The sequence below is a fragment of the Oncorhynchus tshawytscha genome, linkage group LG27 (genome assembly GCF_018296145.1).
Source record: "Oncorhynchus tshawytscha isolate Ot180627B linkage group LG27, Otsh_v2.0, whole genome shotgun sequence".
Lineage (NCBI taxonomy): Eukaryota > Metazoa > Chordata > Actinopteri > Salmoniformes > Salmonidae > Oncorhynchus > Oncorhynchus tshawytscha.
Window position 1 is genome coordinate 14,715,272 of NC_056455.1, and position 70,751 is coordinate 14,786,022.

General features: G+C 44.7%; 4 protein-coding genes and 1 long non-coding RNA gene across 8 annotated transcripts in view; 2 read left to right on the forward strand and 3 right to left on the reverse strand.

The window, feature by feature from the left end:
* Window positions 1-4,310, forward strand: part of LOC121841140 — a 4,487-nt gene extending 177 nt beyond the window's left edge. Inside the window, exons 1-6 of the long non-coding RNA XR_006080153.1 lie at window positions 1-129; window positions 822-899; window positions 1,006-1,038; window positions 1,255-1,340; window positions 1,914-2,011; window positions 4,217-4,310. The exon at window positions 1-129 is cut by the window's left edge and continues 177 nt beyond it. This is a non-coding gene — a long non-coding RNA (uncharacterized LOC121841140). The remainder of the gene's footprint in view (window positions 130-821; window positions 900-1,005; window positions 1,039-1,254; window positions 1,341-1,913; window positions 2,012-4,216) is intronic.
* Window positions 4,311-12,651: 8,341 nt separating this feature from the next.
* Window positions 12,652-22,216, reverse strand: lg27h17orf75 (linkage group 27 C17orf75 homolog). The gene is made up of 10 exons (XM_042307360.1): window positions 21,915-22,216; window positions 21,114-21,197; window positions 20,378-20,503; window positions 19,881-20,009; window positions 19,688-19,748; window positions 19,199-19,318; window positions 17,847-17,911; window positions 17,544-17,677; window positions 14,677-14,780; window positions 12,652-14,533 (listed from the first exon to the last, which is right to left on the reverse strand). The coding sequence occupies exons 1-10, from the start codon at window positions 22,067-22,069 to the stop codon at window positions 14,321-14,323; spliced, it is 1,191 nt and encodes a 396-aa protein (XP_042163294.1). The 5' UTR covers window positions 22,070-22,216; the 3' UTR covers window positions 12,652-14,320.
* Window positions 22,217-25,194: 2,978 nt separating this feature from the next.
* Window positions 25,195-34,709, reverse strand: samd9l (sterile alpha motif domain containing 9 like). The gene is made up of 3 exons (XM_042307256.1): window positions 34,621-34,709; window positions 33,318-33,355; window positions 25,195-30,562 (listed from the first exon to the last, which is right to left on the reverse strand). The coding sequence occupies exons 2-3, from the start codon at window positions 33,319-33,321 to the stop codon at window positions 25,977-25,979; spliced, it is 4,590 nt and encodes a 1,529-aa protein (XP_042163190.1). The 5' UTR covers window positions 33,322-33,355; window positions 34,621-34,709; the 3' UTR covers window positions 25,195-25,976.
* Window positions 34,710-35,984: 1,275 nt separating this feature from the next.
* LOC121841109 lies at window positions 35,985-39,183 on the forward strand. The gene is made up of 4 exons (XM_042307489.1): window positions 35,985-36,190; window positions 36,435-36,797; window positions 37,500-37,603; window positions 37,821-39,183. The coding sequence occupies exons 1-4, from the start codon at window positions 36,133-36,135 to the stop codon at window positions 38,031-38,033; spliced, it is 738 nt and encodes a 245-aa protein (XP_042163423.1). The 5' UTR covers window positions 35,985-36,132; the 3' UTR covers window positions 38,034-39,183.
* Window positions 39,184-47,346: 8,163 nt separating this feature from the next.
* The window catches only part of tnrc6c1 (trinucleotide repeat containing adaptor 6C1), a 25,481-nt gene continuing 2,076 nt past the window's right edge, over window positions 47,347-70,751 (reverse strand). Inside the window, exons 2-17 of one of the 4 annotated variants that reach the window (XM_042307327.1) lie at window positions 67,897-70,536; window positions 65,048-65,248; window positions 62,291-62,529; window positions 61,940-61,997; window positions 61,632-61,783; window positions 61,132-61,290; window positions 59,444-59,584; window positions 58,936-59,055; window positions 58,573-58,656; window positions 57,967-58,207; window positions 55,046-55,210; window positions 54,491-54,667; window positions 54,064-54,213; window positions 51,202-51,426; window positions 49,564-49,774; window positions 47,347-49,279 (exon numbers count right to left, since the gene is read on the reverse strand). In XM_042307327.1, the coding sequence (XP_042163261.1) occupies window positions 48,910-49,279; window positions 49,564-49,774; window positions 51,202-51,426; window positions 54,064-54,213; window positions 54,491-54,667; window positions 55,046-55,210; window positions 57,967-58,207; window positions 58,573-58,656; window positions 58,936-59,055; window positions 59,444-59,584; window positions 61,132-61,290; window positions 61,632-61,783; window positions 61,940-61,997; window positions 62,291-62,529; window positions 65,048-65,248; window positions 67,897-70,536 (5,333 nt within the window). In that variant the 3' untranslated portion in view covers window positions 47,347-48,909. Of the gene's footprint in view, window positions 49,280-49,563; window positions 49,778-51,201; window positions 51,427-54,063; window positions 54,214-54,490; window positions 54,668-55,045; window positions 55,211-57,966; window positions 58,208-58,572; window positions 58,657-58,935; window positions 59,056-59,443; window positions 59,585-61,131; window positions 61,291-61,631; window positions 61,784-61,939; window positions 61,998-62,290; window positions 62,530-65,047; window positions 65,249-67,896; window positions 70,537-70,751 lie in introns of all 4 variants that reach the window. The other 3 variants (XM_042307326.1, XM_042307329.1, XM_042307328.1) reach the window with 3 other exon arrangements.

Below are 70,751 nucleotides of genomic sequence, written 5' to 3' on the forward strand. Positions count from 1 at the left end.
CATCGACTAGTGATACTGAACAAGAACTAATAACAGGATTTAGTATAAGTGTTATCTTCTGAAACGATGTCAACGGAGAGGCAACAGCTGCTTTTCGAGGGCTTCCTGAAGAAAAGGAAAGATACAATGGTAAGACAAAGCTCTCAAAAATGTAGAACAACTTGTCACATTAACAGCTCAATTACTGGACTCCGTTTACTTGGTAGTTGTTGGGGAATTGTTAGATTACTGCACTGTCTGAACTAGAAGCACAAGCATTTCGCTACACTCAAATGAACACCTGCTAACCACGTGTATGGGACCAATAACATTTGATTTGATGTGTTGATGAATACTTACAAGTGATCACTTTTCCAATATTTGTGTCAACTGCTTTCTATGTATGCCAATATATTCCATACTACTGTGTTCTACTCTGTCATTGCCAGTCAGTCATGGTTTGTATCCAGAATCAGGTCTTCACTATCTGGAGGGACACTGAGTCTGTAGGGACACTGAGTCTGTAGGGACACTGAGTCTGTGTTCTACTCTGTTATTGCCAGTCAGTCATGGTTTGTATCCAGAATCAGGTCTTCACTATCTGGAGGGACACTGAGTCTGTAGGGACACTGAGTCTGTAGGGACACTGAGTCTGTAGGGACACTGAGTCTGTAGGGACACTGAGTCTGTAGGGACACTGAGTCTGTAGGGACACTGAGTCTGTAGGGACACTGAGTCTGTAGGGACACTGAGTCTGTAGGGACACTGAGTCTGTAGGGACACTGAGTCTGTAGGGACACTGAGTCTGTAGGGACACTGAGTCTGTGTTTTTTCTCTTTTAGAAAATGAAGTGGTCAACCTATTGGTTCAGGCTCCAAAACACAACATTATTCTTCTACACTAAGAAACATGGGAGTGCTGTGAGTATCAGCTGTGAGAAGTCCTCCAACGTTTTCAGGGGAAGTTGAATGTTATTTACACTGTTCAAAGTAGTAATAGTCTTCTGATCTTCTCTGTCCCCCACAGTCACACCTAAGAGGCCTGTACTACATCTACACTGTAAGTCAAACTGATTTCATTTGGTCTGAAAGCCTTCCTGGTCCTTCTAGCCGGACAGACAGGAACAATTGCCCTGGACTTTGTTCTACTTTCCCTTGTGTTCAATGAGCATTACCCACTATTCCATATGCCCTAGTTACAGCTGCTTAATAGTATACTATTTACAAGTATGTATAGCACTTTATGTCTGAAATAGAAGTGTTGTTGTTGGGTCAGGTGCAGTCTGTGCGTGAGATCCAAGGGAGAAGCGTAAGCACTACGTGTTTGAAATCACCATGAAGAATGGGAAGAGGAAAGTACTGGTGAGTCACAGACAGCTCTACTCCCACTTCAGGTGTACAGAACCGTGTGGTGTGGGCTGTGCAGGCTGCCCTGTTGTTTCAGGATGTGGTCTGTTTACTAGTGTCATTACAGAACCGTGTGGGCGCTGATGCCTGTGTAGGTTTAACATGTGGTTTCAGGATGTGGTCTGTTACTGTCACTTCATACTCACTGATGGGAATTTCCCATATTAAAGTACCAGGTGAAGAAGCTGTACATTGTTCAGAAAGATAAATTCAACTGTATTAAAATATTTTATCAGCTGTTTACATTTTAGTCATTTAGCAGACACTCTTATCCAGAGCAATGAGGGTTAGGTGCTTCACACCTAGATTTTGGACCTAGTCATCTTGGGGAATAGAACCAGAGACCTTTTGGTTATTAACCCAACACTCTTAACCACTAGGCTAACTGCTACCCAGCTGTGTTCTACAGTACTTGGATTGCTTAAAGTCATTTAACACTTCCTCTAACAACTAAGGATGATCTTTTTAACTCAGACTGTAACAATGTACTAAATTCATCCCTGCTACCCCCTGACCATGTGTCTGCAGGCTGCAGAGACAGGGGATCTGAGGAGGGAGTGGATTGGCCAGCTGTGGAGGGCCATGCATCTCTCGGGCCCAGGGGGTACAGACCCAGGCTGCATACGGTAACAGAAAGCTCAGGATTATTGAGACACTACTGCACTGTTTGTCATTACATTACACTAGTAATTTATCAGGAGCTCATACCTAGAACGACTTCCAAAAGGTTCATTCAAATTAGGCTAAATAACCTATGAGCATCGGCAGTTAAACCTTAAAAAAGAACTGTTTGTAACAATCACAGTGCTAGAATAGATGAAATCTGTGCAGGTGTATTTGAAGCCTGAAACTACTATATACAGTGCCTTGCGAAAGTATTCGGCCCCCTTGAACTTTGAGACCTTTTGCCACATTTCAGGCTTCAAACATAAAGATATAAAACTGTATTTTTTGTGAAGAATCAACAACAAGTGGGACACAATCATGAAGTGGAACGACATTTATTGGATATTTCAAACTTTTTAACAAATCAAAAACTGAAAAATTGGGCATGCAAAATTATTCAGCCTCTTTACTTTCAGTGCAGCAAACTCTCTCCAGAAGTTCAGTGAGGATCTCTGAATGATCCAATGTTGACCTAAATGACTAATGATGATAAATACAATCCACCTGTGTGTAATCAAGTCTCTGTATAAATGCACCTGCACTGTGATAGTCTCAGAGGTCCGTTAAAAGCGCAGAGAGCATCATGAAGAACAAGAAACACACCAGGCAGGTCTGAGATACTGTTGTGAAGAAGTTTAAAGCGGGATTTGGATACAAAAAGATTTCCCAAGCTTTAAACATCCCAAGGAGCACTGTGCAAGCGATAATATTGAAATGGAAGGAGTATCAGACCACTGCAAATCTACCAAGACCTGGCCGTCCCTCTAAACTTTCAGCTCATACAAGGAGAAAACTGATCAGAGATGCAGCCAAGAGGCCCATGATCACTCTGGATGAACTGCAGAGATCTACAGCTGAGGTGGGAGACTCTGTCCATAGGACAACAATCAGTCGTATATTGCACAAATCTGGCCTTTATGGAAGAGTGGCAAGAAGAAAGCCATTTCTTAAAGATATCCATAAAAAGTGTCGTTCAAAGTTTGCCACAAGCCACCTGGGAGACACACCAAACATGTGGAAGAAGGTGCTCTGGTCAGATGAACCCAAAATTGAACTTTTTGGCAACAATGCAAAACGTTATGTTTGGCGTAAAAGCAACACAGCTCATCACCCTGAACACACCATCCCCACTGTCAAACATGGTGGTGGCAGCATCATGGTTTGGGCCTGCTTTTCTTCAGCAGGGACAGGGAAGATGGTTAAAATTGATGGGAAGATGGATGGAGCCAAATACAGGACCATTCTGGAAGAAAACCTGATGGAGTCTGCAAAAGACCTGAGACTGGGACGGAGATTTGTCTTCCAACAAGACAATGATCCAAAACATAAAGCAAAATCTACAATGGAATGGTTCAAAAATAAACATATCCAGGTGTTAGAATGGCCAAGTCAAAGTCCAGACCTGAATCCAATCGAGAATCTGTGGAAAGAACTGAAAACTGCTGTTCACAAATGCTCTCCATCCAACCTCACTGAGCTCGAGCTGTTTTGCAAGGAGGAATGGAAAATATTTTCAGTCTCTCAATGTGCAAAACTGATAGAGACATACCCCAAGCGACTTACAGCTGTAATCGCAGCAAAAGGTGGCGCTACAAAGTATTAACTTAAGGGGGCTGAATAATTTTGCATGCCCAATTTTTCAGTTTTTGATTTGTTAAAAAAGTTTGAAATATCCAATAAATGTCGTTCCACTTCATGATTGTGTCCCACTTGTTGTTGATTCTTCACAAAAAAATACAGTTTCATATCTTTATGTTTGAAGCCTGAAATGTGGCAAAAGGTCGCAAAGTTCAAGGGGGCCGAATACTTTCGCAAGGCACTGTAGATATGGGAGGATTTGCTATGCAGACAGCACAGGAGGTTGGTGCCACCTTCATTGTGGAGGACGGGCTCGTGGTAATGGCCGGAGTGGAATTTGTGGAAGGGTATCAAACACATGGTTTCCGTTCCAGCCATTATTATGAGCCGTCCTCCCCTCAGCAGCCTCCAGTGTCAGACAGAGCCTATGCAACAGCTGTCTAAGATAATGCTTTATGTATTCCTGGTGAGCATTTGAGTGCCTTGGAATGCATTATCTGCAAAAATGTTGGTTTTATAAAATATAGTGGGAAACAGTTTTATTTCTGTCCATTTGAGTGTTGCCTGTCCATCTGTTTTGTCTCCAGACAGCAGGATGTGAGGTCTGATGACCTGAAGGCCAGAGGTCGCTTCAGCACCTATAACAGCTCCGAATGTGACAGCATGATGGAACCACTGGGGTTCATCGACCCCTCTCTGCACCCCTCAACCCCTCCACCCCTGACCAAGACCTAGACCAGGGACACAGGATTACCCACTGCCTCTCTGGCCCCCTCACCCCTGACCAAAATCTGGGGCACAGGGCTACCCTCTCTCTCTCCCTCACTGACGAGCTCAGTAATGAGGAAGCCATATACCAGAACACCATCTCACATTGTAAGTAGAGCATCAATCCTCTGTAAACTCAGCAAACTTAAGTGGAAATATGTTTGTTTTTTCATTCACATTTGCTGTGCCAAGCAGTTGGAGGGAATCAATGGTTTGGTTGTCTAGTGGAAAGAGGAAATGGGCACGTTGTGGCATTTAATGCTTTGGTGGTGAGGTGGGGAGTGTTACAGGAATTAAATTCCTCTATGTTTTAATACCCAATTAAAATTAAACACTCTGTCAATTCATAAGAGTTTGTAAGACCCTTATTTGTATAAAATGGACAGAGACCAGTCTTTGAAATCAACCAGCTGTGTTTATTCTCGTGAGTACTGCCCATGATACATTTTATCACAGGTTATAAACTGAAAATGACATCAGCGTTTTCTAAACTGTTCCGTCTCTTCTTGACACTGGTACAAAGGTTGTATAGTTCTCAAGCCTTCCCACATCGTCTAGAGCCAAGGCCAGCCTGTGTAGATAAGCATTCTAGCCAGTCTGGCGATATAGTTCATTCATTTCTACCAAGGAACAGACAGTCATTGTTCTAATTCTTGATTATATTTACACACATTATATTCAGTACTAGGATTAAAAAGAAAATTCATACATATACAGTAACATAATAGTATTCTGATTAGTCAGTCCTGATTGAAATGTATACATAATTAGTCATTATTGATAAAATTCCCTTAACAGGGAGCCAAGCTGTAGCTTCAGCTCTGAAATATGGCAACATCTTTTCACTGTAATTTCAGATGGAGAGGAGGATGAAGGCAGTGTCCATAGATTTAGAAGGAGATGTGAGGAGGAGAGAGATGAAGAAGAGGAGGAAGAGTGTAAGGAGGAAGAGGATCAGTATGACATTCTACCAGCCCCCCGGAACTGTGAGTACTACCCTTATGGTCACATCAGTGTGTCGTTATATGTCATAAATCAATAAATTATCCATCATAAATGTCATAGATTCTTCCATTATGGAGACCACTGTATAGGATATAAAATACAAGTAGATATCATGATATTACATGATAATGACTTATGTTAATGGTCTGTGTATGATAAATGACCAAAAACCTACCTGCCATTTCCTCTGTAGCTGAGTATCACATCAACCAATCAGATGAAGACTTGACTGATGGAGAGGACCTCTATGACTTCCCACTGTCCAATAGGAGGGCAAGTGACCGCCAAGGTGAGATTATGAAAATGTTTATTTTTCAATTGATTGGGTTTTAAATTAATTCAATATTTTTCATTTGTTTACCAGCAAATGTAAGTGTATTTGGGTTTATTTTCATGCTCTATCTCAGATTATAGGGAGATGACAGAGAGCATCTATGACGTCCCCAGTTCCCTAATGAGGAAAATGTCTGAACACACACTTGGTGAGTATGACAGCAGCGTTCTAGTTCTAATTCTCTTTTCATACATTTCTGTTTTCTGCTAATTTTATAGACACACAAATGTAAGGGTCCTTTCAATCTATATCCTTGAATAGCACGGTGTAAAGGTCATTTACGATTTAATTTTTTATTTATCCTTTATTTAACTAGGCAAGTCAGTTTAGAACAAATTCTTATTTACAATGACGGCCTACCCCGGCCAAACCCGGACGGCGCTTGGCCAATTGTGCACTGCCCTGTGGGACTCCCAATCACGGCCAGATGTGATGCAGGCTGGATTCAAACCAGGGACTTCAGTGACGCCTCTTGCACTGAGATGCAGTGACTTAGACAGTTGAGCCGACATATGCAGCATTTGCCGTGAATGCAGTCTCTGCTAAGAAAGAAACATTGCCTTTAAATGTAAATCACGCTGTAAGGCTGAACTCCCGCGATACGGATTGAATAGAGCCCTAACATATCCTGAGAATGGTATACTTTTATTTAAAGGAATGTGTAGAACCAGAAGCAAAGTAGACACTATTTCCCCCCTATCTACCCCATGAAAATCCTAACCAGACTCATCATCAGTATTAACAAAAACACGCACGTCTTTATCCCTCACTCTCATAGCAGAGCCTTACCCTGGAGGTGAGATACTGGTGGAGGACAGGGGCCTCCTGGATGACATGATGGCCAGTCTGGGTGGAGGGACGGTGGGCTGGATAACAGGTGCTTCTACTGTGGAGCCCTACGGGCTGGCTCATCATGGCTCTTAGGACTGGTATATAGTATAGACTCTGGATAATATAGACTGAATGAGTTTTCCTCATTCAAATTGTTCTATAAAGCTTGACGCATTCTGTTAGAGATTTAAATATGTTTACATTTTATGAAAAAAAAATCTCATTTGTCATGATATTCTATTCTATTGACTTCTCTTTTAATACAATCTACTGTCAAGGAAATACCATATTAAATAACTAACTTCATACTGTCAAAGTGTTCCACTTAGTATATAATGTCAGGAGAGAGGTACTATAGTATTCAGGCAGACCCTATCCCTTCTTTTTTAGGAGGTAGATCAGCTTTAATACTGCAGATACATTGTGGCTTCTATCAATGTAATTGTCTGCATCATTTCCAATCACACATGTATATTTTTGTAAATATATAGAGTATATATTATTTTAAATATATATACATTTTAAATACATTTTGCTTCTTTATTATTTTCCCTAACCCTACCACCCCTCCCTTAATTGGAGTAAACAAATGAAATAGATTTGACTTCTTTATTATTTTCCCCTAACCCAACAATACTTAGGCTTCCACTTCCAGGTTATACATACTACATACATTTAATGGAAAATATATTTTACATTAGTTATCTTCTGTTTGTTTTTAGTCCCAGCCTTCAGCTACCATCAACCCCTCCCATCTACAGTGAGGGGAAAAAGTATTTGATCCCCTGCTGATTTTGTATGTTTGCCAACTGACAAAGAAATGATCAGTCTATAATTTTAATGGCAGGTTTATTTGAACAGTGAGAGACAGAATAACAACGAAAAAGATCCAGAAAAACACATGTCAAAAATGTTATAAATTGATTTGCATTTTAATGAGGGAAATACAGTGCCTTGCGAAAGTATTCGGCCCCCTTGAACTTTGCGACCTTTTGCCACATTTCAGGCTTCAAACATAAAGATATAAAACTGTATTTTTTTGTGAAGAATCAACCACAAGTGGGACACAATCATGAAGGGGAACGACATTTATTGGATATTTCAAACTTTTTTAACAAATCAAAAACTGAAAAATTGGGCGTGCAAAATTATTCAGCCCCCTTAAGGTAATACTTTTAGCGCCACCTTTTGCTGCGATTACAGCTGTAAGTCGCTTGGGGTATGTCTCTATCAGTTTTGTACATCGAGGGACTGAATTTTTTTCCCATTCCTCCTTGCAAAACAGCTCGATCTCAGTGAGGTTGGATGGAGAGCATTTGTGAACAGCAGTTTTCAGTTCTTTCCACAGATTCTCGATTGGATTCAGGTCTGGACTTTGACTTGGCCATTCTAACACCTGGATATGTTTATTTTTGAACCATTCCATTGTAGATTTTGCTTTATGTTTTGGATCATTGTCTTGTTGGAAGACAAATCTCCGTCCCAGTCTCAGGTCTTTTGCAGACTCCATCAGGTTTTCTTCCAGAATGGTCCTGTATTTGGCTCCATCCATCTTCCCATCAATTTTACCATCTTCCCTGTCCCTGCTGAAGAAAAGCAGGCCCAAACCATGATGCTGCCACCACCATGTTTGACAGTGGGGATGGTGTGTTCAGGTGATGAGCTGTGTTGCTTTTACACCAAACATAACGTTTTGCATTGTTGCCAAAAAGTTCAATTTTGGTTTCATCTGACCAGAGCACCTTCTTCCACATGTTTGGTGTGTCTCCCAGGTGGCTTGTGGCAAACTTTAAACAACACTTTTTATGGATATCTTTAAGAAATGGCTTTCTTCTTGCCACTCTTCCATAAAGGCCAGATTTGTGCAATATACGACTGATTGTTGTCCTATGGACAGAGTCTCCCACCTCAGCTGTAGATCTCTGCAGTTCATCCAGAGTGATCATGGGCCTCTTGGCTGCATCTCTGCATCTTCTCCTTGTATGAGCTGAAAGTTTAGAGGGACGGCCAGGTCTTGGTAGATTTGCAGTGGTCTGATACTCCTTCCATTTCAATATTATCGCTTGCACCGTGCTCCTTGGGATGTTTAAAGCTTGGGAAATATTTTTGTATCCAAATCCGGCTTTAAACTTCTTCACAACAGTATCTCGGACCTGCCTGGTGTGTTCCTTGTTCTTCATGATGCTCTCTGCGCTTTTAACGGACCTCTGAGACTATCACAGTGCAGGTGCATTTATAAAGACTTGATTACACACAGGTGGATTGTATTTATCATCATTAGTCATTTAGGTCAACATTGGATCATTCAGAGATCCTCACTGAACTTCTGGAGAGAGTTTGCTGCACTGAAAGTAAAGGGGCTGAATAATTTTGCACGCCCAATTTTTCAGTTTTTGATTTGTTAAAAAAGTTTGAAATATACAATAAATGTCGTTCCACTTCATGATTGTGTCCCACTTGTTGTTGATTCTTCACAAAAAAATACAGTTTTATATCTTTATGTTTGAAGCCTGAAATGTGGCAAAAGGTCGCAAAGTTCAAGGGGGCCGAATACTTTCGCAAGGCACTGTATAACATTCTATTGGTTGTAAGAATGTTATAGAATATTTTAAATGGAAAAACTCCGGGGGTGTTTTTTGGTCCTTAAATGAAACTGGTATACTTTGTTATTTATCACAATTTTCTTTAGAAAAATGTTGGTATTTAATGCAGGGCCGACAGACAAGTTCCTTACCTTCTCCCCTTTCCACCTGCCTCCGCCATTTTTGCGGTAATGCTGCAATCAGTTGGTTGTAATTTTGGATAGAGCAGACATTTCCATATATTTTTTGTTAACTGCATGTATGAAATAACTCCACCAGTCCTATTTCTGATATAATTTACAAAGATTATACTGTCTTTTTTTTAAATCAATTAGTATATTTGATTTCAACCATAGTATTTGTTCTAATATTTGTTCTGTCTTTTCTGGTGGATTAAACTGAAATTGCAACCAGCTTTCTATTGCTTGTTTTAAAAATAGCGATATTTTGGAGATTATTTCATTTTCAAATAATCGAAAGTGAGAGGTTGTAATCTGGATGAAGGTAAAAAGGCCATTCTTGAACACAGGGTGATTCACTCTTACTAATCTCCTAGAGCAGGTATTCTCCTAGAGCAGGTATTCTACTAGAGCAGGTATTCTACTAGAGCAGGTATTCTCCTAGAGCAGGTATTCTCCTAGAGCAGGTATTCTACTAGAGCAGGTATTCTCCTAGAGCAGGTATTCTACTAGAGCAGGTATTCTCCTAGAGCAGGTATTCTACTAGAGCAGGTATTCTACTAGAGCAGGTATTCTCCTAGAGCAGGTATTCTCCTAGAGCAGGTATTCTACTAGAGCAGGTATTCTCCTAGAGCAGGTATTCTCCTAGAGCAGGTATTCTACTAGAGCAGGTATTCTACTAGAGCAGGTATTCTACTAGAGCAGGTATTCTCCTAGAGCAGGTATTCTACTAGAGCAGGTATTCTACTAGAGCAGGTATTCTCCTAGAGCAGGTATTCTACTAGAGCAGGTATTCTACTAGGTCAGGTATTCTACTAGATCAGGTATTCTACTAGATCAGGTATTCTCCTAGAGCAGGTATTCTACTAGAGCAGGTATTCTACGAGAGCAGGTATTCTCAAACTGGGGTACTACGCGCAATGCCGTCGCCAAATTCTAATGAGATTCACATAATTTTGTAAAACATTTTGTTTATCATAATTACTATTTTTTGTTTTTTTATTCACATTTTCAAACAGTCCATTTAGTAAGGCCCGTGTCCATAGAGACACATACCACCAGTTACTACCAGCAGTACGACACCTGCACCTGTCGACGACACAAGTTGTTCTGCTTCCACGAGTACATCCAATGCTAGCATCAGTAATTCTACATTTGTTGTTAGCCCAGCTTGCATGGACACTGACAGTTGTGAATCTGATGCAGCCGAATAGCTACTGCCCCTTACCCGGGAAAGCACCGAACAACAGACAGGGACGTTGGATCATCGAAGAGGCGCAAATATGATGAGAACTACGTTGTTTTGGGGTTCACTTATATTGGGAGTAGTGCCTTTCCTCAGCCACAGTGTGTTATATGTGTAAAAGTACTGTCTCACAACTCAATGAAACCTTCACTCTTGCACAGACATTTCGAAACAAAACATGCCAATTTGAAAAATAAGGAGTTTTTTGTCTGAGAATTAAGACGACTTTCGAGTCGTAAGACATGTATAAAAACAACAGATACCATTAATAAGAAGGGGCTAAAATAGTCTTATATGGTGAGCTACCGAGTGGCTAGGACAGGCAAGACCCAGACTATTGTGGAGGACTTAATGGGACAATGCTGGGTGGAAAAACTATACATAAAATGTCTTCATCAAACAACACTGTTTCACGACGCATCAGTGACATGGCAGGAGGTGTCTTGAAACAATTACTGCTTTGCATACAAGCCAGTGAATTCTATGCGTTACAGCTGGATGAGTCAACAGACGTGGCGGGCCTGGCACAGCTCCTGGTATATGTCTGTTACGTTTATGGGGGGTCAATTAAGGAAGACATCCTCTTCTGCAAACCACTGGAAACCAGGAGAGGATATGTTTAAAGTACTGAACAGCTTTGTGACATCAGATGGACTTTGGTGGTTAAGATGTGTTGGTATCTGTACTGATGGAGCAAAAGCCATGACAGGGAGACATAGTGGAGTGGTAATGCGTGTGCAAGCAGTTGCTCCCGACCCCACTTAGGGACACTGCAGAATCCGCCGAGAGGCTCTTGCTGCCAAAGGAATGTCTGACAGCTTGAAAGACGTTTTGGACGCTACAGTGAAACTGGTTAACTTCATTAAAGCAAGACCCCTGAACTCTCGTGTATTTTCTGCATTATGCAATGATATGGGCAGCGACCATGTAACACTTTTACAACATAGAAGTCTGCTGGTTATCAAGGGGCAAAGTATTGACACGTTTTTTTTTAAGAGAGATGAGCTTAAAGTTTTCTTTACTGACCATTTTCACTTGTCTGACCGCTTGCATGATGACGAGTTTCTCACACGACTGGCCTATCTGGGTCATGTTTTTTCCCACCTGAATGATCTGAATCTAGGATTACAGGGACTCTCCACAACTATAATCAACGTGTGAGGCTATAATAAAGAAGTTGGAGCTCTTCTCTGTCTGCAGACAACACACAGGTCTTTCCATCATTGCATGATTTTTTTTTTTGCAAATGAACTCAAGCTTACGGACAATTTCAAATGTGATATTGCGAAGCACCTGAGTGAGTTGGGTGAGCAATTACACAGGTACATTCCTGAAACGGATGACACAAACAACTGGACTCGTTATCCCTTTCATTGCCCTGCCTCCCGTCCACTTACCGATATCTGAACAAGAGAGCCTCATCAAATTGTAACAAGCCGTTCTGTGAAAATGTAATTTAATCAGAAGCCACTGCCAGATTTCTGGACTGGGCTGTGCTCAGAGTATCCTGCCTTGGCAAATCGTGCTGTTAAGACACTGATGCCCTTTTCAACCACATACCTATGTTAGAGTGGATTCTCAGCCCTCACTAGCATGAAAACTAAATACAGGCACAGACTGTGTGTGGAAAATGATTTAAGACTGAGACTCTCTCCAATACAACCCAACATTGCAGAGTTATGTGCATCCTTTCAAGCACACCCTTCTCATTAACCTGTGGTGAGTTATTTACAATTTTCGATTACGGGACTATAAAAAGTTTGGGAACCACTGTACTAGAGAACCAGTTCGGAATTAAGTAAAGTTGTTGTACGATTGAAGCCTTTAGTGAGGTCTGATGCTCTAATATTTAATCATTTCTGCCCGTCCAAATTCATATTCATTTTATAAATAGGCTCGTTTAACTTTGTTTGGCTAGACACTCCAAATACAGTGGAATATTTTTTGCTCATATGATTTTTATTTTTTTAATCGTTAGGTGTAGGCAGGGCCATAATTACATAGGTAAACTGGGACCCCATTGTTTCATATGGTCAGAAATCAGATTGCATATTCATGACTCAGTCCACACAGAGGATTCACATGACTATTTATACAAGTCAAACCACAGATCAACATGATAGACACCACATTAATAGACATGAACTTGTACAGGAGATTTAAATGCACAGTTAAAAGGTTGTATGATCAGTCACCATTGTCCACTACAATAGCTCACCAACTAACATGTCACTTGGTTCACAGTTTAAAGGACACACCTTCACAGACAATATTGCTTCATTTTCACCATAATATACTTTTTAGAGACGTCGACACATTGATAGGAAAATAGAACATACGTAGTTGCTGTCATACAGGCGCAATAAATCATGTGGGTTATTTAGCCCTGAACACACTATCATTACAATAGGGCTGGTGAAGAGTAGTGAAGGTCATTTTTGTAACTTAACATACAGTGACAGTAGATCACAGGAGGTTGGTGGCACCTTCATCTGGGAGGACGGGCTCATGGTAATGGATGGAGAGGAAAGGGTGGAATGGTATCAAACACATGGTTTCTATGCGTTTGATGCCATTTCATTCACTCCGTTCTGGCTATTATTATGGTGAGCCGTCCTCCCATCAGCAGCCTCCTGTGAAGTAGATATACAACAAGTTGGCCTCTACAACACTAATATTCCCTACTAAGGAATGTAAGGATTAACCACATTAACGAGTATCTTTAGATAAGACTGCAGTCAGCAACAGAAATACAAAAACAAGCAGCGCATAAATTTAGTCACTTAGCAGAAGCTCTTATCCAGAGCGACTTACAGTAGTGAGTGCATGCATTTTCGTACTGGTCTCCCTTAGGAATCGAACCCACAACCCTGGCGTTGCAAGCGCAGTTCACTACCAACTGAGCTACGTGGGAATGTTAGTGTGTAGAAATTTCTCTACTGGAGAAATTGAGTAAGTAACAAAAGCTGATTAAAGTGATTTGTGCATTGTTCCACTATGCAGAAAAGGATTGTACTGTAGTATGTAGATCGCATACTGACATGTAGACAAAAGGCAAGCCACACTAATAGTTTAAAAGAAATACAACATTTGGACATGATGTAAGACAAGCAAAACAAATGGTTCACATGTTGAGATGTATAGTCTGGGTTAAACATACTGATTGTGTTTCCATTCGTTTAATGCGTGTTTTAATACCAGCAAAGAAAACACTAGTGTTAACATGACTTTGGATATTTTTGTTTTTAGAGTTAATTCTGATCCAGATACAACATACTTGGTCTGTTTCTTCTGGGTAAATGCTATTCAATCACACCGCAAATGGAAGACAGGGACCACTGTAAAACACCAACGGTAAAGGAAAAGTGCCCAAAACGGATACACACTGACATCTAGCATGGAAGAGTTCCCGTGTGAGGAGACCTGGGTCAAATACTTCCACATTCTTGTGCTGTGCTTGATTTAGTTAGTCTTGTACAACAATTTAACAAAAGAAATGGACCCAAAAGTGGCCAACTCAAATCAAGCGCACCCCTATTTCACACAGGTCTGGGCCTGTATTCACAAATTCACATCTCAGAACAGGAGTTCTGACTTCTATAGGATCATTTATAAATACAGGCCATGGTGTTGAGACTGGTAGGTTAGAGTTGAACTATCGCCGCCCTCGAGGTGTCACTGCCAATTCGAGTTTAACTATCGCCGACCTGGTGGCTGCGGTGTGTCAGTGTCCCTCATCCCTATCCTCATCCCTGGGCCTGCTGTTCGCTGAGGAACTGGTCCAGCACGCGGATGATGCTGCAGGCCTCAGGGAGGTCCCGGTGCTCGGCGTGGGCGTTCTGGAGCAGCACGTCCCCATTCCCACAGCCCTGCAGGAACTGGCAGCAGCGGAACAGAGCGTAGTGACTCGACTCAGCCTGGCGGATGAACCGCTTCAGACTGTTCATGTCCTGGATGGCCTGGAGAGACAGGGGGAGGAGAAGGAGAGAGGGGAGAGAGAGAGAGAGCATGGATGAGAAAACAGTAAGCATGGCCTGGACATACAGTATTTATATAATGGTTTAAAGTGATCCACTTGTCTGTGTGCTGTGTGTTTGCCCACCTTGAGTTTGAAGTTCTCCAGGATCTGTCTGAGGAGGAAAGGGTTACAGCGCTCTGCTGCGTTCAGGAATGACTGGATCCAACCGTCACAGAAACGGTTACTGACTGTGGAAAAAGGTGTGAGAGGGATGACGGAGTGATTAGCCAGTGTGTATTCTGTGACGATCATTCATGGAAAATGTTTTGGTGATTCTGTCTGTGTGTCCATGTACAGTGCCTTCGGAAAGTATTCAGACCCCTTGACTTATTCTAAAATGGATTAAATAATTGTTTTTCTTCAGCAATCTACACCCAATATCCCATAATGACGAAGCAAAAACTGGTTTTTGTACATTTTTGCAAATGTATTAAAAATTAAAAACAGAAATACCTTATTTACATAAGTATTCATACCCTTTGCTATGAGACTCGAAATTGAGCTCAGGTGCATCGCTATTTCCAACCGTTGACAGTGCATGTCAGAGCAAGAACCAAGCCATGAGGTCGAAGGAATTGTCTGTAGAGCTCAGAGACTGGATTGTGTCGAGGCACAGATCTGGGGAAGGGTTCCAAAAAATGTCTGCAGCATTGAAGGTCTCCAAGAATACAGTGGCCTCCATCATTCTTAAATGAAAGAAGTTTGGAACCACCAAGACTCTTCCTATAGCTGGCCGCCAGGCCAAACTGAGCAATCACGGGAGAAGAGCCTTGGTCAGCTAGGTGACCAAGAACCTGATGACAGATCTCTAGAGTTACTCTGTGGAAATGGGAGAACGTTCCAGAAGGACAAGCATCTCTGCAGCACTCCACCAATCAGGCATTTATGGTAGAGTGGCCAGACGGAAGCCACTCCTCAGTAAAAAGCACATGACAGCCTGCTTGGAGTTTGCCAAAAGGCACCTAAAGACTCTCAGACCATGATAAACTAGATTCTCTGGTCTGATGAAACCAAGATTGAACTCTTGGCCTGAATGCCAAGCATCATGTCTGGAGGAAACCTGGCACCATCCGTACAGTGAAGCATGGTGGTGGCAGCATCATGCTGTGGGGATGTTTTTCAGCGGCAGGGACTGGGAGACAAGTCAGGATCAAGGCAAAGATGAACGGAGCAAAGTACACAGAGATCCTTGACGAAAACCTGCTCCAGAGCGCTCAGGACCTCAGACTGAGGTGAAGGTTCACATTGCAACAGGACAATGACCCTAAGCACACAGCCAAGACAACGCAGGAGTGGCTTCAGGACAAGTCTCTGAATGTCCTTGAGTGGCCCAGCCAGAGACCGGACTTGAACCAGATTGAAAATCTCTGGAGAGACCTAAAAATAGCTGTGCAGCATTGTGCTCCATCCAACCTGATAGAGCTTGAGAGGATCTGCAGAGAAGAATGGGAGAAACTCCCCAAATACATGTGTGCCAAGCTTGTAGAGTCATACCCAAGAAGACTTGAGGCTGTAATTGCTGCCAAAGATGCTTCAACAAAGTACTGAGTAAAGGGTCTGAATACTTATGTAAATGTGATATTTCAGCTTTATAGATTTGTAGAATTGTCAAAAAAACGTTTTGAAATTATGTCCACAGGTTAGAGCAGTCACCCAGACCTGTGTGTGTACATATGTCCACAGGTTAGAGCAGTCACCCAGACCTGTGTGTGTACATATGTCCACAGGTTAGAGCAGTCACCCAGACCTGTGTGTGTACATATGTCCACAGGTTAGAGCAGTCACCCAGACCTGTGTGTGTACATATGTCCACAGGTTAGAGCAGTCACCCAGACCTGTGTGTGTACATATGTCCACAGGTTAGAGCAGTCACCCAGACCTGTGTGTGTACATATGTCCACAGGTTAGAGCAGTCACCCAGACCTGTGTGTGTACATATGTCCACAGGTTAGAGCAGTCACACAGACCTGTGTGTGTACATATGTCCACAGGTTAGAGCAGTCACACAGACCTGTGTGTGTACATATGTCCACAGGTTAGAGCAGTCACACAGACCTGTGTGTGTACATATGTCCACAGGTTAGAGCAGTCACACAGACCTGTGTGTGTACATATGTCCACAGGTTAGAGCAGTCACACAGACCTGTGTGTGTACATATGTCCACAGGTTAGAGCAGTCACCCAGACCTGTGTGTGTACATATGTACACAGGTTAGAGCAGCCACACAGACCTGTGTGTATATGTCCACAGGTTAGAGCAGTCACACAGACCATTGTGTGTGTATATATCCACAGGTTATAGCAGTCACACAGACCTGTGTGTGTGTACATATGTCCACAGGTTAGAGCAGTCACACATACCTGTGTGTGTGTGTATATGTCCACAGGTTAGAGCAGTCACACATACCTGTGTGTGTGTGTGTATATGTCCACAGGTTATAGCAGTCACACATACATGTGTGTGTGTGTGTATATGTCCACAGGTTAGAGCAGTCACACAGACCTGTGTGTGTGTGTGTGTGTGTATATGTCCACAGGTTATAGCAGTCACACATACCTGTGTGTGTGTGTATATATCCACAGGTTATAGCAGTCACACAGACCTGTGTGTGTGTATATGTCCACAGGTTATAGCAGTCACACAGACCTGTGTGTGTGTACATATGTCCACAGGTTAGAGCAGTCACACATACCTGTGTGTGTGTGTGTGTATATGTCCACAGGTTAGAGCAGTCACACAGACCTGTGTGTGTGTGTGTGTATATGTCCATAGGTTAGAGCAGTCACACAGACCTGTGTGTGTGTGTGTGTGTGTGTGTGTGTGTGTGTGTGTGTGTGTGTGTGTGTGTGTGTGTGTGTGTGTGTGTGTGTGTGTGTATATGTCCACAGGTTAGAGCAGTCACACAGACCTGTGTGTGTATATATCCACAGGTTAGAGCAGTCACACAGACCTGTGTTGGAGAGTGTAGGAGGGCTGGTGGAGCAGTCTATGACCAGGTCAGTAAGAGCCTCTGAGGCCTTATACAGAGAGGCTGTGGTAGTGTCCTCCTGGACCAGGCCCTGCAGACTGGCTGCCTTAATGAACCTACACACACATGAACCATATTCATTCATATTCACAGCATATACTGTATATTCTTATAGTTTAACCACAGGAATAAAGACTAGGTGTTTTCAGAAGTGATACTCATTTATTAAACAGAATTTGACCGAAAACCCAATTTGGACTGGACTGGACCTTTAAAGTAACTCACCTAGCAACATCAGCCTTGGTCCTGTCATCTGCATTGGTGACCTCCACGTGTATGTGACTCAGAGCCTTGAAAACAATGACATGGGCCTGATCAGCGTTACATATTAAACTAAACTTTATTCTACAATGACATGGGCCTGATCAGCGTTGCATATTAAACTAAACTTTATTCTACAATGACATCGGCCTGATCAGCGCTGCATATTAAACTAAACTTTATTCTACAATGACATGGGCCTGATCAGCGTTACATATTAAACTAAACTTTATTCTACAATAACATGGGCCTGATCAGCGCTGCATATTAAACTAAACTTTATTCTACAATGACATGGGCCTGATCAGCGCTGCATATTAAACTAAACTTTATTCTACAATAACATGGGCCTGATCAGCGCTGCATATTAAACTAAACTTTATTCTATAATGACATGGGCCTGATCAGCGTTGCATATTAAACTAACCTTTATTCTATAATGACATGGGCCTGATCAGCGCTGCATATTAAACTAAACTTTATTCTACAATAACATGGGCCTGATCAGCGCTGCATATTAAACTAACCTTTATTCTATAATGACATGGGCCTGATCAGCGCTGCATATTAAACTAAACTTTATTCTACAATAACATGGGCCTGATCAGCGCTGCATATTAAACTAAACTTTATTCTACAATAACATGGGCCTGATCAGCGTTGCATATTAAACTAAACTTTATTCTACAATGACATGGGCCTGATCAGCGCTGCATATTAAACTAACCTTTATTCTACAATAACATGGGCCTGATCAGCGCTGCATATTAAACTAAACTTTATTCTATAATGACATGGGCCTGATCAGCGCTGCATATTAAACTAACCTTTATTCTACAATAACATGGGCCTGATCAACGTTACAACCAGTCAAAATGATTCTTGGAACGTTGTTTCTGCTCTAAGCTACAGTGGCAACATTGATGGCCATCAAAGAAAATGATGCGTTTTGAACTACGCAATTGCGTGACTGACGCCAACAAATGTAAAGATGTTTTGTGACAATACAATACGCTGGGAATATCTCATTGTTAGAGTGGATGTTTTGTGACAATACAATACGCTGGGAATATCTCATTTTGCATTTGAATGTTTCCACTTCCCATTTGTTTTGTCAAGCAAGATGGCTACTAGTCAGTAAAGACTAAATTATAGCTTTAGCTAGTGGACACAGCCCAAGTAAGTAACTAGCAAAAACATAACATAGTGAAGCATGGAGGGGAAGTAAATGTATAGAAACAATGAGGGGGAATCACTGGTACAGGGGGAATTAATCACTATGGTGACGGTCAAATGATGGGTCAAAGGTGACTCACAGCATGTAGCAGCAAGCTGATGCTCCCCTGGACCATCTGCACCACTCTGTGGATGTGCATCACCGACTCCTCGTACCACATGCTCAGGTAGGGCCTGATCTCAGTCTCTAGGTTCACCAGCTATAAATATATATATAAATATATATATACACACATATACACACACAGAGGACAGAGAGGGAAATAACACTTATAACCCTACACAGGGGACTACCTATTTGTGTAGTCATTTTATATTTATCTATCTAGGGTGGTGTTAAGTAGATCACACTGATAGCAAAACATTTCACAATGGAGAAGAAAAATCTGTGTTCTTATTTGACAACATCAGGTAGTACCTCCCTATTTCAAAACATTTTTTTCCCTCTTGACCACAACCTAGGTGAGTCCCCTTCAGATAGAAATGTGTCTATTACAAAGGAGCCCTGTCCAAGAGATGATAGAATCCAGTACAATTATATTATTTTGGTGATTCCACTTCCTGCTTACCTCAGCAGTCTGTAGACTGCTCTGCAGGCCTTGCACGTACTTGTCCAGTTCAAGTCTAAACGTACAGTCGATTAAGGAAATGGTTTATGGTTTAATGATGAATGGTTTATGAGTTTCAGTACCCATCTATACATCTAGACTGACTCTACATTAGTATGATTCAGAAAGAGCTGCGTTAGCCTATAAAGGATATAGGTTGAGTCCTTTCTCAGAGCCTCCCATCAGGCAGATCACATAGCCATTGCCGTCCGCGTCGGGCTGCTCTGGGGATCTCTCCTGCTCCAGGAGACAGCAGTAACAGCCCACCGCTGCCTCTGGGACACTGGGATGGGACAACAAACACATATTTATTATGAATGTAAAACACTGGCTTTACACTACTTTAGAAGTGTGCAGGCTAATTGGTGCCACATTGCTTCAGATGTATACATAAGGAGAGAATACTTCGGTCTGATTCCAAATTAAGACCTTGCTTAGCTAGATAGAGCCAGAGACACACAGGCCTGTATATAGTTACTATATTGCTGATACCATACCTAAGCCACCCAATCAGATCTGTGAGATGGGCTCAACAGGTTCCTAAGGATATTAAAGCTGGATTGGTTTGAAATTAGGTTCAACAAGTTCTTAAGGAAAGGAGAGATGAGTTGGTTTGGAATGAGGCCCTTAGTTTAAGTTCGTTAAGGTCACCTGAGCTCCACGGCGGCAATGTTTCCCATGCCCCCGAGCAGGGCTCCTTTGCTCAGCCTCCGGGAGATGTAGCATCGTAGCTCAGGCTCCGCCTCTACCGGCAGGCTGCTGTCCACTAGGGTGAGGCTGTTGGTGGGGCAAGAGTCAGTTACCATGGAAACAGAGTGACAGGCAACCAATCCGATCTGATGAGAAAGTGGACAGCCAAAGAGGAGATGAAGAAGGAAGCCGACGAACAAAAGCCACATCAACACAACATGAAGGCTAGATACAGATATAGTGAAACAGAATCTTCCAGTTTCCATGTGAGTCACAGAGCCTATTTAAATCCTTCCTTCCCACTTCTCTTTCCTTATGGTCACTATGTAAGATGCATGATGTGACACTGAAACATCACGTTTTAATAACATAACAATATCATATCACATAACTATATCATCATCATTATAGAATCTGAGGCTGAAACAACTTGACGTCACAGAAAGACGACATGCCAAAAGAAGTAGGGTGAACAGTGTGTACAGAAGGAGGTAGATAGGTACTAGGCTTTGTGACTCCATATCCCAGATAGCCGGAAGCACACTGATGACATCATGACAGGAAAGAAACCGTGTTGATTCCAGGTTGATAGGTTTCCAGCAGCAGGCCCATAGATACGACAGAGAAGGACAACACTGAAAGCCACAGAAATAAAACCACTAGAGAAACAGACAGGTCACGGGGAGACCTTGGTTACCTAAAGTCTTCCTGACTGGTACTGGCTGTGGAATCTGTTCTTCTCTGGCTCCATGCCACGTTGCCCTCTGCAGCTGCCTCAGATCTAGACAGGTACTGTAGGTAGTTACTATACTCATGACTTGGTTAGTTAGTGGAGAACAGAACAGCAAGTCTGAACTGACAGTACAGTAAGTCAGCAGCAGGATCCACAGTTGATGTCCACAGAGAACCAGTGAATTTGGGAGAAAGTGGTTATACAGTGACAAAGAAATTGGCCTCAATATGCAGCTGGACTAGCTTGATGATGTTATCACAGTCAGTGGAGACTGGTGAGTTGAGCTATAGGAGGATGGGCTCATTGTAATGACTGGAATGGAGTAACTGGAACAGGGTCCAACATGTTGTTTCCATGTTTCATACCGTTCCATTGGTTCCATTCCAGCCATTACAATGAGCCCATCCTCCTATAGTTCCTCCCACCAGCCTCCACTAATGACAGTGTATGTATAAAGACTGTCAAAGCATGAATACTGTACATTGTGAGAACCTCCAACCTCCAATGAGTCTAATAATATCAACAAAGTCAGACATTGGTGTGATTGGTAATGCATTTCAATTCATCCCTATGGAGAAGGGTGAGAGACCGAGGTCCATAGATTCTCTATAGCCTAGTAGCTAAGGCAAGTAAACATTACACGCCATCTGCAGATATTTGCATACCAGATAATGCCCTAGTTTAGGTCATTGTGTACTGTCAAAACAAATTGCTTGATGTAAAGTTAGATAGACTCAAGCAGAACATTCAGATGGAGAAGATTACCTGGTGCCTTGGTAGAGATAAATGGTATAGTAACAGTTCAACTGTATTTTCTGATTATATCCCATCTCTTCGTTATCATAATCCGTATCCTTTTCTTCCACGTCAATTGAATCTTGGAAGGAGGACGTTTGCATGGAAGTTTGCGAGGTAAACATGATTGCTTCGCACGTATCAACAAATGACAGATACCGAGAAATGACGTTCAGTTATTTAGGATGCAGGTTAAACTGGATAAGAAATAATAACAATACTAGGCATGTGGATAGACTAACATCTTCCTTTACTGAAGAGACGAGTCTATCATTATTTCTAAAGATCCATGATCTGATTCACGCATGCGGAGTGTAATTCCATGAATCCGTCGCTGTTTAAGGTCCGTGTAAAATTTGCTATGACATGATTTGGTCCAGGAAATAAACTGAACACATCAGTTATTATAATAGCTAAATTATGCCCAAATTATCAGAGGTCGTTGCCTTCTTATAGCCACGTATCAATGGGTAAAATTAAGCTAATGTTTCTGAATATACAAACAATGCCATAATAACTTTTGGGATATTGGCGTTCATTAGCCTGAACAGCCGCTAGTGGTCACTGTTTACCGGTCTTTTGAAGGTTTACTATCCGATGACCGATGGTCTGTTTTGTATTTCGATTCCACAGCCACAAAGTCAAAATTGTCTATATAGTAAAAATTCATGTAAACAAAAAAATGATATTTGGACTTAATTTAAGATTAGGCATAAGGTTAGCTGTGTGGTTAAGGTTAGGATTAAAGTTAGGGTTAGGTATAAAATGCTCCGGAGTGGCGCAGCGGTCTAGGGCACTGCATCTCAGTGCTAGAGGCGTCACTAAAGACCCTGGTTTGATTCCAGGCTGTATCACAACCGGCTGTGATTGGGAGTCCCATAGGGTGGCGCACAATTGGCGCAACATCGTCCGGGTTAGGGTTTGGTCGGGGTAAGCCGTCATTGGAAATAAGAATTTGTTCTTAACTGACTTGCCTGGTCAAATAAAGGTTAAATACAAATAAAATGTATACATTTTACAAATGGGCGGGGTTTAACCATAATTTTTACTTTGTGGATGTGGAAGCTAATGATGACCAGGTACCTTACTGCTGCAGAGATTAAGACGATACAAAAATTGTCATTCAAATACTTAAAAAGTCACATATGTAAAAATCTGTCGTTCTGCCCCTGAACAAGGCAGTTAACCCATTCGTTCTTAACTGACTTGCCTAGTTAAATAAAGGTAAAAAAAAAAAAAAAAAAAAAACAGGACATCAAATTCGCAGAGCAAAATTCGGGCGAGGCAACAGCCAGGCATTTAGGAATTGATACAAAATGAGCAAGGGAATGGTGAAATATAAAGGTCGAACTTAAATGTTTGTCTGAGGTGGATCAGAAGAGGGTGAGACTAAGGTTGGGGGAGGAAAATGGTTTGTAAGAAAATAGATGCCTAGTTCAAATAGAAGCCTGTCTTCACGAAGCGTTGGTTGTGTTCAATGATTGAAACAAATTAACGCCCAGGCTATTAATTGAGGTTTTACAGTAATTATACATTATTTCAATTCCATACTTTGGCTACACAGGCAGTCCAATTCGGATATTTAGTTTTACTTATTGGTCTTCTGACCCATTAGATCAGCTCTGAAAAAAATGTAATGAAAATATCTGATGTGATTGGTCAAAAGACAAATTTAGTGGATAAAATATCAGAATTGGGCTGCCTGTGTAAACAGCCTGACTAATGTTGCTAGCATGTTATTTTCTTAAGTTTACTTTTGTAGTTGTGTTCGTCATAGAGCAACAAGAAGATGCTGCAATAATGTACATTTAATTGTTGATTTATTTCCCCTGAGCCCTTTGTTTACACCGTTGCTCTTTATTTATTGGCACTCATTATTAGCCACAGTATTTCTGTTGTTAATTAGCATAATTGTCCTAATTATTCACAGACCCACCTAGTACACACAACTAAGCCAAACAAAACCTACTGTATAGTACTTTGTGACAAATGCAGATTTTGTTCTGGACAAATCCGGTCATATTCAAATTAGAATAAAGAACTTTAAACATTAACATGATGTGTCCATTTTGTTAACAGTGTATTTTACATACATATTATACTTTATCATTTACGTGCAATTGAGAATTGTCTTTAGCATTATATAAGGTATGTGAACCAAACATATTGTTTTTGGCTAAATGAGGAGGTTTTAGGATCAACATGTCCTTTGTACTGGTAACATAAATACCTCACCTGGATAGGCTTTTAACAAATGGTTTTATTTGACTAACCTCAATAACAGCACATATGGGTATTATGCATTGAATACTTTCTCTTAAGATGACATTTTCATATGTATATGGATAAGACAACATTAGACATATTATACATAATACTACAACATTATTCAATATTTACATAACGCAGCTTATTCTAACAGGACCATGTACCCCCTGTTTGTGTTCTAGGGTTCCCATTGTATTTACATAATGCAGCTTATTCTAACAGGACCATGTACCCCCTGTTTGTGTTCTAGGGTTCCCATTGTATTTACATAATGCAGCTTATTCTAACAGGACCATGTACCCCCTGTTTGTGTTCTAGGGTTCCCATTGTATTTTACATAACAGGCAGCTTATTCTAACAGGACCATGTACCCCCTGTTTGTGTTCTAGGGTTCCCATTGTATTTACATAACGCAGCTTATTCTAACAGGACCATGTACCCCCTGTTTGTGTTCTAGGGTTCCCATTGTATTTACATAATGCAGCTTATTCTAACAGGACCATGTACCCCCTGTTTGTGTTCTAGGGTTCCCATTGTATTTACATAATGCAGCTTATTCTAACAGGACCATGTACCCCCTGTTTGTGTTCTAGGGTTCCCATTGTATTTACATAATGCAGCTTATTCTAACAGGACCATGTACCCCCTGTTTGTGTTCTAGGGTTCCCATTGTATTTACATTTTGCTGCTTGTATTTCTTGTCAAATTCTCAATAATTTGAGCAACCACCACATTGAAAGAAAGGCCTGGGTAAATAAAGTGTTCTTTTTCTTTGTATTTGGTAGAGGCAGACTGCTAATGGATGAGCCTGATCTTGCTTCCCTTGGCTGTGCCTCGGACATACAAGTTTCCATTTTCTGTCCAACACTCTATACGTTTCTGTCAAGAGAATTTTGTTCTCAATGTTAACTTCAATTAAAATACTCTGTCTGTTACTAATACTTTGTAAGGTTCTTATTGAAATGAAACAGTCAGAGGCCAGTCAAGTTAGTCAGCAGGTTTATTTACGAGAGCTCTGCCTATCATTTCCTGTACATTGGTCTATATACCTCACATTTTGTCATAAATGTCCCTCCTCCTCTCAGAAACAATGACAATATAGTTCACAAGTCTTCTCCTACTCCTACATTGTCTGCCCCCTGTTATACAATCTACTACAAGCCAAAGGTCTCTCCCCTCCCTGGGTGGGGACAGAATGTCCTGTAAGGAACCCAGTAGTACAGCTTGTCTGTCGATAGCTCCTCTTATCATTTGTTTCACACGTGCACCCTGCTTACATACTAAAAAGGAACAAAATGTCCTTGTTCTAATTCTGACTAGAACTACACACATCAGATTTAGCTTTATGATTCTAATAAATTTCATACAATCATACAGTGACAGGGTAGAAGAATTATGTTAATTATAGTTCTACGTTAAATGTATACATCATTTAGTCATTATTCATAACAGTTTCAGCATTTGGACAACCTCGAAGTTTGTCCAATGCTCCCCACGCGGCCACATCATTGTCATACATACAGTACCACAACATTCTTTACCTTTTGCATAATGCAGCTTATTCAAACAGGACAATGTACTGTATGTGTTCCAGGGTTCCCATTGTATTTACATTTTGCGGCATTTTGCTCATAATCAGCTGCTAACCATTCACAGTAGTGAAAATGTAAATCACATTAATTTGGTTACTCTCGTTTCGCTTTGTTGTAGAAACCTTTTGGGAGCACATTTTGTGCTTATATGGACATAAAGTTGAAGTGTACTTTACTCCTCCAGAACTTGAATGTCAAAAGCAACCACCCCATCGAAAGAGAATCCTAGGTAAAAAGTGACGTTTTCATTCGCATTTGGTAACGAGGCAGAATACAAGGGGATGACTCTGATCTTGCTTCCCTTGGTAGTGCCTCGCACAAAGAGTTGCCCGTTTTCCGTCCATCCTTCAACACGTTTCAGCATTTGCACCACCTCAGGGGTTGTCCACACCTCTCCACCTCTCCACTTGAGCCTTCTCTCTGTGAGAGTTCCCTTTATGTGCTTTTCGATTGCACTTCGATGAACAATCTTGTACAGACCCCTTGCCTTTCCAAAAAAGAAGTGAGTCACTATTCTCCCTTTCCGTGGTTTTGTTTTGAGCATACATAGTCTTTGAAGGTCGTCAATTGCTGAGATTAAGACTTTTTCATTTTTTGCAGAGCTAGCTTCCTTCCAACGGTTGTCATTTGGATCCTCTGGCCAGAATAAGATTGAAAGCAAAAAGAAGGCACTTGCTGACCTGCTGCCTTCCCTGTAAAATCTCATGCTCAGATCTTGAAGTTTCGTAAGCGCAACCAGCTTTGAAGAACCAGGTAAAACACAAGCAAGAGCTATTTGAGAGAAAATGAAGTTGATCAGTTCTGTTTGGTCAAGGTCATTCCTTTGGGGGTTCTCTGGATACATGGCAATGATCTCCTCTAGCTTTTTGCCACATCTCTCATTCTTCTGATCAGAGAGCAGGGAGAGTATGGTTGTGACATTACCACCACCCAGCTGGTAAATGTTCATTTTTCTTTTGAGTGGAGACACCATTCCAGTGTCACTGCAGTCAGACACTGGACTGTCTAAATGTGAAACAACATTACAGAAAAATCCAGCATAAACAGCACTTTTCCTTGTAAGCCATTTTCTTGGATTGCTCACTTGTTCAGGTTCTCTTGTGTCAAGCTCCTCTTCTTCCTCACTTATATCTGTACGATAGTAACTGAGATCTTCAGAAATGCACTCAAGAGCAATGTAAATACTCTTCTGCATTCCTTTTAACTGACCATGGAACTTCATCCAGGGTTTTTTGACAGCGTCTGGTATGTTGTCACTGAGTAAATACCTCATTAGTTCAGACTTTCCTTCTTTTGTTGAGAAAACATTCACTGATGATATGAGTTGAAGTAGCCGACATCCAACGTCTACTTCCCCAAAGTAGGAGTTGTTGAGACTGACTGTCTCTGATTTCGGAGCTTTTTCAGAGGCACGGAAGGCAGCAATTCCTTTCAGAGCTGTACCAATGGCTTCAGAGACCTCTTCGGGCCTTAGTTCAGCTTTCTCCAGAGCATCATGCTGTTCATAAAACCACTTCTTGTACACCTGCCCCTCCGTATCAAGGATGAAAGTGTCATGTGGAAGCTGTGCTTTTGCTTCCTCCGCCCAGTGCTGGGCTTCAATGAATAATTTGTTTGTGTAAAGCAGTCGTGCAAGCTGCTGGGCTACAAATGCATTCTTTCCAAAGTAAGTGTAGGCTACTTCTAAAAGTTTAATTGCTTTTTGAAGGCCATCCTTCTCTGTACAGACATGCTCAATTAAAGGAGAGAAAGAACTGTCGTCGGGATCTCCTCTGCTTATTTTGTTTCGTCTGATGAGCAGATCTCGGATAAACTTTAAAAATTCATCCCTACCAAACCTATGATCCATCAGCACCTTATCTGAGAGAAGATTCTTTGCGATAGAGCTTTGAGACTGAATGGCAGACAGCTGTTTCAGAATTTCCTTTGCTACAAGAGGATGGATTCTAATAGATGAGATTTGTGTTGTACTTTCTCTTAGGTGTATGAAAACAAGTTTAGCTTGTTCACTTAGAGAATTCACAAATGTATGGTAACGGAAACGATCCATTTGAATACCTAAGCCCAGGGAGGCCTCACAATGTGACACAGATATGCTGGAGTTCGCAACATAACAGTTCAGCAAGGCCACAAATCTGATAAGGCGAGTGGTGAGAGATGAGTGGTCAATATCCTCCAGTAGGTTCTTCACAAAGTCCTCAATGTAACTCTTTTGGTATTCCTCACTCATTAGTACAAAAGCAAGAATGGACTCTGGTTCAAAAATCAGTTCCTGACGTTTCTTTTTGAACAGAATCTTCTCCTGGCTAGACAGCTTGTGTGTTACTGCTACTGTCTGGGAAGGCATTGTTCTGCTCATCTTTTCTGGGTTGTGGCATCTTTTGCAGACAAGAAGGATGAAACATAATACAGAAGAATTGATCTTCATGGTTGTAATTCCGTTATGTAATTCATGTCTGAACTCATCTATATACTCTGCATTACAGTCATCCAGCAGCAAGAGCACCGGGAGACAACGGTTTTTGTCTTTCTCTTCATATTCTCGCAGGCGGACTGAATGCTGACATACAGTTTGAATTAGGTATGATTGCTTAACCACTGCACACCGGAGTTTGGTTCGACAGTTCCAGAGGATCTGATGTGCGACTGTGCTTCCACCACTGCCAGGTTGGTGACATATGTTGACACTCTGAATGGACCTTTTTGTTGTATCATCCTGTAAAATGGCCTCTAAAATCTTGGTTGTTTCTTTGTATGCGTCTCTCTGAATGACCTCATCACACTTCACTTTTTCTGCAAGCCACAAGTGCATCCAGCTGATTTTCCCTCCTTGATAGAAATACTTCTCAATGTTACTAACTTGGTCATTGTCCATTACATCCAAGTTTGTTTCTTCACACTGATCAGTACTGACTATGTCCAGAGAAAGCATTGTGTCTTCATCTATAGGCTTCAGGAAGCACAGACCTTTGTTGAACACAGGTAAGCGTCGAGTCAGTTGTTTATTTGAAAGCTGAATGCTTTGAATTGTAGCATCTACATGACTCATTGGCATGCCAACAATACTAATTTGTTCCAGTGATTCCAAATCACAAGACGCTTGAGCGAGACTTGACCACTTGTTGTAGTTCTCTTTGGACTCTGAAATGATAGCCAAATCCTCATGGCCATTCATTTCTGCATAGAATTCATGAAATGTATCAACAAGTGGCTGTTCGACCTGAGACATGAGCAAGAAAAGCACCACAAATGAACCTTTAGGAAGGATTTCATTGCAGATGACAGAGACAGTCCTTTTCAGTTGTTTTTTCTTTGTTCTGATCCAGGTTTTTTCATCACAAGGATCTTCTCCACCAAGGTAATGATTCCGCCCATTGCAGAATATCCAGCTTGTCCTATCAAATAGCTGTAAGCTCTTCTTGAAGTCAGTGGTGCTTAGACCAGGATCAATAGCAAAGTCATGCAAAAAGTGGAGGTTAGCAGCATGGTGCTCACGATATTGTCCACAAAGTCCAGATGTTTTGGAGTCTGGATCGAAGTCAAAAACACAGAATATTTTCATGTGCACTAAGAAGTTGATAGTCTTCAGATGTTCTTCTTGAAACTTATTTGTCACAATGATGAATGACAAGGTGTCATCCATGTACTTTTTTCCACAGGTCAAGAGAATTGACAATTTTCTCCCAAGATCCTCCCTAGTGTCTGCAGCTGTTTGACTGGTAGAAGACTCTGCCTCTTCCCTCTGTAGATCTTTCTCTTTCAGTCCTTGAATGAAATGAACTAAGTCTTCACCAGGTATGCGGGGTGTGTTGGCCCCTACTCTGTGGTATGGTGCTTTCTCCTCATAGATTACTTTGTTGGTTTTCTCGCTGAACTTTGGAATAGTAACACTGTAGAGTTGGTCTTTCACCACTCTTGCCTTTGGGACAACATCAAATTCAATGATCCAGTTTCCTCCACTGCTCCCCTTGTCAATTACCTCAATAAACTTTGGATTCCTTATGCATTTCCTGGCATCAGAATGGTGGTTTAAATCCTTGAAGCAGTTTTCAATGTAGTCCAATGCATCCACAAAGTCACTTTGGTTTTCAACTGGTATTCCGATGATTTCACCATGCTTGTAGCTGCCTTTAATCTTATCCATGACCCCAAAGTGTATTGTGCCATTGGTCCGCATGTTCATGCACCCACAAGCAAATCTGATTACCTCACTTGCGACTTTGACTCTAAGCTTCAGTGGTTCTAATTTGTGGGCAATTTCCAGTGATTTGTATTCATGGCATGGAACAATCATGTTTTCAATTCCAGTCTCTGGTGGAAGCACTCTGTGCTTGACATATCGGAAGTCTTTGTCATGTTCATCAAATACACGGAAGTTACTTAGAGAAGAAGATGCGCCAATTGATGTTTGTTCATTTTCACTTGTTTCACTGGTACTCTCAACATTGTCTTTTGACTCTTGTGTGGATGCAGCAATGGATTCAACATTTCTGGTATCTCTCTGTGTGCTACTGCCTGCTTTTAGTTTCTGTGGCCTTGGCTTTGATAGATCATTACGATTAGATAGCAGAAGTTCGATTTGGCCACCTTTCATTTCAATTGTGTCACGTAGATATTCTCTTTGCAGCCTCATTAGTGCAGGTCCTGTAACCTCCTCTTCGTACAGTTTCAGAATGTACTTCTCTTTCACTCCAATGGATTTTAACCAGGAGCTCACATGGGATTCTGTCCATTTGCCACACGGAAATTCGTTCCACTCTGTAAAAAAAAGAATACACCCCATGTAAGACTTCATGGTATATTAATATTTGCACCTGGGTTGGAGTGAATCATATTTAAAATTGAGTAATTTCAGGAAGTTGAAATCCAATAAATGAATTGAAAATATTCCGAAAATAATTAATTGAATTTCAATTCACTGTCTAATGTCTGATTGTAAAATGTACCCCAACCCTGAGCATAGACTAATAACCATTTTCGATTGAGATTTCCCATCCGGTATTAATTTTATCCAAGGAATGTTGTACATAGGTCATTCTAGAATTGTGGTGGCTTTGGACATGGAATTATGGAAAAATGTATTTAAATGTGTTCTTCCCATTCTAAATCAACTTTAAAATGATTTTTTTTACCATTACTATAGCATTATACCACCAGTAGGAGTAGTAACACCAATGACGGTAGCACCAATGACACATTTTAGGTAACTGAGGATTTTCTTAAATGGAGGCCAGAGATGCTCAAATCTATGGTCATTAACTTAATAATTTGCTAAAGTGATATAATTAACCAGTAACACTTATTTTCAGACCCACTAAATCATTCTCAAATGTATGACATGTTAAAAGGGTGTGATTAGCTAATCATTTTCCTTGGACACTGGACCGTTGGAAATTTGTCTAGGAATACAAAATGCTGCCAAAATGTGTCTTTTGGTCTGGAGTCCAATTTTTTGGTTCCAACCCTTGGATGAGTAGGTATTCTAAAACTTTTGACTGGGAGTGTAAAGTACCGGTTAAAAGTTTGGACACACTTACTCATTCAAGGGTTTTTCTTTCTTTTAACTATTTTCTACATTGTAGAATAGTAGTGAAGACATCTAAACTATGAAATTACACATATGGAATCATGTAGTAACCAACAAAGTGTTAAACAAATCAAAATATATTTTATACTTGAGATTCTTCAAAGTAGCCACCCTTTGCCTTGATGACAGCTTTGCACACTCTTGGCATTCTCTCAACCAGCTTCATGAGGTAGTGCATTTCAATTAACAGGTGTGCCTTGTTAAAAGTTAATTTGTGGAATTTCTTTACTTCTTAATGCGTTTGAGCCAATCAGTTGTGTTGTGACAAGGTAGGGGTGGTATACATAAGATAGCCCTATTTGGTAAAAGACCAAGTCCATATTATGGCAAGAACAGCTCAAATAAGCAATGACAGTCCATCATTACTGTAAGACATGAAGGACAGTCAATCTGGAAAAGTGCAGTGGCAAAACCATCAAGCACTATGATGAAACTAACTCTCAGCCCAAATAAATGCTTCACAAAGTTCAAGTAACAGACACATCTCAACATCAACTGTTCAGAGGAGACTGCGTGAATCAGGCCTTAATGGTCGATTCACGCAGTGAATAAAAGAGATTTGCTTGGGCCAAGAAACAAGAGAAATTGACATTAGACTGGTAGAAATCTGTCCTTTGGTCTGAAGAGACCAAATGTGAGATTTTTGGTTCCAACCGCTGTGTCTTTGTGAGACGCAGAGTAGGTTATTCTCCGCATGTGTGGTTCCCATTGTGAAGCATGGAGGAGGAGGTGTTATGGTGTGGGGGTGCTTTGCTGGTGACCCTGTCAGTGATTTATTTAGAATTCAAGGCACACTTAACCAGCATGGCTACCACAGCATTCTGCAGCGATACACCATCCCATCTGGTTTGCGCTTTGTGGGACTATCATTTGTTTTTCAACAGGACAATGACCCAACACACCTCCAGGCTGTGTAAGGGCTATTTGACCAAGAAGGAGAGTGATGGTTTGCTGCATCAGATGACTTGGCCTCCACAACCACCCGACATTAATCCAATTGTGATGGTTTGGGATGAGTTGGACCGCAGAGTGAAGGAAAAGCACCCAACAAGTGCTCAGCATATGTGGGAAGTCCTTCAAGACTGTTGGAAAAGCATTCCTCATGAAGCTGGTTGAGAGAATGCCAAGAGTGTGCAAAGCTGTAATCAAGGCAATGGGTGGCTACTTTGAAGAATCTAAAATATATGTTGATTTGTTTAACACTTTTTTGGTTACTACATGATTCCATGTGTGTTATTTCATAGTTTTGATGTCTTCACTATTATTCTACAATATAGAAAATAGTAAAAATAAAGAAAAACCATTGAATGAGTAGATGTGTCCAAACTTTTGAATGGTAATGTATATCCAAAATCAAGAAATCCCCAAACCATGTCACTACAACTCTACTCATCACTGCTGGCTCAAGCTAATTTGCTTGTCATATTGTACTTTAAACAATGCATACAAATACAGTTTGGCAGTTTAAAGCACTTGCATTATGTTTTATCACTGATAAACTGTTCAATATAAACAAAAGCATGTATGATGTGTATCTATTCAACATTTTACGTGTTTGTCATGGTGGCAAAAGTGAGGGACGCAAAAGCCTCATTTCAAGAATGACCACATTTATTTTGAAACCTTCATCAGATGATGGATAATAGCCATTCCTCTCTGATTACATGTCGTGACTAGGCTTAAGAACTGTGACACATCATGGTTTTTATTTTCTTATTCCAGGCCATAAAACTTTGGTAAATTATTTAAAATGGATGAAACTTGGAGCTAAACATATCTAGGCCATCTCTACTTGTATAGCGATTGCCTAGATGTATATAATAGATCAGAAACAGAATCCACATTTCACTGATAGATTTTCATTCAATGTTCTGTAAAACTACACACAGTATAAAAGTATTTGACAGTTTGATGTATCTGACTTACCCATCTTGCAGACACTACATGTCAGTTCATTTTGGCATCTTTGAGAGAGGAAAATAAAAGGGAGGGTAATTGAGGCAAAGGTGAAAAATGAATTGTTGATCTCAATAATTTTGCACTTGGAAAATTATTTACAATGAAATCATTCAAGCCCTGTTTATACCTGGTGCTAATATGCATTGTGTGTCCTGATCTTGTCCACGTTTAGATTTTTAGACAGGTGTAGATGATTAAAATAACTGTTTGTGATCAGATCTTCCTGACCTCAGGAGGTAGATAGAGGTATTGTATCTGGATATCTTACTGGATGATCAAACCATTTAAATCATCATTATACCCCTGTCTAAAATCATTGACAGGTGGCACCTTTGACCTAAGGCATCATTATTTGTATTAACATAAAATAATCATTATTTTGAAAAATGTATTTTAAATAATTTGCATATAGGGAGGGATCAGGAAATAAAGTCACACTGTAAACAAGGTGGATGGCTAATAAACATATAAAATACCATGTGTAGAAACAAGAAACCTTGATCAGAAAGTGATTGGGTCACCGTGATAGGAACACAAGAACTACATGTTAGCACAAGGTGTAATCGGGGATTCAGATGGGTGCTTATCTACCCTCATACATGAACTTGATATTCAGCGCAGCATTGTTGTTCAAAGACAGGATTGTCAGCTTTGACAATCACTTCAACCAGGAACCTCAGAACTTCCTTTTTAAAATAACATTTTCTATGTTTAACTTTCATTAGTTGGAAGTATATGAACTTAATTTAAAAGTTTGAAACACATGTAATTGCATGTGTTTCTCACCCTATAATTCCTGCAGGACTTCAATGACTCTTCTCTACACACCTTTTATCATTCTCATAACAAAACATTAAGGAACGACAGTTAACGATTCTGAGTCCAGATTCCAAAACATAAACAATTCAATTCCAGTTCTTGTTTCTATATTTCATATATAAATACCTTAAATTCTGTGCAATCGTAACAAAAAGTTGTTCACTAAAAGTTCATGCAGATATCATTCTTAATAGCTGATTAAAGTTAAGTAGTGAGTCATTAAAAATGTATTGGTTTTATACAGAGATTCTAGAGATGAAATGGCAATGTTTAATGGTAACGTCGTAGATTGTGATAATCTTATGCCCTTAGTAATTATACTCTTTTGAATCCACAACTAAACCTACACACATTGCACTTTTAAAAGCCTTTAGGATTATTATGGCATTCAATTAGCTTCTTACAAAATACAAATGTTCCACAATGTTTAAGTACATTTCAATCTGCTCACCTTGAAACTGATGGCTGAAGTGGTATTCACCATATGAAGTGACTACTCGACAGTGTGGTTGCTTTTATTTTCCGGGCATAGCAACAGGGTGTGTCTTCTGCAAGGGCAGTCCACATAGACCTGCACTCTGTCCTAATGCCCCCCGTGCATTTGAATAAAGTCCATCCTTTTAAAGAGTAAGTGTGATGTTAAGGGGCTGACAATGTATTGAATAATAATTAACTATCTTATCTCTGGTGCATACACTTATTTCACTGTTTGATACATATTTTCATGAAGTATTTCTCTCCAATCAGATATGAGTTAATTCGGTTGCAACAGCTAAATGTTACAACACTGAAACTATGGAGGTTGTGCTGAACAGGAAATCGAAACTTCAGGAAAGAAACGTCAGGAAATAGAAACTTAAAGAAACAACTTCAATTGCATTAGGCCTATAAGGGCTATTCAAAAGAAGTCCCTTTTCATTAAAGTACAAAAGGTTATTTTAGTAGAAAAATCTGGTGGGAGTAACCAGATGGTTACTGGTGTTACTAAGAGGATGGGTTGAAGCCCAGGTCTCCTGCACACCACAACATTGTGTTAGCCTGCTGAGATAGGCATTAGTTTGTGGAGCTCGTCTTCAGGTCGTAGCTATAGATGGCTTACTAACACATTACAATGGTAAACAATTACTCAGGTGCCATCCAGACCTGGGTTCAGATAGTATTTCAAATCTTGGGCATGTGGGGTCTGCACTTTTGAGGCTTTTCCATTGATTAGTCAATGGAGCTTGCCTCGTCTCCCTAGGCAGACAGGTTGCCTCCCACAATATAAACAAGACTAGAGCGCCCCAGGCAAGCTCAATCAAGCACAGCTATGTCTTGTCTTTGAAATATACTAAACCTGGGGCTGCTGACATCTCTTACTGACATTGTGGCTCTGTGCTCCCAGCCTGTTGCTTGAATAGTGTGTAAGGAGTTTTGGTACTGTGACAGTACAGATACACATTTCAATTTTACAATGGATTAATACACTTTTATTTAAAGGGAGTTTCATTTTGAAAACTCCTTATAAATGATGTTGAATACATGTGTTATAAAGGTTATGCATGATATTGCAACTGTCATAGAGGTGTTATGACTGGTTTCATAAGGTGTTATGTATAGCTCCATGTATAGTGTTACCCAAATATCAATATTTAGGCTGGAATTCAATTTGCACATAAAAGTTATACCACACTGCACTTTCAGAAGTGAGTTTGAGCAAAAGCAGTTTTCAGTTTCCTGCATGTGCTCACAGCCAATATGGTCCTGTTTCCTCTCAAATGTATTCATCTAGATTGTTGACAGTTGGGGCTTTCAAGTCTTCTTCCTGTGCTGAGCTCATAGGTGGGAGAACTATACATGTACACAATGCATAACCGCAGAGCTTCACAGTTTAGTAGCCTGTAGGAAATAGTCCTCCTCACATGATTCAACTTTAGGGTGATATGCTAGAGCAGGTCATGTGGATCAATACATAAGTAAAACCATGAAGACCAGCTGCTATTTGATTTGGATATTCATTCTCACACTGATGATCAGCACTGGTAAGTGGTGAATTTCCATTGAGGGGTTTCCTCCGGGGACTGAGGTTAAAACTGGGTTTTTTAGGAACACAATAAAAGTTGTGTTTGGCTTTGTTGGAAAAGAAAATATATTGATGTTCATTTATCCATTCAATCATATCGTCTGCAAATACCAGAAGGTTATCATTAATACACAATGGAGGTTATGAGTAACTTGCATGAGTTTTAACCCATTACCCTCACTAACCCACAACCGCCTCTCCAGCCCGTCAGGAGGTGCTGTACATAAAGGGCTCAGAGGGGCAGTCAGTGGATCTCTCCTGTACACCTGAGCAGACAGGTGGAGCCCCTGTCAGTCTCTACCTGACCCACAGGTGTGTCCGGCCTGAGAGGGAGGTGCTGTTCATGGCCAAGGACCGGAGTCCCGGGACGGTGAGGGTTAACCGGCTGTACAAAGATCGTCTGAAGGTCACAGGCGGATTGAACTCTGACCTGCTCAACGTGACCATAGCCCATCTACAGCGCACAGACACAGGCCTGTACATCTGTGAGTTTGTCTACACAGCTGACCCCTCTGACCGAACAGTCTCCGGCAGTCTGGAATACTTCCTGTTTGTTGACGGGACAGGTACGTGATCATGATTTGGCTTTAGCACTGAGAAGGAACTATCAGTGGTCACCAACCGTGGTACTGGAGAGTTACTGAGAGTGACGGCTTTAAGCCCTGTTCATCCTATGTGTCCACATTCTCATTGGGGGGAATTCCGACCTGAGTTAATAAATGCAAGTGAATGGAACATAATTCCCTTTTTATGCACTGTTACCTCCACGTATTCTGACCTTAAATGTAAGCATGAGAATAGAATGCTATTCACCCCGCTATTCGTTTGGGTGGAGATCAATGAATTAAGGTGTGGCGGAGATTTGTCTACAGATACTCTGCATTCTGACCTTGATTTAGGGATTTATTCAATTTGTAAAGCTGAAGTGTTACAGATTCCGCGATATAAATGTAAAGGTCATTTCCGATTGAGCCGACATATACAGCATTTACCGTGAATGCAGTCTGGAATCCCATCACTTTTTAACTACATAGCATGTTAGCTAACCCTTCCCCTAACCTTAACCCCTAAACCATAGCCTAGCTAACGTTAGCCACCTAGCTAACGTTAGCCACAACAAATTGTAATTCGTAACATATCATACGAAATGGATAATGGACAACCACAAATGAATACATACTATACAAAACATATCATACTAATTGGAGTGTCCTGGATTTACACTTACTATGTATTTGCATAAACGTGTGTGGGTGTTGATTGTGCAGAGAGTGTGTGTCAGTGCTCCAGCTACCCCCCACTGATCTACACCATCTCTGCAGCAGCTGGCCTGCTTCTCCTCGTCCTCATCTGCCTGTGTGCAGTAGAGTGTGTAAGTTGCCTATCAACCCGAATCTTACCACCATACCACAACCAAGTATGTTAATGTCGAAATTTAAAGGAAGGGGCAGTCCTCACTGTTACTCTCGGAATTACTTCAGTTTATTTTTCAGACACATGATGAACATTGTTTCCACATCTAATTTTAGTCAGGTATAAAGTCATGAGTAAATTTGTCAGCATAAAAGTATGCCTCATATCCATTTCAGGCTAAGCTGAGAAAACGTCATAAAACACAAGCCCCCATCCCCATCTATGAGGAAATGAACAGTGGGTGTCGAGGAGCTGGAAGTGCCCAAAATAACCATCCCGTGCCTACACACCTGGAGGAAACAGAGTCCCCTGTGTACGGCAACCCCCAGGCCAGACAAGCACAGGAGAACCACTACGCCAGCCCCCGACAGATCACTCTGAAGCCCTGAGCGAACCACAGAGGGTGGTGTCATGCCCCCCTAATGTTTTTTAAAGGGGGAGTGGATGGCAGAAATAACAGTACCAGAGTTCCAGATGTAGATATACATGTTTTAACCCACTGTGACAGGTGGTGGGAAAGAGTTGGACTGTCATCATTGCTTTTTCAAGTGTGTGCAAGATCGTAAACTATTGGTCCCACCTCACCTCTCTTTTCTACAGGAGTCGCCCAACAAACCCACCTACAGGATGAGAATGGAAAAGACTGAGAGCTAGTACATAGGTCACTGTGCCTGTATAGGTGTACTAGTGGTGATTCCCTCAGAACAGGATCTAATAGGGAAAACTCCAATCTGCAAACTAATTGACGAACACCAACATCAAGAACTGACCACAACACCCTTTAACAGACCAGAAAAAAACTGCAATTTTATTAATAGATGAAAGAAGCTCCATAGTTCATGAAAACATTGTTTTCGGTGCATGTCGTTTAACAATCACATTCTATGAGGAGAAAGAGATACATTGAGAAAATAAATCATTACAAGCCAACTGACTCTTCTTTAAATCTCAGTACAGACATTTTTCCTTAATATTTCAAAAACAAAAAAGGCAAAAAGCAGCCCTACCCCCAAATCCCCGTCCCACCCATCATCCCAACAAAAACACAATAACTGAATGAAACGACAGAACATACAGATGGGGTGACGGGCACAGTGCTAAAGAGTAAGAGGTTTAGGAATACACAGTATAGCCATGTAGCGCGATGTCAATCTGAATACACAGTATAGCCATGTAGCGTGATGTCAATCTGAATACACAGTATAGCCATGTAGCGTGATGTCAATCTGAATTAAAGAAGCCTTGGGGTCTTGGGGTGGGGGGGTATGCCTACCCAACCAAATAAAAACAGTGGATCCCAAAACCCCTGCATAAAATGCACCTTGTACCCATCAAAGCCCCCCCCAAACTTGTGCATAGATCATGATCCTTTACAACCAGCTAGTTTTAAAAACATCCTCCAAATAAATCGACGTCAGTTATTTTCCCTGTTCTTTAATACCCGACATAAGAGAGAATGACAGAGGAAAGAGAGTAATGCACAATGGTCCTTATTCAGTCAGGACAGGACTTCTAAGAAAATACAATAAAGATTCAAAACATACAGAATTTGCATGTTCTTTCACGGTCATTTTTTTGTAACAATCAAAATCAAATGATAATTTTGTTTTTAAATGTAAAGCAATTTTAATAAAAATGTATATAAAGCACTCCATTTTTTGTAAGTTCATTTAAAGCCCATTATTTGGTTAATATGTACAGTGCCTTCATAAAGTATTCACACCCTTGACGTTTTCCACATTTTGTTGTTACTTAGTGGGATTTTTTTGGCAATGATATACACAATTCTCTCATTTCAAAGTGTAAGAAAAAATCTAATATTTGTGCAAAATTCATGAAAAATAAAACACAAATATATCTTGATTAGATAAGTATTCAACCCCCTGAGTCAATACATGCTAGAATCACATTTGAGTCTGAGTAAGTCTCTTTCCACACCTGGATTGTGCAACATTTGTCCATTATTCTTTTTAGAATCCTTCAAGCTCTGTCAAATAGTTTGTTGATCAATGTTAGACAACCATTTTTAGGTCTTGCCATTCAAGCAGATTTAAGTCAAAACTAACTCGGCCACTCTGGAACATTCACGGTATGCAACCCCAGCGTAGATTTGGCCTCGTGTTTTAGGTTATTGTCCTGCTGAAAGGTGAATTCCTCTCCCAGTGTCTAGTCTAGTGGAAAGCAGACTGAACAAGGTTTTCCTATAGGATTTTAACAATTACAAGCATACCCATAATAAGATGCAGCCATCACTGCTTGAAAATATGGAGGGTGGTACTCTCAAACATAACACTTTGTATTCAGGACAAAAAGTTTATTGCTTTGCCACATTTTTTGAAGTATTACTTTAGTGCCTTGTGGCAAACAGGATACATGTTTCAGAATATTTTTATTCTATACAGGCTTCCTTCTTTTCATCCTGTCAATGAGGTTAGTATTGTGAAGTAACTACAATGTTAGTGATCCATCCTCAGTTTTCTCCTGTCATAGCCACTATACGCTGTAACTGTCTCCATTGTCCTCATGGTGAAATCCCTGAGCAGTTTCCTTCCTCTCCGGCAACGCAGTTAGGAAGGATGCCTGTATCTCTGTAGTGACTGGGTGCATTGAGACACCATCCAAAGTGTAATTAATAACCACCATGCTCAAAGGGATATTCTATGCCTGTTTTTTTGTGTTTTTTTACCCATCTACCAATAGGTGGCCTTCTTTGCGAGGAATTGGAAAACCTCCCTGGTCTTTATGGTTGAATATGTTTGAAATTCACTGCTGACTAAAGATAATTGTATGTATGGGGTACAAAGATGAGGTCGTCATTCAAAAATCATGTTAAACACTATTACTGCACACAAGAGTCCATGCAACTTGTGTGACTTAAGCACATTTTTACTCCTGAATGTATTTAGGCTTTCCATAACAAAGGGGTTGAATACTTATTGAATTTAGACATTTAGAAAATCATAATTCCACTTTGACGTTATGGGGTATTGTGTGTAGGCCAGTGACCAAAAAAATCTACATTTAATACATTTTAAATTCAGGCTATAACAACATTTGGTAAAAGTCAAGGTGTGTGAATACTTTGAGGGCACTGTAAACTGCTACGGATTTTTAAAAAAATGATATTTTCTCTCTTTCTGAAATTCATAAGTTTTTCAGTGCTTCATTTTTTTTAATCATTTTTTTTTCTTCGTACATTAAAATGGAGTGGAGTTGGAACTCTGGAACCCTGGCCTTCCTGAGACAAGATCCACTTTATGTGTGCAAGATAGTGAGCAATTATGTTTTTTTGTTTTGTTTTTTTACAAAGGAAAAATGTAATAAAAATGCACAGGCTTTAGATAGTCCATGAAATCAACATAGAACAAAGATGTCAAAGGTCAAATATAACATGACAACACTGTTGGATCCCAGAGTTCTGAAAGTAGCACAATATTAAAATCTTCATTCTGTAAAGTGTTTTTTGTTATTCTTTTTAAAAATGGAAGTATTTGTCCTTTTCTTTTGTTTTTCCAACATTTTCATACAGTTAATTCATTTTCCTCGAACTTCAGACAAACAAAAATGGTTGTAAACCGTCAGTGGCCTTGCAGAAAACAAGCAGACATAACGCATGAGATTTTAACAAAAATGAAACTGAACAAAAGCTAACAAACCAAAAAGGTAGGCACCTCTGAAGTGAGCCTTGTAATCAACCCTCCTTCTGATGTCTTGTCCTTCGGTTTCTCCCTGAATAGACAGGGAGAGCTACAAGTCTCTCTACCCAAACTCTATGGCCACAGGTCTTCAAAAATACTTTTTTTGTAACTTTTTTCAATATTTGTTTTTTTTTGTTGCTTTTGTATACTTTTTAAGTTTATAATCTGAAACAAATGGTGCAATACTTATACTTAATAATCCATATTTTTTCTTGGATTATTCCACAATGAAAGCCACTACAAGGTATATAAACATATTACAGATTAAAAACACTTATTTTCTTAAGTCCTTGAGTAAACATTTACACGTGAAGTCGCCGTCTGCCCCCAGTATTTTATCTGGCGTTGTTCGATTAGCTTGAGGGGAGGGCTGACACTCAGTGCAACGCTAGAGTCTAATAACAATAAACATCACAATATACTTTGATAAGCCAAAAATAAAACATAAAACTAATATACGGAATAGAAATCAAATGAAAAAGCGGAGATAATTCCCGCTGTAAATCACAGGCTCACAATCGTTTGAAACCTCATACACACGGTCTGTCAAACAGACACATCCATCCACCCACGAACCATACAGTACAGGCAACCTTGTGCAAACACTCAGATACAACAGATGTCATTTAGCCTTTTTTTATACCAATCTTTGTTTTTAACAATCCTCATTTTTCTAATTTAATTCACTCAGAACAGATATTCTCAAATATCCAGGAAGTGTATGAATGAGACAAAATTATTACAAAGTGTTCACATTACAATATTGGCGCTTCTTTTTGATTCAAGTATTTGTATTCTTTATTTTTGTATTACTCTGATATGTTAATATTATATTTATCTTCTGGGAAATATACAGAGAAGGAGAATACATAGGGGTAAGGTTGGACCTGGGGCAGAGAGCGGGTTTAGGGTAAAGTGGAAAGAGAAACCTAGCTGTATACATATGCACACTTGGATGTATACATGTATATAAACTAGCATGTGCATATTCAACCCAGGCCCTTGACAAAGATTTGTTTTCCTCTTGAAATGGGGTCCCTACCCCAGAACCTACTCTGGTCCATGATTGAGAAGCATACTTTGCTTAAACTCCAGTTGCCTTTGAGTGATTTAAAAAGGGAGATTCTCTTGACTTCCTACACCAGTCATCCATGGTGTATATTGATGGGTCAATAAGGTGGGGTAGGGGTGGGTAGAGTGACAGGTGGGCTCTCAGTGCTCGTGCTGCACAGAGAATCCTGGGACGCCTCTGAGACTTGACCCCCCCAATCCCTTTTTTGTGACCCTATTCCAGTCTGTAGCCTCGGGAGCCCAGCGTGGAGCAAAACAATTCAGGTTTTTCAGAAACAGGCAATTAGTGATTGTTGCTAATGTCACACGACAATGACGAGTACGAAAAACAACTCTTGGAAGAGGGCCTTTCCCCTTTTAAGACTTGGTACCGAACAACAAAACTGTGAGGTGTGTCCTGGCCCTGCTGATACGGTGGGCCCCACCTGGACCCTAACCCAAAAATCCAGATCTGGGGCAATGTTCTGTGGGTGGTGCACTCGAGGCTGGAGGTCAGAAACTAACAGCATCAACACAGTGTTCCAGAAGAAAGCCCCAGTCAGAGGGCCACAGTTGGGGGGAAAGGCTTGCAGAGACAGAACGAGGCCTCTCAGCCAAGGAGTGCACAGCAAAAAACATACTGTAGGACTTTTTTAAAACACTTTTTTTTTGTACTTTAGCTTCTACTTTTTGTCACCCCTCACCCCAAAGAAAAGATAACATGTTTTTGGTTTTATAAAAGGTGTACCCAATGTGACCCATCAACAGTACACACAGACTGCCTGTTTTCTTTTGATAGCTGGGACAAGGGACTGCCTCATATGTCCTGACCCAAATATTACCCCCTCCTCCCACCCCACATTCCTCCATGACCCATGTGCCTTTAAGTCTAGGATTCAGGAGGAAATGTCTCAAAACTACTGAATCTTGGGAATTGAAGGCTCATTTGACAGCAGAGACAACTCAATGGTAAATGGCAGGGCTGAAGTATATATTTTAGTCCAGTTGGCACATGACACATGAGGAAGGACTCCCAGAAACCCCATCCCCACCACTCATACTTCTCATACCACTCAGCAGGTCATTATTAGTGTTACCTAAAAGCTCTTGGAATCATCACAATGAAGAACTGTACTTTACAGATGTACTTTACACAATGCTAGAGCGCCAACAGGGGAAAGCAGAGTCCACTCAGTGGTCCTCCGGAGGCGTGTATGTATGAGGGATATCAGTGAGACTGAATTACAAACACCCCACAGTGATGGGACAGTGGGGAGGGTAGTTGGGAGTCTGCCCAGTGCTGGCTGGTATGAAAAAATGCCAGGGGGGTGGAAAGGAGAGGGTTAGACAATTGGCAGATGGTTGGTGGACTGATGGTTGATGGTTCTGAGCGCGAACCTCTGTCTTTGCATAGAAATCGAGTGCTGCGTCAGTTTATATGGTATTCAGGTTGACGGAGAGGGATAGTGGTTAGGAGTCTGTCTTTTCATTCTGCCAGAAAGCTCCTAGACAGCCTATGGAAAATAAAGCACCAGTGTGAGTGAGGTGACTGGAGTGGAGGATGTGTGTGTGTGGAGCGGACAACATGGGGATGGGAAGGGAGAGAGGGTGGGCTGGGCAGCAGAGGCTGAGAGAGAGGGTGGGCTGGGCAGCAGAGGCTGAGAGAGAGGGTGGGCTGGGCAGCAGAGGCTGAGAGAGAGGGTGGGCTGGGCAGCAGAGGCTGAGAGAGAGGGTGGGCTGGGCAGCAGAGGCTGAGAGAGAGGGGGAGCAGGGCAGGCCGGGTAGATAGATACCCTCAATCTCACACCTGATCTGACTATACATTAGAACCATTAGGTCCGCTCCTGAACCAAAACACTGACTGTCCAACAACCACACCAAATGAACCACCCCCACTGAGATCTGCAGTGTCCGTATCCATAACATTCCTGTGGTGGGCTGCGTTTGCTGAGGTGCGCGTGGAACCAGAAGTATTTTAGCCTCTGCTTACGAGCAGTAAGAGCAGGGGACAGGAGAGCAGCTGAACACTGCATGGAGCCGTTGAAAAAACATCCGTAAAAATCATTGTAATCATCATAAAACAAACATCAACAACAGCAAGTTTGACAAAAACTAAAACAACAACTGGAGATTTTTCCAGATATGAAAATAATAAACCAAAACAATTAAACCAAAAAAAAAACTTAACACAATTCAAAAACCTCTCCATCTCTGGCTAAAGTGATCCTTGCATGAGAGACAGAGAGAGAGGGATAGAGTGGAGGTGATGAACAACAGAGAGAGGGATAGAGTGGAGGTGATGAACAACAGAGAGAGGGATAGAGTGGAGGTGATGAACAACAGAGAGGGATAGAGTGGAGGTGATGAACAATAGAGAGGGATAGAGTGGAGGTGATGAACAATAGAGGGATAGAGTGGAGGTGATGAACAACGGGATAGAGAGAGGGATAGAGTGGAGGTGAGAGAGGGATAGGGGATGAACAACAGAAGGGCGGGATAGAGAGAGGGATAGAGTGGAGGTGATGAACAACAGAAGAGAGAGAGAGGGATAGAGTGGAGGTGATGAACAACAGAAGGGATAGAGTGGAGGTGATGAACAACAGAAGAGGCGGGATAGAGAGAGGGATAGAGTGGAGGTGATGAACAATAGAGGGATAGAGTGGAGGTGATGAACAATAGAGGGATAGAGTGGAGGTGATGAACAATAGAGGGATAGAATGGAGGTGATGAACAGACGGGATAGAGAGAGGGATAGAGTGGAGGTGATGAACAATAGAGGGATAGAGTGGAGGTGATGAACAACAGAAGAGAGGGGGATAGAGAGAGGGATAGAGTGGAGGTGATGAACAACATAAGAGAGAGGGATAGAGAGAGGGATAGAGAGAGGGATAGAGAGGGGATAGAGTGGAGGTGATGAACAATAGAGGGATAGAGTGGAGGTGATGAACAACAGAAGAGAGCGGGATAGAGAGAGGGATAGAGAGAGGGATAGAGAGAGGGATAGAGAGAGGGATAGATGGAGGTGAGAGGGATAGAGTGGAGGTGATGAACAACAACAGAGAGGGATAGAGTGGAGGTGATGAACAACAGAGAGGGATAGAGGGATAAAGTGGAGGTGATGAACAACAGAGGGATAGAGTGGAGGTGATGAACAACAGAGAGCGGGATAGAGGAGGGATAGAGTGGAGGTGATGAACAACAGAGAGCGGGATAGAGAGCGGGATAAAGTGGAGGTGATGAACAGAAGCGGGATAGAGAGAGAGGGATAGAGTGGAGGTGATGAACAACAGAGAGCGGGATAGCGGCGGGATAAAGTGGAGGTGATGGAAGCTGGTGCAGTGATGAACAACGGACAGTTCTGACAGCTGCTCTTGGGCACCAGAGGGGGATGGGGGAACCAGTCTGTGAGGCTCCCCAGGGATGGAGAGTGAAAGAGTGGAGAGATGATGGAGGTGATGAACAACAGAAGAGAGCGGGATAGAGGGGATAGTGGAGGTGATGAACAATAGAGGGATAGAGTGGAGGTGATGAACAACAGGGATAGAGTGGAGGTGATGAACAATAGAGGGATAGAATGGAGGTGATGAACAACAGAAGAGAGCGGGATAGAGAGAGGGATAGAGTGGAGTGATGAACAATAGAGGGATAGAGTGGAGGTGATGAACAACAGAAGAGAGGGGGATAGAGAGAGGGATAGAGTGGAGGTGATGAACAACATAAGAGAGAGGGATAGAGAGAGGGAGAGAGAGGGATAGAGAGAGGGGATGGAGGTGATGAACAATAGAGGGATAGAGTGGAGGTGATGAACAACAGAAGAGAGCGGGATAGAGAGGGATAGAGAGAGGGATAGAGAGGGGATAGAGAGAGGGATAGAGTGGAGGTGATGAACAATAGAGGGATAGAGTGGAGGTGATGAACAACAGAAGAGAGCGGGATAGAGAGAGGGATAGAGTGGAGGTGATGAACAACGGAGAGAGAGGGATAGGGATAAAGTGGAGGTGATGAACAACAGAGAGCGGGATAGAGAGAGAGGGATAGAGTGGAGGTGATGAACAACAGAGAGCGGGATAGAGAGAGAGGGATAGAGTGGAGGTGATGAACAACAGAAGAGAGGGGGATAGAGGGCGGGATAAAGTGGAGGTGATGAACAACAGAGAGCGGGATAGAGAGAGAGGGATAGAGTGGAGGTGATGAACAACAGAAGCTGGTGCAGTAGTAGTAGTTAATACGAATCGGACAGTTCTGACAGCTGCTCTTGGGCACCAGAGGCCCGGGAGGTCCCTGGGGGAACCAGTCTGTGAGGCTCCCCAGGGATGGAGAGGGGAAGGTGGGGTGAGAGCTGCTGCAGAGGCCTGGTGTGGAGCTTCTATGAAGACCACCCCCTCCGCAGCAGGCAGGCACTCAATGGCCACACGATCATACAGGTTGGCAGGGCTTGTGAAAAAGGTTGAGAGACAGAGAGAAAATGGCGATCCCCCTGCAGAATCCATCTCCAGAACATTGCCGCAGCATCTAGTTGCGTCTCCAGACAACAAGGCTAAAGATTTTCAGTCATGTAACAGTGATATTTACTTTGATAGAGTGAAAGGGAAAACAGGCGAGTGCTTCGGGGTCTCACACCCGATAGTGCCCAGTCTTTCATTCTCTTTCCATCCCTTCATTTTGCTACCATTTCAGAAAGGTTCCTGGTACCACAAACAGACCGCGAGAAAGGGAAGGTCGGAAATAAAACAACTATATGAAAACTGAAAATAGTTTCACATCTGTTACAGTTCATAAAGAGTTACACAGAAGCCACGTTGTAGTAGATTGCTTGTTTTTTTGTTGTTTTTTTCCTAGAGTTTTTCAGTGTCACACGCTTCTCCTCTTCTGATTCGTTGGCATTGAAGTGAAGGAGCTTGACGCTCTTTGCTAAGTGCTATGATAAACCACCTCTTTTTATAAAGCAGTTATATATTTGTTCCATACTTTTTTGTACCAAATACAACAATGGAAAGAAAGAAATGCATGGTTTCGTCTTGTGGGTAGATAAGGAACAAGTCTCGTTTTGGTATAATGCCCCATACACCCCCTTCCTTACCCCTGTGCCCCTCTAGTCCGTCACTGTGAGGCTGGATTAGAAAGACCCAGTCCAAGACTGAATAACAAGTGCTTGTTGTATATCCTTGTGTTTCACGGATAAGTAGGTCCAGCCAGCTCACACACCCAGGGGACATGGATATAGAGCGTCCTTGCTGATTCTGTCTCTGCTCTTGAAAGATGTTTGTGAGAGAAACCCTTTGAGTACTTGGTGTGGACGGTAGTAGAGAGTAGTCTGTGGCTTATATTGCACGTCACTTGAAATGGTGTGTTGGTGTAAAGGAGAGATTAGTGGACCACGGTAACGACTGAGGTCTTCCACAGTCACAGAAAGGGGAGGAACCAGACGTGATGTTTTGGTGCCGAGTTGAGGTGCATTTCAAAACAAGGGTTTTGTTACAGTTCCATAGAGCAGTGGTTACGAGACTTCAACAAGACGGTCATACACACATGTAAACACACGCCCCCGGAAATATTCACACACTGGAGTCATATTTCTCTTCGCTTATTTTGCGAATGGTTCGGGGAAACAAAACTCCTCCATGACAAAAATGGCTTTAAAATGAACAAGGCGAAGATCTTTTGCGTTTGCATCATCAATCCCTTTAAGAGTGGTGGGGACTGAATAATGTGCTTGTGACCGCCGAAGATTCCAGTTGAGAGCTGCTGTGGCCTCAGTCTCTTACAAGCACATCCTCTCCCCTCGGTTTTCGCTGGCTCAGAAATGAGTGTGCAATTCTCAGTACGTTTTCTTCAGTAAGTACAGAGTGAGTGAGAATCAGTGAATAAAGGAGGGGAACGAGGCCAGGGGGGAGGTTAAGGCTAGTAATTAGTGCTGAGAAAAAAACAAACAAGAGAAATTCCGGACTGGTAGAAAGTTCTGGAACCTTCCCGACAGGAAGGGGATGGGCTTTGGGAATGACGTGTATCTATGGTTTCTCTGAGGTGTGGATTGACTGCTGCCAGGCAGCAAGGGATTATGGGAGTTTTGAAGATGGCAGCTCGTTGTTTGAAGCAGTTAGTCTAAAACACACGTTTCACATGACAAATAGTTCTCAGAGTAAAGTTCAAATGTTTCTCTTCCTTTGTTGGTTGAGCCAAAGACAGACTCGTGCTTTTCCGGAAGTCCAAACTTAAAACACTGTAACCAGAGCCTCTCGCCGAACAAATCTAAAATGAAATGTTTTTTGTTGTTGTTAACAAACAGAAAAATTGGAAGAGGGTGAGCAGCGTGGACACAGAAGAGTCACCTTGTCCTCCTCAAGTCTGTCCCTCGATCATCCCACCCACACTGATTATCACCACATTGATTTGCTTGGTTTTTGCTCTTCTGTTTGTATACATGTATATATTTAGTACTGTGTAGTATTCCTGTGTAGTATTCCTGTGTAGTAATTCCATTCCTCCTTTTTCTAGCATGGAGCTCTGTGACGTGGTCCTACATGGACTCCCCGCTCAGCAGGTCCCCAGGCAGCAGCGTGTTGATAGGAGTAGGACTCCCCATGACCCGCCCCTCCTCTCCGCTGGGCGGTCCCCATAGGCTGGAGTACTGGGGCACGCCCCCCCAGAGCAGATCTCCGCCCGTCTTGGCTCCACCTCCTCCCATGCCGCCACCGCCAGAGTTCCAGTGGGGGTGGCCAATGGGGTGCGAGGATCTGGGCCCGGAACCACCCATCCGCGTCTGATTGACGCCTGGGTCAGCCTGCCAGCTGGTGGTTGAGGCTAGCTGCTGGCCCTGTGCAAAGAAGCGCTGGACCTCTTCCTCCCCAGCAAACTCTGCCAGGATGGTGGTGTTACCCAGAACGCACCTGGACAGGAAGAGAGACAAACAGAGAGGTGTTATTTGGTTAGCCTCGTTGAAGTGGCCATTCTCATACACCACGTGTGATGCTATAGACACTGTTTCTACCCTTTGTGGAAGCAGGCTGGGCACCCACTAAAAGATCTCTCTAAGTTCACATTTTTCCAAATTCTAAGCTTTCCAAGTTCTCCCAGTTCTAAGTCCTTTCACACCTGACAATTGACATGACTTAAGTATTTCTGCCTTCGAGCAGTGAGAGGGGCAGGAAAACTGCCAACAACATCTCCGTACATGTGCAGGGACTTCTGGGCCTTGGCGGCCTCCTCCTTGGAGCTGTAGCGCACCAATGCGTTGCCCTGGGTCAGGTTGAGGTGGAATGTGATGAGGGGGCCGTGCTGCATGCATAGCGTCCGCAGGGTGGAGCCGTCTATCTGGGGAGTGAGGTTCCTCAGGACCAACCAGCTACTGGTCCTGTTGGAGCTGTCTGTACTCCATGTGGTAGCTGCTAGAAGGATAGAGGGGGAGGAGAAGGAGAGAAGAGGGGGATAGAGAGGGAGGAAAGCTAAATAAATCTAAAATGCAGAATTGCGCTACATCTAACACCATGTCGTCACAATGTCAAATGGATTCTCCAAGGAGCTAGGAAAGTCAGTTAGTAAGATGGGTGGTGGATTCTAAGCAGTAAGCTCTGTAGTTTAGGTAAACCACAGTGTCAGTTGATCAAGAGAGGTGCGTTCAACCACAACAAGGCATTCTCGGGGCGTTGTCTAGACCGCCTTGGCTGTACCAAAAGGGCACCTAGTCTCTGCCTGCAAGGCTACAACATACACGTCGAGAACCTGGCCTTAAGTCTGTATCACAACACCTCTAGAACCTGACCTTCAGTCTGTATCACAACACCTCTAGAACCTGGCCTTAAGTCTGTATCACAACACCTCTAGAACCTGACCTTCAGTCTGTATCACAACACCTCTAGAACCTGTCCTTTAGTCTGCATCACAACACCTCTAGAACCTGTCCTTTAGTCTGCATCACAACACCTCTAGAACCTGTATCACAACACCTCTAGAACCTTTAGTCTGTATCACAACACCTCTAGAACCTGTCCTTTAGTCTGTAGAACCTGTCCTTTAGTCTGTATCACAACACCTCTAGAACCTGTCCTTTAGTCTGTATCACAACACCTCTAGAACCTGTCCTTTAGTCTGTATCACAACACCTCTAGAACCTGTCCTTTAGTCTGTATCACAACACCTCTAGAACCTGTCCTTTAGTCTGTATCACAACACCTCTAGAACCTGTCCTTTAGTCTGTATCACAACACCTCTAGAACCTGTCCTTTAGTCTATCACAACACCTCTAGAACCTGGCCTTTAGTCTGTATCACAACACCTCTAGAACCTGACCTTCAGTCATCTTCTACTGTAACTGAACATTTATGAGGGCTGCAGTCTTTATGGCAAGCACAACAAATACACAACATTTTTTGGAGAGAAAGACAGCTGTTACATGCACTGGTTGGACCAAAACCCATTCAGTCAATTCATTTATCCAGTCAGTCAGCAAGTCGCCATCCTCCCCATCCAATTACTTAACAGCTAATCAAATAGACTGACTATTTGCATTGACCCCCCCCCTTTGTTTTTTACACTGCTGCTACTCACTGTTTATTACCAAGCATAGTCACTCTACCCCTACCTACATGTGCAAATTACTGTGACTCGGTACCGGTTCCTCCTGTACATAGCCTCATTATTGTTATTTTATTGTGTTACTTTTAATATATATATATATTTTTTTACTTTAGTTCATTTAGTAAATATTTTCTTAACTCCATTTTGTTAAAACTGCATTGTTGGTTTTAAGCATTACACAGTTAGGTCTATGCCTGTTGTATTCGGCACATTTGACAAATATAATTTGATTTACCTGAGGAGTAGGAGCTGCTCCAGCCTTGGGCCAGGCCCAGGGAGTTGCCTCCCCAGGTGGAGGAGTGCTTGGTGGGGTTGGTGAGGCCCGGGGGGGGCCGTGTGGGGGCGGCTGTGTTACTGCGGGGCCCCTGGGGGACCTTCCACAACTCATGGGACAGAGAAACCTGGGAGGGGTGGGAGATGGGCCCCGGGGACCAGGTGGACTTCATGTCCGACAATTTACCTGAAAGAGAGATAAGAAAAGAAACACATTGATTGCTTGGCAACAATTGGAGATACTTGGCATTCTTCTATCAACAACACACAGCTAGACTTCACACACACAGTCCCAGACTGCACAGTAAGGAGTACAGCACAGGGTCAGTCTCAGTCCATGTCTCACAGTATGGGACAGATCAGGAACACAGCTAGACTTCACACACACACACAGTCCCAGACTGCACAGTAAGGAGTACAGCCCAGGGTCAGTTTCAGTCCATGTCTGACAGTATGGGACAGATCAGGAATACAGCTAGACTTCTCTCCCACACACACACTAAGGAGTACAGCCCAGGGTCAGTTTCAGTCCATGCCTCACAGTATGGGACAGATCAGGAATACAGCTAGACTTCTCTCCCTCTCACACACACTAACGAGTACAGCCCAGGGTCAGTTTCAGTCCATGCCTCACAGTATGGGACAGACGGAATACACACTTCTCACCCTCACACACACACACACACACACACACACACACACACACACACACACACACACATACACACCTAAGGAGTACATCCCAGGGTCAGTTTCAGTCCATGCCTCACAGTATGGGACAGATCAGGCCAGGAACACAGATATACTATATCTTAGTATAGTTCTAGTCTATACACCCTCCTCCCAGTTCCCCCCCATGCTACACACAGGGGTGAGGATACATCAACACCACAAGAGGGAAGATGTATGAGGGGTACAACTAAAGAGGGAAGGCACACAAAACAGATGTGATGGTAAGGATGGGGTCCTCCTCTGGACCAGATACTGAGCCACCAGAGACATCAACACTGATGGGGGCAGGGGGACAAACTAGCTCAAAGCGGAAGTCACCCCTACCCACAGATCTAGGACCAGATTATCATATCACCTGGTCCTAAACATAACCACGGGGAATATGGTAGGATATAAGATTTGACCCTGTATCAGCGGTTAGAGGCGACTTCCGCCCACTCCGACAAACTGTGTACCTGGGTCGTCCGTTTCCGGGGACGACAGACTGAACGAGCTAGAGTAGGCACTGACTGGCCAATCGGTGGAGGGGGGCAGGGCCTCGTTCTGAGATGAGGTGGGGGAGGAGCCTATGGGGGCATCGCATCCAGCAAAACAAAAACAAAAGGGAACGGAAGAGAGAGAGAATCTAATAAAGAAACAGAATAAATGAAAGTGGAAGACTGAACAGCTGTGGTGCTCTGTGGCTGTGTGATATGGGAGAGTTCAAAGTGTTGGGAATAAGATGACCTAGTAGTGTAGATATACGAGTGTCAGATTGTACATGCAGTTAAGTGAAGAAGCAGCAGGACCAGAAGAGAAAAAGCAGGCTTCTCCAGTGACTGAACTGTTACAGATAATCAGTCTCCAACCCATTGGGATACATTGCAGCCACAGTATCTGATTTTGCCCGCAGCAGTTTTCTTTGAACGATTCAGGTCATCTCAGACCCCCAGCTCTCCTCTCCCCTCTCAAGACCAAGTCTACCAGAGGGAGAGCACCATCATTACGTATGCATAGGACTACTTAGAACATGAACACTCCCCTCCCTCCCACCTGTCCTTCTCCCCCTCCCTCACCTCTCCTGTCCATCTCCCCCTCCCTCCCCTGTCCTTTCCCCTCCCTCACCCCTGTCCCTTCCTGTCCTTCTCCCCCTCCCTCACCCCCCTGTCCTTCTGCCCCTCCCTCCACCCCCTCCCTCCCCTCCCTCATCCCTGTCCTTCTCCCCTCCCCTCCCTCCACCCCTGTCCCCCCCTCCCTCCCTCACCTCCCTCCTGTCCTTCTCCCCCTCCCTCCCCTCACCCCCTGTCCTTCTAGCCCCCCTCCCACCCTCAGCTCCCCTCCTCTAGCTCACCCCTGTCCCTCTCCACCCTCACCTGTCCCTGTCCCCTCCCCTCTCCACCCCTGTCCCTCTCCACCCCTAGCTCCTGTCCCTCTCCACCCCTAGCTCCCCTGTCCCTCTCCACCCCTAGCTCCCCTGTCCCTCTCCACCCTCACCTCCCCTGTCCCTCTCCACCCTCAGCTCCCCTGTCCCTCTCCACCCCTCAGCTCCCCTGTCCCTCTCCACCCTCAGCTCCCCTGTCCCTCTCCCACCCCTCACCTCCCCTGTCCACCCCCCTCCCTCCACCCTCACCTCCCCTGTCCTCTCCACCCTCACCTCCCTGTCCCTCTCCACCCTCATTCCCCCTGTCCCTCTCCACCCCTCAGCTCCCCTGTCCCTCTCCACCCCTAGCTCCCCTGCTCCACCCCTAGCTCCCCTCTCCACCCCTAGCTCCCCTGTCCCTCTCCACCCCTAGCTCCCCTGTCCCTCCCCACCCCTGTCCCTCCCCCCCCACCCTCTCCACCCCTAGCTCCCCTGTCCCTCTCCAACCTCCCCTGTCTCTCAACCTCCCCTGTCTCTCTCAACCCCCTGTCTCTCTCAACCTCCCTGTCTCTCAACCTCCCCCTCAACCCCCCTGTCTCTCAACCCCCTGTCTCTCAACCTCCCCCTCCCCTGTCTCTCAACCTCCCCTGTCTCTCAACCTCCCCTCTCAACCTCCCCTGTCTGTCCCTTCCTTCTCCACCCTCCTCATCTCCCTCACCCTCCCTTTCTGCTTCCCTCGTCCTCCGTCCTCACCTCCACTGCGGTCTCTCTGCAGGTAGCGGTTGACGTCCTGGATGTTGGTGTTGATGGTGGGGCCGCTGGGCACGCTCCCCGGGGTCATGTTGGGGTCGTTCTCCGGGTCGATGTTCTGCAGGCCCTTCCAGGGCACGCCCGGGCAGAACTCTGGAGGAGGAAGTGATTGTACAGGAAGTATTACAATTGTCATTCCCTCATTCATTTACATGACTACCTGGTTCAGTTATGTACAAAATACAAAAGGTGGTGCTTGCAATGAAACTAAACCATTCTGATAAATTCTCTTGAAAACAGAACTCATTTGGCTACATTAGTCCCATGATCATCATATTAGGTGAATAGGTTTTGGCTGGCTAGTAAGCAGTCACTGTAGCTGTCCAGGACTGTTTCCCACCATCCCAGTCTAACTAGCCAACTAACTGACCTGGAGGCCAGGTGATGTTGGCGCCGTTGACCATCTTGTCGTTGGGGCTCTTGCCCTGGCTCCAGCTGTCTGGGGGCACCAGGGGGTTGGTGGGGGACTCGGAGACAGGCATCATGCCGTAGGGGCTGTACCCATCCTCCATTTGGGGGGGCTTCCCGGGGGGGCCCAGGTTGGAACCTGCCAGAGACAAGAGGGGAACCAGGAAGTTGGTTAAGTACAATATAAATTAGAACTAGAGAATGAAATACTTAGTCAAGTTTAATAGAAACCAATACAGGAGGGGTTAAATGCAGAAGACACATTTCAGTTGAATGCATTCAGTTGTACAACTGACCAGGTCTCCCCTTTCCCTTTCCTAGAACATATAGTAGCATTGAGATGGAAATTACAAGGTTCCACTTGAAAACCCAAGAGGACAACTACATTCTGAAGCTGCCAACTGAGTGTCATACACCATGGTCCTTTCATATCCCCCAGTTCTACTCAGTCCAGCTCAGTAGAGTTCATTAAATCTTTATTGTCCCAACATTGGGCAATGGTGTCAACAGTTTGTACCGTGCTTGTTCAGGTTGGGCTCCAGAGAGGATGAGCCTCCAGAGAGGCTGTCCATGGAGTTGGGGTGTGTCCACTGGGAGAGGCGAGACTGTGGCTGGGGAAGCTCCTTCATGGACAGGCCTCCCACCTCTATGCAGGTTACATTCATGTTAGGATTCAGTCCAGCTGGGAGAGAGGCAAAGAGAACGGCAGAGAGAGGGAGACAGGCAGAGAGAGAGGCAGAGAGAGGGAGACAGGCAGAGAGAGAGGCAGAGAGAGAGGCAGAGAGGGGGAGACAGGCAGAGAGAGAGGGAGACAGACAGAGAGGGGGAGACAGGCAAAGAGAACAGCAGAGAGAGAGCAGAGGGAGACAGGCAGAGAGAGGGAGACAGGCAGAGAGAGGGAGAGAGACAGGCAGAGAGAGGAGACAGGCAGAGAGAGGGAGACAGGAGGCAGGGAGACAGGCAGAGAGACAGGAGAGAGCGGGAGGGAGACAGGCAGAGAGAGGGAGACAGGCAGAGAGAGAGAGCGGGAGACAGACAGAGGGAGACAGAGAGAGAGGAGACAGGCAGAGAGAGGGAGACAGGCAGAGAGAGGGAGACAGGCAGAGAGAGGGAGACAGGCAGGAGAGAGGCAGAGAGCGGGAGACAGGCAGACAGGCAGAGAGAGGGAGACAGGCAGAGAGAGGGAGACAGGCAGAGAGAGGGAGACAGGCAGAGAGAGAGGAGACAGGCAGAGAGAGGGAGACAGGCAGAGAGAGGGAGACAGGCAGAGAGAGAGGGAGACAGGCAGAGAGAGGGAGACAGGCAGAGAGAGGGAGACAGGCAGAGAGAGGGAGACAGGCAGAGACAGGCAGAGAGAGGGAGACAGGCAGAGAGAGGGAGACAGGCAGAGAGAGGGAGACAGGCAGAGAGAGGGAGACAGGCAGAGAGAGGGAGAGGCAGAGAGAGGGAGACCGGCAGAGAGGCAGGGAGGTAACACCAGACAAAACAAGTCAATCACTCGATGAATCACTCGTTTCTTGTTTTGCACTTTGTTGCTATGGTTCTTTATATAACTACAATCAATCGTAATGTCTTTGCCACAGGACATCTGTCAGACACTGAGCAAGTCCCAACAGCTGTATTTGAACACAGACAGATATTGACCAGAAAGATGATCTGTTTAGAAAGGGCACACACAGGTCTGGGACCTGTAACAATGATGACATTCCCAGTCCTGCTATCAATCAATCAAATGTATTTATAAAGCCCCTGTTACATCAACAACTGTCCCAAATTGACAAGAGCCCAAAGTGGAACTACTACAGTGGGGAGAACAAGTATTTGATAACCTGCAAAATCGGCAGTGTTTCCTACTTACAAAGCATGTAGAGGTCTGTAATTTTTATCATAGGTACACTTCAACTGTGAGAGACGGAATCTAAACCAAAAATCCAGAAAATCACATTGTATGATTTTTAAGTAATTCATTTGCATTTTATTGCATGACATAAGTATTTGAAAACCTACCAACCAGTAAGAATTCCAGCTCTCACAGACCTGTTTTCCTTAAGAAGCCCCCCTGTTCTCCACTCATTACCTGTATTAACTGCACCTGTTTGAACCCATCACCTTTATAAAAGACACCTGTCCACACACTCAATAAAACAGACTCCAACCTCTCCACAATGGCCAAGACCAGAGAGCTGTGTAAGGACATCAGGGATACAATTGTAGACCTGCACAAGGCTGGGATGGGCTACAGGACAATAGGCAAGCAGTTTGGTGAGAAGGCAACAACTGTTGGCGCAATTATTAGAAAATGGAAGAAGTTCAAGTTGACGGTCAATCACCTTCTGTCTGGGGCTCCATGCAAGATCTCACCTCGTGGGGCATCAATGATCATGAGGAAGGTGAGGGATCAGCCCAGAACTACACGGCAGGACCTGGTCAATGACCTGAAGAGAGCTGGGACCACAGTCTCAAAGAAAACCATTAGTAACACACTACGCCGTCATGGATTAAAATCCTGCAGCTCACGCAAGGTCCCCCCTGCTCAAGCCAGCGCATTTCCAGGGCCGTCTGAAGTTTGCCAATGACCATCTGGATGATCCAGAGGAGGAATGGGAGAAGGTCATGTGGTCTGATGAGACAAAAATAGCTTTTTGGTCTAAACTCCACTCGCCGTGTTTGGTGGAAGAAGAAGGATGAGTACAACCCCAAGAACACCATCCCAACTGTGAAGCATGGAGGTGGAAACATCATTATTTCGGAATGCTTCTCTGCAAAGGCGACAGGACGACTGCACCGTATTGAGGGGAGGATGGATGGGGCCATGTATCGCGAGATCTTGGCCAACAACCTCCTTCCCTCAGTAAGAGCATTGAAGATGGGTCGTGGCTGGGTCTTCCAGCATGACAACGACCCGAAACACACAGCCAGGGCAACTATGGAGTGGCTCCGTAAGAAGCATCTCAAGGTCCTGGAGTGGCCTAGCCAGTCTCCAGACCTGAACCCAATAGAAAATCTTTGGAGGGAGCTGAAAGTCTGTATAGCCCAGCGACAGCCCCGAAACCTGAAGGATCTGGAGAAGGTCTGTATGGAGGAGTGGGCCAAAATCCCTGCTGCAGTGTGTGTAAACCTGGTCAAGAACTACAGGAAACATATGATCTCTGTAATTACAAACAAAGGTTTCTGTACCAAATATTAAGTTCTGCTTTTCTGATGTATCAAATACTTATGTCATGCAATAAAATACAAATTAATTATTTAAAAATCATAGTGATTTTCTGGATTTTTGTTTTAGATTCCGTCTCTCACAGTTGAAGTGTACCTATGATAAAAATTACAGACCTCTACATGCTTTGTAAGTAGGAAAACCTGCAAAATCGGCAGTGTATCAAATACTTGTTCTCCCCACTGTATGTGTCATGCACATTGTGGAACAGAGTTCCCACTCACAGAGAGGGTAGGGGCTGTAGGAGTTGGGGGACGACTGCTGCTCTTTGGTCTGCAGGTCGGGTAGGCCCGGAGCCTGGGGGTGGCCTGGGAACAAGTCCAGGGCTGATTTGCCTTGGCCGTGGTGCAGGCCGGAGGAGGAGAGGGAGCCGAGGGTCTGCTGCTGCTTCATCAGCAGGGCCTGGGCCAGCTGTCTCTGGTGCTGTTGGATCTGCTGCTGCATGTTATTGATTGTACGTGCAACCTGCAGGAAGAGGAAGTGACATCAGAGAGAGACACAAAGCTGGTGGTCAGTTTATCTGTGAGCCAGCAAAGAACACAGGAAAAACTTCAATGGGACAGTTGCTCGAGTGAATGGCAAGTATAGCCCCTTATACATACATCTGCTTCTACTAGGGATTAACCACCCAGGTTCTCAAATTCACCAGGCTAGGAACCCAGGTGTCTGCAAAGCACATACACCCCCTCTGCTATAGTAGAATGGTAAAACGTTTGGGTTTTACCCCAGTATGAGGCCTGGCCGGGTTCAGGATCAGTAGATATGAAAGGCAGAGATGGGTGAAACTAGTGGGCTGTATCTGAGAGGGAGGGACACAGAGGGACACTCACGTGCTGCTCCTGCTGTCGGATGGGACCAGAAACATTACGCTGCGCCTGCAACATCTGCTGTTGAATTTGTAAACGCTGGTATGCCTGCAGAGGATTAGACGTTTACACACAAATCTACAGACACATATGTACAGAAATATGCACGTGCACACACACACACACACACACACACACACACACACACACACACCATTTTCTGGTTGCTACAGAATGCGATCAGTCAAAACCCAAGGGTTTTTCACATCTCGAAGGCAACGAGGCAGTAGAGGAGTGTATGATATAAGCGTGTACAGAGTGTATCTGCATAGTGTTTATATGGAGGAGTCCTAAAGTAAACTGAGAGGAGACCAGATGAGGACTCACCAGTTGCAGCTGGTATAGTTGGTTCAAAAGGGTCATATGTTGAGGGTTTATTGGTGAGGTTAAAAGTGCAGGATTCAGACCAATGTTTTTTGCTGCAAACTGTAAGAGCTGTGCTTGAACCTGGACAAGAGAGAGACCAAAAGATTCGGTTTTAGAAACCATAAACTAAGTACGAGAAAAAACGGTAGACAGGACTGAGGCGCTTATGCACGTAAACTATGCTGAGGGGAGCTGAAAAATGTGTGTGTGTGTGTTTGATTCTATATATGATTGCAAGTGTGTTCGTGTATGTGTGTGTGAGTGAGGGGAGATACTTGGAGGGGGCTGAGAGGTGTGTGGTGTTCCCCAGGTCGTATTCATTAGGCACTAAATACGAGACAATGAATCCAAACAAGGATCCCTCCCTACCTGAACTTGTCTAATAACAACCTCTGTTGAAAACCGTTTTACAGTTTTCCCATAATGAATACAACCCTGGTCCATGTAGTGTGTGTGTGTGTGTGTGTACCTGAGGGGAGAGAAACTGAGGCACTTGAGCGCGTAGACTAGGCTGGGAGGAGCCGAGAGGCGGCACTGGCGGCTGAGGAGGAGGCTGCTGCATGGCCCGGGCTTGTGCTGCACCGCTACAGCCCAACATTCCACTCTGCATCTGAGAGGGAGGAGAGGGAGGTGGAAATCAGGGTGGAACAGCATGATGATAGGGACCCACTATTCTGCACTGTTGAGGAAGAACTGCAAGTCTGCATGTCTTTGAACCGTTTACAGCCACATGACCAATAAACTTGGATTTAGATTCATAAAAAGTCCAACGAGATTTAACAGGCTAGACAAAACCCCAGTGAAAAATCTAAACCTAAATACAGGCTCCCTCTAGCTCTGTCTGTCCCCTGCCAGTCTGTCCGTCCATCCATCTCCCTCTCTGCCTATCAGTGTGCCAGCCAGTCCTCTCTGCCTATCAGTATGCCAACCAGTCCTCTCTGCCTATCAGTGCGTCAGCCAGTCCTCTCTGCCTATCAGTGCGCCAGCCAGTCCTCTCTGCCTATCAGTGCGCCAGCCAGTCCTCTCTGCCTATCAGTGTGCCAGCCAGTCCTCTCTGCCTATCAGTGTGCCAGCCAGTCCTCTCTGCCTATCAGTGTGCCAGCCAGTCCTCTCTGCCTATCAGTGTGCCAGCCAGTCCTCTCTGCCTATCAGTGTGCCAGCCAGTCCTCTCTGCCTATCAGTGTGCCAGCCAGTCCTCTCTGCCTATCAGTGTGCCAGCCAGTCCTCTCTGCCTATCAGTGTGCCAGCCAGTCCTCTCTGCCTATCAGTGTGCCAGCCAGTCCCTCTCTGCCTATCAGTGTGCCAACCAGTCCTCTCTGCCTATCAGTGTGCCAACCAGTCCTCTCTGCCTATCAGTGTGCCAACCAGTCCTCTCTGCCTATCAGTGTGCCAACCAGTCCTCTCTGCCTATCAGTGTGCCAACCAGTCCTCTCTGCCTATCAGTGTGCCAACCAGTCCTTCCTCTTCTCAGACTCCTATCTTCTCCTAGCAGTCTGTCATTCAACTCCACAATACCCCCAATTATGTTTATGGCACCTGCCTGTTGCCTGTCTGCTGTCTAAACCCCACATAGCCGTAGACAGTGTGCTGCCTACCTGCCTGTTGCCTGTCTGCTGTCTAAACCCCCCCACTGTTGCCTGTCTGCCTGTAGACAGTGTGCTGTCTAAACCCCCATAGCCGTAGACCTGCCTGTTGCCTGTCTGCTGTCTAAACCCCACATAGCCATAGACAGTGTGCTGCCTACCTGCCTGTTGCCTGTCTGCTGTCTAAACCCCACATAGCCGTAGACAGTGTGCTGCCTACCTGCCTGTTGCCTGTCTGCTGTCTAAACCCCACATAGCCGTAGACAGTGTGCTGCCTACCTGCCTGTTGCCTGTCTGCTGTCTAAACCCCACATAGCCATAGACAGTGTGCTGCCTACCTGCCTGTTGCCTGTCTGCTGTCTAAACCCCACATAGCCGTAGACAGTGTGCTGCCTACCTGCCTGTTGCCTGTCTGCTGTCTAAACCCCACATAGCCATAGACAGTGTGCTGCCTACCTGCCTGTTGCCTGTCTGCTGTCTAAACCCCACATAGCCGTAGACAGTGTGCTGCCTACCTGCCTGTTGCCTGTCTGCTGTCTAAACCCCACATAGCCATAGACAGTGTGCTGCCTACCTGTCTGTTGTTCAAGTTTTGCATGGCTAGGCCCTGTGGGCCACCCAGGCCCTGGCTGGATAGAGGCAGGGAGGGGAGTTTCAGGCCGAGGGGGCCGGGGGAACAAGGCATAAACGGTGAGGAGGTATGGACGTCCTCCACCAGGCTACCAACACCGTCCTGCGCCCACACAGACAGCCACAGAGGGAGAGCGTCACCATTACACTCTCAATGGGTGGATACATAGAAACTGAACCTTGCCCTGTTCAGAACAGAATCTGTCCCCTCATAACTAGTGAAGAATAGAACAAACACACTATTGAGTGAGTTACACAACAGTGTGATGTACAGTATTATATTGTTCGCTTTTTAAAAATATATATTTTTTGATTCCTTGATAAGTTATTTTCCATGGTTCCCCAGAACACTAGTCTGCCCTGGCTATACAGCATCTTCTCATTGAAGAACCCATGGACAATATAGGAGTATGTGATGTTGGGGAGTGGGTCAGGGGTCATTACCTTGTCGAGGAAAGGGGAGCGATCTGAGGAGGACTCTTTGGAGTGGAGGGGAGGCCGGCAGCCCATTGGCCCCTTGTTGATCAGACAGTTGTTGTAGTCAGACATGCCCATCCCCCGCCTGTCCAGCTCCGTCTTCTTCTCCAACAGAGCACCTGAGAGAGACAGATTAGCGAGAGTAGTGGCAAACAGAGAGCAGTGAGAGAACACAGGGATATCACCAACACTGATACAGTCAGTGACAGTGATATGGACTGCATCAGGAGTAAGGAGTTAACAGAGTGTATTGAGGACTGGGAGAAGAGACTTACTCATGGCCTGGTCCAGGTTCATGTTGTTCCTCTTCAGAGCCTCCTCAGCTGGATCTCTCTGGACACACACACACACAAACAGCTGTCAGCAGAAATATCTCACAAACATGCATGTGTACGTGTGGTCCTGTGTGGCTCAGTTGATAGGAACATGGAGCTAGCCACGCCAGGAAGGCGGGTTTGATTCCCGCGGGGGTTTGATTCCTGCGGGGGCTACCAAAATATATGCATTCACTGTTGTATTAAAGTGTCTGCTAAATGGCATGTTATATTATTATCAGATGTCTATGTATACAGATTACATCAGTGTGGAGTTTGACCCCAGAGGTAGTAGCAGGTAGCAGCACTCACAGGGAAGCCCATGTCTGTCAGCTGCTTGATCAGGCGATTCATGATCCAGGCTTCCTCCTGCTTGCCCGGAATCTTCCCCTTGGGTGGGGCCTTCCTGGGTCTGTTGCCCCAGGAGTTGCTCTCCTGGGAGGCCTGGCTGCTCCACATGTCCCCGTCATCAGGGTCCCACTGGCCCCCAGACAAACCCATGTCCTCCCCGCCACCTCCGCCACCCCAGCTGTCTTGCATAGATTTGGGGGCTGCAGAGGGAGAGGAGGAAATGTTGTGTTACTATCTTTTCAAATTCATTTTCATCCACAACGTTTTAAGTCACCAGCTGCCACTGATTATGACATCATATTTTTGTATTGGTTCTGACAGTGGGGTATTTGTATGGGTTCTGACAGTGGGGTATTGGTATGGGTTCTGACAGTGGGGTATTTGTATGGGTTCTGACAGTGGGGTATTTGTATGGGTTCTGACAGTGGGGTATTTATTTGGGTTCTGACAGTGGGGTATTTGTATGGGTTCTGACAGTGGGGGTATGGGTTCTGACAGTGGGGTATGGGTTCTGACAGTGGGGTATTTGTATGGGTTCTGACAGTGGGGTTGTATGGGTTCTGACAGTGGGGTATATGTATGGGTTCTGACAGTGGGGTATATGTATGGGTTCTGACAGTGGGGTATATGTAGTGGGGGGTTCTGACAGTGGGGGGGTTCTGACAGTGGGGTATTTGTATGGGTTCTGACAGTGGGGTATTTGTATTGGTTCTGACAGTGGGGTATTTGTATGACAGTGGTTCTGACAGTGGGGTATTTGTATTGCTTCTGACAGTGGGGTATTTGTATTGGTTCTGACAGTGGGGTATTTGTATTGCTTCTGACAGTGGGGTATTTGTATTGCTTCTGACAGTGGGGTATTTGTATTGCTTCTGACAGTGGGGTATTTGAATTGTCAGTTGATTTAGACTTATTTTAGAATAGCACAGCCATGCACTGGTAAAGTTCGTATAGAAAGACTATTGGAGAATACATTCTGTGTATTCAGCCTGCCACCAGAGGTCAGTGTAGCTGCATACTAAATAGGGAGTCAATTTGTTTTCAGCAATTATATTCCATGACTGATCAAAACATGTTTTCTCATGGCTTTCCTGTTCCTCTGCAGCAGACATATAGTGAGCAATATGTTCGGAACATCGAAACGCAATAAAATCACAGTATCAATTCGTATTACACATAGGATATTCTCATGATTCTATTAGCATGCAATGTAGCCTGCAGGTAGCCTAGAGGTCTAGTGTCTGCAGGTAACCTAGAGGTCTAGTGTCTGCAGGTAGCCTAGAGGTCTAGTGTCTGCAGGTAGCCTAGAGGTCTAGTGTCTGCAGGTAGCCTAGAGGTCTAGTGTCTGCAGGTAGCCTAGAGGTCTAGTGTCTGCAGGTAGCCTAGAGGTCTAGTGTCTGCAGGTAGCCTAGAGGTCTAGGTCTGCAGGTAGCCTAGAGGTCTAGTGTCTGCAGGTAGCCTAGAGGTCCAGTGTCTGCAGGTAGCCTAGAGGTCCAGTGTCTGCAGGTAGCCTAGAGGTCCAGTGTCTGCAGGTAGCCTAGAGGTCCAGTGTCTGCAGGTAGCCTAGAGGTCCAGTGTCTGCAGGTAGCCTAGAGGTCCAGTGTCTGCAGGTAGCCTAGAGGTCCAGTGTCTGCAGGTAGCCTAGAGGTCCAGTGTCTGCAGGTAGCCTAGAGGTCCAGTGTCTGCAGGTAGCCTAGAGGTCCAGTGTCTGCAGGTAGCCTAGAGGTCCAGTGTCTGCAGGTAGCCTAGAGGTCCAGTGTCTGCAGGTAGCCTAGAGGTCCAGTGTCTGCAGGTAGCCTAGAGGTCCAGTGTCTGCAGGTAGCCTAGAGGTCCAGTGTCTGCAGGTAGCCTAGAGGTCCAGTGTCTGCAGGTAGCCTAGAGGTCCAGTGTCTGCAGGTAGCCTAGAGGTCCAGTGTCTGCAGGTAGCCTAGAGGTCCAGTGTCTGCAGGTAGCCTAGAGGTCCAGTGTCTGCAGGTAGCCTAGAGGTCCAGTGTCTGCAGGTAGCCTAGAGGTCCAGTGTCTGCAGGTAGCCTAGAGGTCCAGTGTCTGCAGGTAGCCTAGAGGTCCAGTGTCTGCAGGTAGCCTAGAGGTCCAGTGTCTGCAGGTAGCCTAGAGGTCCAGTGTCTGCAGGTAGCCTAGAGGTCCAGTGTCTGCAGGTAGCCTAGAGGTCCAGTGTCTGCAGGTAGCCTAGAGGTCCAGTGTCTGCAGGTAGCCTAGAGGTCCAGTGTCTGCAGGTAGCCTAGAGGTCCAGTGTCTGCAGGTAGCCTAGAGGTCCAGTGTCTGCAGGTAGCCTAGAGGTCCAGTGTCTGCAGGTAGCCTAGAGGTCCAGTGTCTGCAGGTAGCCTAGAGGTCCAGTGTCTGCAGGTAGCCTAGAGGTCTAGTGTCTGCAGGTAGCCTAGAGGTCTAGTGTCTGCAGGTAGCCTAGAGGTCTAGTGTCTGCAGGTAGCCTAGAGGTCTAAGCTACCTTGCGTAGCCTGCCGGTTGTTGGTTTGAATCCTTGAGCCGACTAGAGGTGCAAAATCTGTTGACGTGCCCTTGATCAAGGCACTTAAACCTAATAGTTACTGTAAGTTGCTCTGGATAAGTGTCTGCTAAATGACTCAAATGTTAAACATTTTGTAATGTCATGAGGTCCCAGCCATAGTAAAAACATTAGCAATTTTGATTAATCAGGAAAAATCTGATCTAATCTATAAAAAGTACTAGAGTCCTTCTCACCTGGTTTGCAAGGTGCAGATCCAAGGGGTGGGTTGCCCCGTCTGTAGGGTTCAGGGCTGTTGTCACCCACACCCCAGCCCCCATGGCTCCCGGTGGGTTTCCCCCAGGCGGAGGTCCCGTTGTCCACGCTGACCAGAGGGGGAGCAGGCTCCCCCCAGGAGGGCTCTGGTTTGGGGTGGGCACTGGAAGGCTCCCCCCAGCCTAGGAACAGGATGACTTTGATAAGGGCACACGTGGATTGGATAACAGTACAGAGAACAACGGACCCAAAACAAACTCTTGCTCTGGAACCTTGGGTCCATTTTGTTCACATGTTATAGGTCCAAAAGGCTCCTTATCAGTTTCTACCCCCAAGCCATAAGACGACTGAACAATGAATCAAATGGCTGCCCCTCCCACTGTTTATTATCTATGCATAGTCACTTTACCCCTACCTACATGTACATATTACCTCCACTACCCCGTACTCCCACACACTGACTCGGTACCGGTACCCGTGGTATATAATCTTGTTATTGTTACTTTTTAATGTATTTTTCTGAAGCAAATATTTACTAAATTAACTAAAGTCTTATTTCCTTAAAACTGCACTGTTGGTTAAGGGCTTGCAAGTAAGCATTTCACTGTAAGGTCTACATACACCTGTTGTGTTCAGCGCATGTGATTTGTTTTTGATCCTACAGGAGAAACCCCTGCACTGGCATTCATACACCTAACAAAATGCATGTATTGTCAATTTCAACATTGTGTGCATCCTTGTTCTAAATCTAAGTTTAAACAGTCACAATGTAACAAAAACATTAAGAAAATCATATTGCTAAAATGTACCATTCCTAACCTTTCATTTCTTTCCTGGTTTCTACAATGCCCCTTTATGCAGGACAGGCTGGACTTTGGCCAGTCCAGGACAGAGGAGGCCGTTTAACTCTTGGCCCTGTCCGTAGTAACCAGTTGGCCTGGCTGAGAGTCAGGCAGCCCCATCTCTGCCTGTGCCAGTTTGTCTATTGCTCCAAGAGGTCTACTTCCTGGATCAGATTTCACTCTCTCAGTTATGATCATCTCCTCATCTCCTTTCCGTCATGACCACTGATGTTAAAGAAATCAATAGCTTGTCATTTTAAGTATCAGGGTTATGTGGGAAAGGAGTGAAGGAAACTAAAGACATATTTCAGTGTATACTGTATGGACACACAACTTTTATTGTATTATTTTGTGTTGCATGGTTGATTGTGGTGCATAAAAAAGCAGCATATGGGGCAGTGACTAGCCAGAACCAGCAGGGGATCTAAACTCTCCCTCTCTCCCCCTCCTCCCCCCCCTCCCTCCTCCCCCCCCTTCCTACTCCTCCTCCTCCCTCTCCTCCTCTAACTACTGACAGATGGTAGTTACTCCTATAATCACACACTTCCTCCACAGCTCAAACATTTTGTGGCTCCAATCGCTATTTTCACAAGCCGGGTTAGTAAACAGCATTCTTGGGCTTCCTCCGCCACGTGTGCCCACGTGAGGTTGCCACAGTTACGCACACAGATGGGGGCGCCCGTGTTGTTGTTGTGAAATCAGAGGAGAGCGAGCTTCAGAGAAGTAAAGGGGGTGGGGCCAGGGCGGGCTGGCATCGCTTTCAACAATTTGGTTCTTCATTTAGATGGAAATCTAAGAGGTTTTACCTTCAAACGGATCAACGTGTTGGAGCCAAGCATGTGTTCGCTGTGCGCCACCTAACAAGATTTTGTGTTAAGTCATAGGTAGAACAGACAACTTTTTCCTTGTTCTTGTGTTCACAGTATAATAACAGTTGATTGAACTGCAACAACGGTTTTAAGCTGCTGCTTTTTAACAAAACGACTAATCTTTATCAGGCCTGGCACAGTGAATTCATTCTGCCTGTTAGGTTTGTAAAACCCACAACACTGTTCTCCTCCCATGACTACATGTACAAAACGTAAACACAACACGGTTCTCCTCCCATGACTACATGCACAAAACGTAAACACAACACGGTTCTCCTCCCATGACTACATGCACAAAACGTAAACACAACACGGTTCTCCTCCCATGACTACATGTACAAAACGTAAACACAACACGGTTCTCCTCCCATGACTACATGTACAAAACGTAAACACAACACGGTTCTCCTCCCATGACTACATGTACAAAACGTAAACACAACACGGTTCTCCTCCCATGACTACATGCACAAAACGTAAACACAACACGGTTCTCCTCCCATGACTACATGTACAAAATGTACACGGTTCTCCTCCCATGAACATGTACAAAACACAACACGGTTCTCCTCCCATGACTACATGTACAAAACACAACCGGTTCTCCTCCCATGACTACATGTACAAAACGTAAACACAACACGGTTCTCCTCCCATGACTACATGTACAAAACGTAAACACAACACGGTTCTCCTCCCATGACTACATGTACAAAACGTAAACACAACACGGTTCTCCTCCCATGACTACATGACTACATGCACAAAACGTAAACACAACACGGTTCTCCTCCCATGACTACATGTACAAAACGGTTCTCCTCCCATGACTACATGTACAAAACGTAAACACAACACGGTTCTCCTCCCATGACTACATGTACAAAACGTAACACAACACGGATCTCCTCCCATGACTACATGCACAAAACGTAAACACAACACGGCTCTCCTCCCATGACTACATGTACAAAACGTAAACACAACATTGCAGGACGCTTCACAATTTCATAAGACTCCTGATCTAAAAGCTAGATGGCATTGTCAAAACACAAGATTATCAAGGACACAATCACAGTATCACTATAAGCCGTCCATTCATAGAGTATGTCTTCTCACCTGGACCCATGAGGGGTGGTCTGCTGTGTGGTGGAGGCGCAGTCTGGTGAGGCATGGCTGTGTCCATGGGCCCACTGTTCTGGCCTGGGCCCTGGGGGTTGTGGCCCCCATGGCTCTGGAGGGGTGGTGGGGGGCCGTGGTAGGTGTGATGTGGTGGGTGGTTGTTGTTGTTTCCAGGGGGGCATGTGGGGGCATTCCCTGGGGGTCTACCTTGGGGTGGCCCTCCTCCCCCAGGGTTGTTCTTGTCCCAGAGGTTGACCGTCTTGTTGTAGGCACCCGGGTCGCCCCAAGCCGAGGTGCCGTCATCAATCTCCATCTTGCGTCGGATGGAGGGTGGGGAAGGTTCCTCCCACCCTGTGGGCTCTCCTCCTGAGGGATCCTGCTTGCTCCCTCCTCCTCCCCCGTTGCCCTCCCGGCCTGATACACTGGGCTTCACGGGGCCAGGGCCACCCCAGGATCCCATGCTCCCTTCTCCACCTCCTGCCCCGCCCATGCTCCCTCTAACTCCTCCGCTATTGCCGTTGGAGCTCTCCTGGGGCTTGCCGACCCATCCTTGGGCAGGGCAACTTGGGCGCTGCTGGGCCATCGCTGGCTCTCCCCAGCCTCCACCAACATTTCCCCCCATCCCCGGACCAGGTTTTCCCCAGCCTCGGTTGCTCTCTTTCCAGCCTCCTGCTCCTTCTCCCTCCCAGGGAGGGTTGGTGGTGGGACTGTTCTTCTTGCCATCTGCAGGCTCTCTCCAGTCCCCCCCTCCTCCATTGCCCCCTCCTCCAGCGCTGTTGCCCCAGCCGCTGTGGGGCGGCTTGGGCCCATCTCCCCAGCCCTGGGGCTTGGGGGCCTTGCCGTGGGAACCATCCCAGCTTGGGGACTTCTCCTCTGGAGCACCCCAGGACTGACTCCCAGCTTTGGGCATGTTGGGGCCTGACCCGGGGCCTCCTGGTGGGGGGTTCCCCCAGCCCCCAGGACCGTTGGGGGGATTCTTGCTGCTCGGTGGCTCACCCCAGCCAGAGCCGGGTTGGCTGGCTGGAGGCTTGGAACCACCCCAGCCAGGGGCAGCCTGAGGACCAGGCCCGGGACCCTCGCTCTTGGGGTCAGCCCGATGAGGGGGGCCGTGGCTGGGGTTGGAGGGCCCTTGGGCTGGCTCAGTGGGAGTGTTGGGGCCGGAGCCTCCCCAAGAGTCCGTCCCGGCAGCATCTGCCTTTCGTTGGGTGCGTGCCGCCTCCTCCATGTCCCAGGACGTGTGCTGGCGGACGGGGGTCTGGCCCCAGCCTGTGTTGCACAGCACCCTGGGGTCCAGGTCAGGGGCTGGGAGCAGGGGGGCAGGCTCATCCCTGGATGACCGGTCCTGTCGGAGGGAGTGTCCCGCTCCATCCATGCCCTCGCTACTGCCCTCGCTGGCCGCCGTGGTGCTAGGGGCTCGGGTGCTCCAGGATCTGGCCTGCTGGGGAGGAGAGCTGGGGGCGTCCCAGCCCCCCTGGACCTCGCCAGAATGCTGCTTCCCCCAGGCGTCTCTGCTGCTCTGGCCTCCCCAGCCTCCAGAGGGTCCACCACCACTGCTTCCATGGCTCCCCCAGCCCCCGGCCCCAGAGTCCCAGCCCGAAGGCTCCGCGGAGGAGGCGACTGACTTGGAGTCTCCATTGTTGCCCCAGACGGAGCTGCCATCCTCTCCATTGACCAGCTGGGAAGCTCCAGGAGGAGGCTGGCCCAGGGAGCCCATACCTCCGGAGGGGCCACTCCAGCCGGACACGCTGTGGATAGGGGGCTCCTGTTGCTTGCTAGTATGATTTGGTCCGTCAGTGTTAAGGTTCTGAGGTTCTGAGCTGAAAGACACATTCGTGGATGAGGATGGGTGTGGCTCAGATGATTCTCCCCAGGTGCTGCCTCCCCCAACCGGAAGGTTGCCGTTGGTGCCGCCCACCATGGCTCCTCCCCTGATGCCGTTCCCCTGGGCGTGAGAGGTGCCTGGCGGGTCGCAGAGGTTTGGAGGGGGTTGAGAAGAAGGGGGTTGATTGGGGTTGGCTCCCCCTGAGCTGCTTGCCCCCGCTCCTCCGCCCCCGTCGTGCCCCAGAACGGGCCAGGCCGAGGGGTTGGCATTGGGGTTCAGGTTCAAGTTGGAGGTGGTGGAGGAAGAGGAGCCCCAACCCCTGCCTCCTCCTCCTCCCATTGGCCCATCACTCTTCCCCTCCCCACCCCCGACAGAGGAGGACTGAGGAGGGCCATGGGGGGAGGGACCGGGACCAGATCCCCAGCCCCGATTGGCTGCTCCTTGGCTGGAGGCCATGTTGACCGTGCCTGCCCCGGGGTGATTGGCTGAGCTGCCGGGCCCAGAGCTGGCTCCTTTGCTGCTGGGGTAGTTGGCAGGAAAGTGGCCTGTCTGGCCGTTGGCCCCCGTGGCCATGCTCATACTGCTGCTGCTTCTGGCTGGGTCAGTGTCCGAGGGGCATCCTCCTGCAGGGCCCTGGCTCTGGCTGCTGCGGGAAATGGAGGGCCAGGCCTCGGTGTCGCTCTCGTCGATGATCACTGTATCCCAGCCACTGTGATTGGCCGACGCTGAGGCGGAAGTGGCACTCCGATTGGCTGGCTGGTGTCCCCAGTGGGGATTCTCATAATGGGCTCCCGGGCCACTCTGTGGGGGCAGCTCTGTTGAATGAGAGAGGATGGAGAGAAAGAGGATGGAGGGAGAGAGAGGGAGAAAGGGACAAGGTTAGTATGTCTTCATACCTAGAAGATAACATGACAACAGTTGGCATCTAAACATATGCCAAGAGTGTGCAAAGCTGTCCTCAAGGCAAAGGGTGGCTACTTTGAAGAATCTCAAATTTAACATATATTTTTTTATTAGCTTTTTTGGTTAC

Coding starts and splice junctions, on each gene's coding strand:
- LOC121841109 (XM_042307489.1), top strand. CDS start 36,133: ATGAAGACCAGCTGCTATTTGATTTGGATATTCATTCTCACACTGATG. Junction 36,191..36,434: donor CACACTGATGATCAGCACTG/GTAAGTGGTGAA, acceptor CCGCCTCTCCAG/CCCGTCAGGAGGTGCTGTAC. Junction 36,798..37,499: donor CCTGTTTGTTGACGGGACAG/GTACGTGATCAT, acceptor TTGATTGTGCAG/AGAGTGTGTGTCAGTGCTCC.
- lg27h17orf75 (XM_042307360.1), bottom strand. CDS start 22,069: ATGTTTACCTCGCAAACTTCCATGCAAACGTCCTCCTTCCAAGATTCA. Junction 17,912..19,198: donor TCAGCTTGCTGCTACATGCT/GTGAGTCACCTT, acceptor ATTGTTTTCAAG/GCTCTGAGTCACATACACGT. Junction 14,534..14,676: donor TGGAGAACTTCAAACTCAAG/GTGGGCAAACAC, acceptor CTGTCTCTCCAG/GCCATCCAGGACATGAACAG.